Source organism: Rhamphochromis sp. 'chilingali' (assembly GCF_963969265.1).
Source record: "Rhamphochromis sp. 'chilingali' genome assembly, chromosome: 21".
NCBI lineage: Eukaryota > Metazoa > Chordata > Actinopteri > Cichliformes > Cichlidae > Rhamphochromis > Rhamphochromis sp. 'chilingali'.
Genome location: NC_137949.1, coordinates 10,378,001 through 10,449,722, shown reverse-complemented (window position 1 = coordinate 10,449,722; position 71,722 = coordinate 10,378,001). Strand labels below are relative to the sequence as shown.

General features: G+C 46.8%; 3 protein-coding genes across 4 annotated transcripts; 2 read left to right on the top strand and 1 right to left on the bottom strand.

Annotated features, from left to right (window-relative positions):
- The first annotated feature begins 12,399 nt into the window (after nt 1-12,399).
- LOC308389894 (interferon-inducible GTPase 5-like) lies at nt 12,400-15,869 on the top strand. Its single transcript, XM_080871493.1, has 3 exons — nt 12,400-13,397; nt 13,769-14,334; nt 14,435-15,869. The coding sequence occupies exons 2-3, from the start codon at nt 13,770-13,772 to the stop codon at nt 15,055-15,057; spliced, it is 1,188 nt and encodes a 395-aa protein (XP_080727619.1). The 5' UTR covers nt 12,400-13,397; nt 13,769; the 3' UTR covers nt 15,058-15,869.
- Nucleotides 15,870-22,627: 6,758 nt separating this feature from the next.
- ccr6b (chemokine (C-C motif) receptor 6b) lies at nt 22,628-23,731 on the top strand (the record flags this gene model as incomplete). Its single annotated transcript, XM_080871284.1, has 1 exon — nt 22,628-23,731. One exon carries the CDS (start codon nt 22,628-22,630, stop codon nt 23,729-23,731), a length of 1,104 nt encoding a protein of 367 aa, XP_080727410.1.
- Nucleotides 23,732-35,934: 12,203 nt separating this feature from the next.
- pxdn (peroxidasin) lies at nt 35,935-71,310 on the bottom strand. Of its 2 annotated transcripts, XM_080869929.1 has the most exons (23): nt 70,839-71,310; nt 62,466-62,537; nt 62,169-62,240; nt 59,353-59,424; nt 55,127-55,198; nt 53,883-53,954; nt 52,532-52,701; nt 50,670-50,787; nt 50,413-50,582; nt 49,098-49,370; nt 48,739-49,014; nt 47,529-47,641; nt 47,166-47,322; nt 46,453-46,561; nt 45,638-45,795; nt 43,236-44,242; nt 42,540-43,036; nt 42,321-42,455; nt 42,023-42,231; nt 40,747-40,858; nt 40,076-40,208; nt 39,717-39,830; nt 35,935-39,039 (listed from the first exon to the last, which is right to left on the bottom strand). In XM_080869929.1, the coding sequence occupies exons 1-23, from the start codon at nt 71,000-71,002 to the stop codon at nt 38,914-38,916; spliced, it is 4,401 nt and encodes a 1,466-aa protein (XP_080726055.1). In that variant the 5' UTR covers nt 71,003-71,310; the 3' UTR covers nt 35,935-38,913. The 2 variants fall into 2 exon arrangements, with proteins under 2 accessions (XP_080726055.1, XP_080726056.1); XM_080869930.1 differs by lacking the exon at nt 59,353-59,424 and having other exon boundaries at nt 70,839-71,309.
- Nucleotides 71,311-71,722: the final 412 nt, after the last annotated feature.

The following is a 71,722-nucleotide window of genomic DNA, read 5'->3' as shown; positions in this document are numbered from 1 at the left end:
GATGATGATGAAGAAGTCATACTTCTCAAATTTAACACGCTCCAGGTGTTTGTCAGCTGGATACTTCAAGGTGCCAATTCCAGGAAAATCCCATAAGATACAATTGGGATTCTTTGGATGGAAGTATAGTTTAGGATCCATTGAGGATTCTATAGCATCAGTCGGAGCAGCTTCCTTATCATTAACACTCACACCTCTGAAGGCATTAACAAAGGTGGATTTACCAAAATTAGATTCTCCAATGACGGCAATATTTAGTTTGTTGTCGTCAATCCTCAGTGGCGCCTTGACTATTCCAGCAGCTGATGGTTTGTCATCTAGTTGTAGAGCTTTAATTCCTTTTGTAACTGATTTGCAGTCAGTTTGAACAGCCATCTTTATCCTCAATAACTGCAAGTGAGATATGTAGAAATTTATTACACATTTGGAAAAATAATGATACCTATTTTTTATTTCAGTTAACATAGAAAAACTGTATGATGTTAAGGGCATTTCAGTGTATTGAAATGGCCTTAATACATTTCATAACACTAATAATTTAAAGTTCTTAACATTTTAGCTCTTTTTTTTTTTTTGCCTGTCCCATTTGGTTCTTTAGCCGTCAGAATTGTTGTCTGAAGACCAACAAGGATACCCAATGGATTTACTTTGCCAAATGGATCATCGTGGCATTGCCGTATTGGTCCATTTGATCGACCTTTGTTTTTATTATTTATTATATTTTATTTTCAGATGTTACAGACGGGACAGACATGAGTGAGGGATAGGAAAGGGAGAGAGAAAGAGGAAGGAAAAGAAAAACAGAAGGGGAGAGGGACAGTGAGAAAGGGGGGAAGAAAAAAAAATCGCCTGGATCACCTGTTGAGAGAGAGAGAGAGAATAGAAAACAAGCAAAAAAAAAAAAACCCAAAGCAACATACTAAACACAACACCATCGCATTAATCTAGCTAAGTGTAAACAGCAGTAAATACTAAATATTCAATGTTGTTGTGCAGCACGCAGGACAGACAGCGCACAATGTGCTTTGAAGTAGCAGCCAAGAAAAGTGTAATTTAAGTCTACGAGCAGTGAACATCCGTGTGCATACCTGTGTGGATCAGCGCGCTTGTATTCAAATGGTTTCCACATGTAATGGTCTGCAAGAGGATGTAGCGAGCCATAGCCCCGTCCCCCAGGGCATGAAGCAGGCATGGAGGAGATCCAGGCCCCAGACATCCAGAGGTCCCAGAGTGCGAGAGCCCAAGGAGGACCACCGGAGGGGCATCCGTGCCACCCTCATGGGAAGGGCTGGCACGGATGGAACATTTTAGCTCTTGAAATTTCCCTGCAGGTGGACTGCCATAATACCCGAGGAGCCAGCTTCCAGGTTTAGGGAAGTCATTTATGGTGTCACACTCTGACCCCCCCCCCACACACACACACACACACACACACACACACACACGGTACTCTTTGTGTGTATGACGTCATATGTTAATGCACCTATGTATATTCATGTAACCTCAATAAAAGAGCAGTGTTACGGGGGACATACTGCATCTTTGAAAATCTTTTTTTGTTAAAATTTAGAAAAACAAACACTTTCCAAACACAGTGTTGGAGCCATATGGACTTTGTGGTGATAAAGTGTTGTGTGTATGGTGTTGCTTGTCTATTCCAGGGATTACGGTTAGCTTCTTTGTCACGTGGGAGGTGTAACCCTCATGCCTTACTGGGACTTTTTGTGCCACTTTCTTGTTTTAAATGGAAGCCATTTCCACTGTGTTCAGTGGAATATAACCAAACTTGTCAAAAGATTGATTTTTTTTTTTTTTTTTTTTTTTTTTTTTTTAAATTTTAAAATTTCAGTGTGAATATGTTAATGAATGAGTGGGAAATACATTCACCTGGTTACCGGTCGGGCGGCCTGGTGAATGGGTGAATAGGAACAGTGTGGTTTTTGTTGACCGTGTTCGCTTGTGCGTGTCAGTCGTCTTGTCTTGTCTCGAGCCTTCAAGTAGTTTGTACGTGCTCGGGTTTGACTGGGATGTGGATGGATTGCTGAAATATTCGATAAATGCTCAGTGGAAAATGTTTGGAGACTGATTAAAAACAGCAAAGCAGCATTCCCTTCTTCATCCTTGGAGTGGATTCATTGATATCAAGTCACTTCATCCACATTGAAATACTGCAGTTATTTGCTTTTATGGATTTCAAGAGGTCATTGAGAAATGGAATCACTTTCAGTGTGAACAGACTCACGCTGCACTGAAACTGTAATTGTACACACAGAATCTCAGCTGTGGAAACACAAACAAACAAGCTAACATGCATTAAACGGCTGTGTATGGAAGAAAACACTGATTGCAGCGGTTATTTGTGACGTGTCCACTGGTGAAAAGTCTGCTGAGCTGTTTCTGATGCATTAAAGACGTGTAACTTATCGCGTTCATTATGAATTTGAAATGACTGATTTGTTAAAATGTGGTTTGAATCATCTGTAATAAGCTGAGTCAGGGATTTTTCTAAAGTCAGAATGACTAGAAAAGTCTCCAAAAACTCGAAGCATTTGAGGGTCTGGCTGCAAAACACAATGTCAAACTCACTGCAGAGTCTTTGGGAAATAAAATTGAAAGGTTGCAAAAGGAGCATAAAATAAATGTGAACAAAATTAGAAATCTGATTCCTTCAATGAAGGTCTTGATGCATGCTCAGTCATCCAGGTAAGTAAATCCCAAAAGGTTCACGTTCAGATGAACAGAATCAACCTTTATTTCTGCAGCATTCATCCTTTGTCTTTTTAGTTGCTGCAGTTCTTCAGAGATTTTTAATCACTGTTTTATCGTCATTTCTCATTGGAGGAGGCGGCACTCGAATCATTTCATGCAGAAGTAAATGATTGTAGATTAGACGCAGGAGGGGGAGGAGACGCAGGTGAATGTAATTAACAACAATCAAATCAACAACTCTGAAACAGGAGAATAATAAACACAGAGATAAGAGGACTCACACTACATTCAGCCAAACGATGAGTCTGATGTTCAGACGTGTGGCGTGTAAGACAGCACTGTTTGTGAATGAAGACATTTGACTCAATGAGAAATGAATTTAACTGAAATATTATTTTCATTGAACTAAAATTATATCAGTGCTCTACTTAATATTGTTCTTTTTTAAATTTTGTATCTGCAGAATTTCACTTCAGCATAGATCAAATGTTTGTTTTTCATTTCATTTTTATTAACTTAATTGTGACACATTAAGCAGAGTATGCTAAGTTTTAAAATGTTATGATATTCACAAGAATATCATAACATTTGTTCTTGTGAGTATGCTCACAAGAACTGTTCTGCTTCGTTCGCTCAAAGATTGACAACAATATACAAGCTGAGAAAAGAAAGAGACTCAAGCAAAGAGGAGACTTCCTATAGGAAGGTGAGTTTCCTATGTGACCATTTATTTCAGAGTGAGACAAATTTTGGGATGTTTTCTGGGATGCGTCCCCCTGGAGGAAAATGGCCCTCTTCCTAATGATGGCGATGCAGCTTCCCCCCCCCCCCCCCCAGTGGTTTTTACACTCAACACAAATTAAAATTATTGGTTTGGCTCCTCTTAGCTTGCTGATCCTTTCTTGATATATTTTAGGCTGATAACAGCAGATTTTCTTTTTTGTTTTTTTAATGTATTAAAGTAGCTTTGCATCAGCTTTAGGCAAACATTACTGTTTGTTAGACTCCCTCGGTGTCCTTTCTGTAAAGGGTCATTAATGATTCTGTAACCTGATTTCTTGTTACTGCTGTTCAGACTCTGGGCTGTGGGTGAAGGCTGAGCTACTACAACTAACTTTCCATAATAAACACCAACACAGCAGACCTCAGCTTTGCTACCTCTGCTCGTGCATGTACCCTAACCCTAAGCTCTGATATGGTGAACTGTATTACGCGAGTTGTGAGAAGGTGGTTGCTCTGAGAACAAGACTGACACACTGTTTAAACCATATGTCAAAACATTTTTGAAATTTAAGCAGCAGGCATCTGCTTACCCAAAAAATGTGAAAGCAGCTGAGAAACAGCAGAAGTTTGAAGACAAAGGACATCAGAACCCACTAAGATCGGGGGGTTTTTTTTCTTTAAACACAAATCAGCAGTTGTAATAAACTGCGGTTCTCCATGCGAGCAGAAATGCCATCAGCTTTGTTTCATCTCTGATGATGGTCCAGTGGTGTCACGCTGATGGTAGAGGGTCGCCGGTGAAGGATGTGAATGTCTTTGTCAGTGCAATGACAACAGCTAATGCAAGGCTCGTGTTGTATGACTTGTTAGTCTTCACCTCTCATCTCAGTGAGTGGGTGCTTCCATTAGGCTCATATCTCGGCGAGCTGACTGATGAGCTCAGTGATGGTGGGTCTGGAGAGGAGGATGATCACAGTACAGGGTTTGTCTCCGGTGGTCCAAAACCCTATGCTTTAGCACAAAAAAGGATAAGACTCAGGTTAAGTGTAAAGGTGTAACACTCAGTGCTGTTAACTCTAAAGTCGTTACCCCTGAATCATTGAAAGGCTTAGTCCGGGCATTTGTGGCCAACAGGGGATGCACATTTAGTTGCTGTGTCTGACACCATCAGGTCAGGTGGTCTATAACAAGGGAAGGTGCTGCCTGATTATACAACGCTCCCTCATGGATACTGAGCAGGATCAAGCCTTTGATGGAACGCTTCAGCACCCATTTAGTCTGGTTGTTAGTGGGCTGAGTAATTGTAGAAAGATTTTCTTTGTCAAAAGCGTCATTGAAAATGCGTCCAGCATTATTTCAACCAAAACTGATAATATTGTTTACATCTACTCCTGCTGGCAGCCTTTAAACAGCTTCTCCAGATAAGAAAAATCACCTTTGTGAATGCTGTACCAGAATCTCTGCGTGACGATGACCTTTTACCTCCCGATAAGAGCAACTTGCTCATTATCAACGATGTTACAGCTTCTAACAGCGTAGAAGTTCAAAATAGGGCAGGGCGATATGGCCAAAAATATTTATCACGATATATATTTGAAAATTTGCGATAACGATATAACTGACGATATAATTGATGCGAGACAAAATAGAACTCCACAACATTACTAGCGCAAAAAGACAACCTTCCATTTATTTTCACTTAAACAAGAAGCTGGTTTTTATGTACATTAAAGCTTTATAAAAATGTAACAGTGCAAATGCAAATTCCTTGCTGAAAGTTTAACCAAAAGGCATTTCCTGTAGAAATGGGCTGACATATCCTGAGCATAACCATGTATAATATCCACTGAAGTTAAAAAGAGGTGCTTTGCAACATTAAACTGCAGTGTGCAGTACGCATTTTTCAGACCATAAGGTGCACGGGATTATAAGGCACATTAAGCGAAACAAAGCAGTCAGATAAATCAAACTTTATTAAACTCATTCTTCCTGCTTCCTCCACTTCTGTACCATTGATTCATTAATGAATGAATTCTGCTCTATTCCCATGTTGTTGCAGTATATTAATGACTAACCTCGTATTGTGGATGGATTATCTCAGTTGTTCTCCTGAATGAAGTTTGGTCCGTTTACAGCATCCTGCCATGCGATTGTATTTGTCTCTAACTATCAGGAACCTTCACGTTAACTTTTATAAGTGGAAAAGTGTTAGTGTTCGTCCTCCAGCTTCACTGTTTATGTTATGCTAACATAGCTGTGTCGTTAGCGATCACGTAGCACATCATTATATACCAGCTAGCCCAACTTCAGTAACCCTACAAACGTCACTGCTGTTTAGTTTCCTGTCTTCATTTATGTTGGAAGTGATAGCAGAGCTGTACGTTTGAATTTTTTCAGAAATATCTCAGTCAGAATGTGCTATATCATGCTTAGGTAACTAGCGAAACTAGCGAGCTAACTTCCGCTAGCTAACTGCTAACTCCGTTAAATGTAATAACTTTTGTTTTCATGGATGCCTGGAAGTTAAACTTTATAGTTACACCTGGTAAAGCAGCAATGCTGATCGTTTTATTAAAGATGAATGAATTTAGACATTTTTTAACTCTCAGTGACGCTGCAGTGTTGTTTGCCTGAAGCATACAGGTTAGGACCCAGATTACTCCCAGATTTAAGAGCATCTTAGTCCGACAAATACAACAATAACGACGGCCGCTTGCATGTTCTGCAAAAAAATGTGCTTTGTTGTGTATCTGACGGACAAACACCAAACCAGTTCCACATCACTGAAGTTGCAGCATTTTTACAAACCAATTCTGGTTCATCTGTTTCACTCAACAATCGACCATGTGCATATGAAAACAAAGGCACTGCGCATGCGCGTTTTACTCATTCTATTGCGATATTTCATTTTCCTATCATTGCCTAACATTATACCGGTATTACCGTGAACGGTATAATATGGCCCAGCCCTAGTTCAAAACATGTTCACACAATACGTTCATCAGAGGAACTTGGGCTGCATGTGTTTAGTTCAGAACTCTTCAAATAAACCATTCCTCTGCAGATGATCTGTTAGCTGTTTGACAACTACTCTTTCAAGGATGTTTGATATAAAGGAAGGTTGGAGATTGGCCTATAATTAGCTAAGACAGCTGGGTCTAGAGATGCTTTTTGAGTAAAGGTTTAACTACAGCCAGCTTGAAGGCCTGTGGTACATAGCTGATTATTAGACATAGGTTGATCATATTTAAGATTAAAGCATTAATTAATGGCAGGACTTCATTGAGCAGTTTTGTAGGAATGGGGTCTAAAAGACACGTTGATGGTTTGGAGGAAGTAATTATTGAAGTTAACTCAGAAAGATGAAAGAGAGTAAAATATCAGCAGTTATCAAATTTGGCTTTTTTATTTCAGTAATGGTTACATTTTATTTGTAAAGAAGTTCATGAAATCATTACTAGTCAAAGCAGGGGTGGGGAACTCCAGGTACCAAGGCCCGGTGTGCTGCAGGTTTTAGATAACACGCCCTGGGTCAGCACACCTGAATCAAATGATTAGTTCATTACCAGGCCTCTGGAGAACTTTAAGACATGTTGAGGAGGTAATTTAGCCATTTAAATCAGCTGTGTTGGATCAAGGACACATCTAAAACCTTCGGGACCTGAGGCCTGGAGTTCCCCCACCTCTGTTTTAAAGGGACGGTTGGCTCAACAGAGCTCTGACTGTTTGTCAGCCTGGTTACAGAGCTGAACCTGTACCTGAACCTGGGGTTGTCCTTTCATTTTCATTTATTTATTTATTTCACACTTGGTACAACAATTCAAACAAACCAACCACACTTTCTATCAAAAAGCACTACAACCATATGGTAAAAGGAGCAGGAAGAAGAAAATATTCTTATTAAACCCTGCCCGCTATCTACAATCCAACTTATATTACAAGTGGGCACCAAAAATCAGGGAACAAACTAACATTTATCTCCGGTCCTAACCCAAACCAAACAACAAATTTACAATCAGAATATACCACTCCACATAGTAACAAGGAGAAAAATAAAATTAAAACAAATAAAACAAAAAATTATAATGGATCCTTTTTCAATGAACTCCAATTTCATTCATATTGAGTTATCGTTTTAAGCATGTAACACTTTTTAAAGCAAAGTAAACTTATACAATTCTTTAAACTATAATGAAGAGAGTTCCACAGTCGTATACCCCTAACCGTTGGACTCATTAATCTTTGTGTTGTCCTAGCTAGCTGATGCTTAAAATAAAATTTCCTTCTGCTATCTTCTCCCCCTGAACACATTAAAAATACTCTCTGTAATTTAAAGGGCAAAATATTATTTTTAGCCTTAAACATAATAAATAGTGTCCGTAGTTTCACTAAATCTCCTAATTTTATTTTATTTTATTTTATTTTATTTTTTTTTGCCTGTCCCATTTGGTTCTTTAGCCATCAGAATTGTTGTCTGAAGACCAACAAGGATACCCAATGGATTTACTTTGCCAAATGGATCTTCGTGGCATTGCCGTATTGGTCCATTTGGTCGATCTTTGTTTTTATTATTTATTATATTTTATTTTCAGATGTTACAGACGGGACAGACATCAGTGAGGGATGGGAGAGGGACAGTGAGAAAGGGGGGAGAAAAAAAATAAAAATCTCCTGGATCACCTGTTGAGAGAAGAATAGAAGACAAAAAAAACAAAAAAACAAAGCAACATACTAAACACAACACCATCGCATTAATCTAGCTAAGTGTAAACAGCAGTAAATACTAAATATTCAATGTTGTTGTGCAGCACGCAGGACAGATGTGCTTCGAAGTAGTAGCCAAGAAGGGTGTAATTTAAGTCTACGAGCAGTGAACACCCGTGTGCATACCTGTGTGGATCAGCGTGCTTGTATTCCAAAGGTTTCTCCATGTAACGATCTGCTAGGGAGTGTGGGGGGGGGGGCACAGCCCCGTCCTCCAGGGTATGAAGCAGGTATGGAGGAGATCAAAACTCCAGACATCCAGAGGCCCCCAGAACACAAGAGACCAAGGAAGACCCACAGAGGGGCAGCCGCGCCACTGTCCCAGCAAGAGCTGAGGATTCACTCAGCAGCCGCGGAGCAGAAGCCAGGGGGAGTTGCAGTGACGCGCCCGTGAGCTCCGCCGGCAGCCAGCTGTGCCTGAGTGACCGAGCCCCAGGCCTCACCTCCGAAGTGGTCCGAGCGAGCCCCAGGTTCCAGGCCCCGATAAGCGGCCGCCAAGGAGTGAGCCGGTGTGTACCTGGACGCCCACCCCCAGACACAAAGAACCACCAACGCACCGACACCTGAGGGAGTCCGCCACCGGCAGGGGAAGTGGTGGTGGGTGGAGATAGGCCTCCAAACCTTGGAGGGCCTGAGGTGTCCCCAGAGAGGTGGTGTCTGATACCCAACCTGACATATAGACACAGACATACAGGCACACACAGACACAAACATCCATTCCCACCCTCATGCTCTCATATGCACTCACTCCACACTCAACCAACGTGGAGACAGACATAAAGAGACGCTGTACACACGATCACACTCCCCAAGCGTACTCTACGAACCGGGTCTAGGTACCCTTGCCCCTGGAGGGGGGAACTGCACCCAGACCCAGGTGGTGTTACCCTTTTCCCTGCGGTGGGGAGAGGCAGACCACCCCGACTCCGTAGCAGCAGGGAGGCCCCACACTCCAGACCGCAGTCGGACGGCCAACTCCTCCTAGCCCCCCCGCTCCAGCAGGCCGCAGAGAATGGGGGTGGGAGAAGACTCCAAACCTCCCTCCACCCGCTCATTGTACTGTTGATGCATGTGTGTTCTAAGGTGCAATTAAAACCCAGGAGAGCATGGAGCTACCTGCCAAGGAGCAGCAGGTAAGCGCATAATCTCCTAATTTTAATAATTTCGATTTTATAAATAATTTATTTGTATGTTCTCTGTATTTAACATTATGAATCATTCGTATCACTTTCTTCTGTAATAAGTTTATAGATTTTATAGTTTTCTCATATGTATTCCCCCAAACTTCCACACAGTAACTAAAATATGAGAAAAACAATGAAAAATATAAAATGTGCATTGTTTTATAGTCTAATAAATCTCTAACATTTCCCAAAATATAAATGTTTTTAACCATCTTCTTTCTAATATACTCAATATGTGATTTCCACGTAAAATTTTCATCTACTATTACACCCACAAAGCAAAATTCAGTAACTCTATCAATTCTCCATCAATGGACATAATAACTTTATCCTCCTTTACACGATTGCCAAATATCATGAATTTCGTTTTTGTCAAATTCAAGGATAATTTATTTACATCAAACCATATTTTTAATCTTAACATCTCAGAAGTCATAATTTCAACCAAATCTTTCAAATTCTCTCCAGAGCAATAAAAATTTGTGTCATCTGCAAATAAAATAGAATTTAACCTTTTTGATACGTCACAGATGTCATTAATATATAAATTAAAAAGTTTAGGTCCCAAAACAGAACCTTGAAGAACGCAACATACAATCTTCAATCTTTCAGAGGTGTTACCGAGAAAATGTACATATTGCGACCTATTTTGTAAATAACTCCTTAACCATTTCAATGCCACTCATCTCACACCATAATTATACAATTTAGAAATCAAAATATGATGTTGTAACGTATCAAAAGCTTTTTTTAAATCAACAAATACCCCAACTGTATATTTATTAGAGTTCTTAGGGTTGTAGTGAGATGTTCTGGCTTTGCGGAGGGCTTTCTTATAAAGCAACAAACTATTTCTCCAGGCTAAATGATGATCCTCTAAATTTGTGACACGCCATTTCCTCTCCAGCTTACGAGTCATCTGCTTTAACTCAGTAACCAGTAGGTGGCAGACAGTCACTCTGACAAATAAGTGACTGGCCAAGTAATCCCTTACAAAAGTAACACAGGCCAGTTATGGTACCAGAACCCGTCAGTAACACAGAACTGCTGTTTTGCTGTGTTTCAGAGCAATAAACCTCAGTGTGCACCTGGATGAACCTCGTCCTCCTTCAGTGTGTAACAGTGACAGTAAAACTAAGGCACAGCAGTGAATGTTTGGAGTGGGGGCTCGATGAACAGAGGGAGAGGTTGGTTAATGGAGGTATGGAGAAGCTGCAATTGGGGACAGTGAAACAGATTGATTCCTCTTCTAGTCTTAAATACTGCCTGCAGATTGGCCTGGATCTCCCACAGGTGAGTATAACAGGTGTAGTGACGAGGGCTCCGCCCAGAGGCGGGAACACAGGGACACCATGGAAAAATCCAGATAACTCAGCCGGCCCATGACCACTTCTCATTTGAGACTTTTGTTAAAAGCAGATCCTTAAACTTAGTTACAGCACTTTCAGAAAGACACCTACTGTGATGACAGTCATGTGTAATCCATTATTCTAAATGTAAAGGCTACTGTAACTGATTTTCAGCATCTGGATGTTAAAATCATCTACAATTAATATTTTTATCAGAACTGAGCACTAAATGAGATAAAAGTATGACAATCAGAAACTCTAAGGCCCAGATGGACGATCGATAACAACAAATAAAACTGTTTTTTTTAGTTTTCTGGCTTTCAAGTGAATTAAAACTACGTCTACATTTTTGGGTGATTGATGAGTAAGAATGCTGCCACTCCTCAGCCTGTGCTTCGTGTATGTGTGTGTAACTTCCGCCCAAACTCAGGTACAACCAGTCGAACTTAAAACACAACAAAACGAACATTCTTTGGTTTTGACTCATCGCCCATCACAGCAGCAAACACAGTGATCTTATTGGCTGAGCTCTGCTGTAGGCGGTGCTCGTGGATTTTAAGTATTAGACTCTAATTGTCCAAACAGTGTCTGTGGTTCACTTCATTAACCATGATGTTTGCTGCTCTTGCAGGTGCAGCTCTGTTATCAACACACAGCCTTCCTCTCTGTTTCCAACAACACCTGGGCCCTATTTCAGGAAGCCGGTTTGGAAAACTCAGAGTGAAAAACGATACTCGGGGTTGAGTAACCCCGAACTGTCCAACTCGGAATATTCGGTTTCAGAAAGGCTGATAACAATTAGTTCAATCAACGCGGAGTTGCTTTAACCCCAAGTTAAGCACGCGCACGAGGATACATAAAGCCCTGATTAGTGGAGCACAGATTAAGCGAGTCACCATGGAGACGGAGGGAAAGAAGGCGCGGTCAATGTATTTTACATCGCTTGAGGCCGAAATTCTGATGGCAGCATATGCCGATAACATGCAAATTTTGCAGAAAAAAAGTAACACAGCCTCAGCTGCAAAAGAAAGGGAGCATGCATGGCAAAACATAGCCGACAGAGTCAATGCGTGAGTGTTAATTTAAACATTGATCTAGGGATTTCCACCCATTTAACACGTTATTTTATTTTATTTTATTTTATTTTTTATGTTATACATTTTATTTTGTGATGTGATGTGAGCGCAGGTGCAACCCAACAGGCCCCAAACATTCCTGGCAGCAAGTAAAAATGAAATATAAAAATATAGTCCAAACAGGTAAGGTGTAATTGTATCATGGGCCATAGTGCTTGGTCTGTTTGTCCGATGTAAATCAATTGCAGTTAGAGGCTACATTAATTTCCCCTCTGTAAGCACTTATTGAAATTATCTGAGCACATTACAAGTACATATTTGCTTACTCTGTATGCTCAAATGTGACCCGTTATAGCCAACAGAAAAAAGGCGGAGGCCCGAAAAACAGGTGGGGGTCCTCCACCACCACCACTCACAGAGGCTGAGCAGTTAGCTTCCACATTTGTGATAATGTTGGCAGCATCACATATGATCTTCACAGTGCAGAGAACACAAATTAGCATCCATTACTATAATGAAATAATTTGTTAGTTTGAAATGCTACAGGGAACTATGTACCTGTACATTAATGCTGTGGAAAGACTTCCTGTTCACATAGTCTCCTTCATTTACTGAAGGAGCAATGATTGGAATGTGAGTGCCATCTATACAGCCAATCACGCCTGAGAACCGTGAACATAAATGTAAAATTTAAGTAGTAGTTCAAGTATCACCACATCATGAATTAAGTTTTGTTCATCCTGATACCTGCAATTTTGTGGCATCCCTCTTTGATAAATCTTGTGGGTCTATGACCGGGGAACACCACAAACGAGTGCAGGAGACGTTTCAGTGCAACTGTAACATTCCTGACTGCCCGACAGACGGTAGCCTTGGAAACGTGCTCAGCGTCACCAATATTATACAGAAAGCTCCCGTTTGCAAAAAACCGAAGTGCAATACAAATAATATGTACAGAACTGAGAGAATGTCCGCGATGTGTCACATGAGCAATATTAGGCCTGAGGATGTTATTCAAAGAAATTATAGATTGTGCTGAAAAACGGTAACGTTCACACAGAAAATCATCAGGAAATGATAAAATGTCCAAACGCGCTCTAATCACTCTCTCCCGGCGGAGAGCTCTGCGGAGAATTTGGGCTTCAACATCTACTGGCTATTCAAGGAAGGGGCACGCCATGTCTGACACTTCCTACAGTCAGGTTTCTGACAAAGAGGCGGAGAAAGTTAGGGTTAGTTGAAGCTAACCTGCTAGGGGGCAGGTTAGCTTCACGGAGTGTGTCGTCATAGTAACTCACTCAGAATTAATCTAAACTCGCTTTGTGAAACCGAAAACCCAGAGTTTTCGTTAACTCAGGGTATACTTACTCAGAGTTTGCACTAAACCGGCTTCCTGAAATAGCGCCCTGCAGTTAAAAAAAGAGTAAAAACAAACTGGTTGGTTCAGTTTGCAGCATTTTCATTGGTCGCTCTCTGTGGATCTGCCCTCACCTGTTCTGCACCTCTATAACAACCAGGTGAGAACAAACTGAAGCACCGATCGCTGTTGTTGCTGATCCAGCTGTGTGTGTGTCAACAGTACGAAGAATCCAGTGAGTACCTGCTGTTACCTTAAACTTAGTTAAGTGACAGGTTTGCTGTCCTATCAGAACAAGAATGAGAATAAGCACAAATTACTTTTTCAAGTCAAGGAAAAGGAAAAGTTTCAGGTTTATAGAAAGATATTATTTGTAAATTAATGTTAATGTTGGATGTAAAAATACTCAACAAACCCCAGGAAGAGACTTTGGTGGCCTCAGTGTTTTCTCATATAAACACGTCTTTTACCGACATTTAACGTTTTACCTTTAATCACTTACTGCCCACATGTGCTGTGTCCGTGTGCCGTCAGTAACATTACTGATTATCAATAGTATATGTCTGCATTCCAAAATAAAAGTCTTTATGTTTTTCTTTCTGTCAGGATGAGCATGGAGGATCCAGATGATTCGTGCCCAGAACAAATTCCTGGAGTTAAAGAAGCCCTGAAGAACAACGACACGGCCGGAGCAGCAAAAAGGATTAAAGAATATTTAGAAAAGCAAACCAATGTCTCGTTAAATATCGCCATCACAGGAGAAAGTGGTGCAGGTAAATCCACCTTTATTAATGCCTTCAGGGGGATAAAGAACAGAGACGAGGGAGCTGCTCCTACTGGTGTCACAGAAACGACGTCGGAGGTCACACCGTACCCCCATCCAGATAATCCCAACGTCACTTTATGGGATCTTCCTGGAATCGGAACCAAAGACTTCCCAGCAAGGAAATACCTGAAGCTTGTTGGGTTTGACAAGTATGACTTCTTCCTCATCATCTCAGACACTCGCTTCAGAGAAAATGACGTGAAACTCGCTCAGAAGATTCAGAAGATGAAGAAAAATTTCTACTTTGTTCGCTCAAAGATTGACAACGATATCCGAGCCGAGGAAAGTGTTTCCGACTCCAGCAAAGAGAAAACTCTCACAAAAATCAGAGACGACTGCGTTCAACGTGAGTGAGGTCGAGTTTTCAAAATCATTTAAATCTCGTTTTTAATCGTTTTTTATTTGTATGAATCTGATGGTGTTGACATGTTTCCTCTGTGACACAGGACTCAAAGACTTGGGCATCGAGTCTCCACGAGTCTTCCTAATGTCGAGTTTTCAGCTCCACAAGTACGACTTCTCTCTCTTACAAGAGACCTTAGAGACAGAGCTTCCCAAAGATAAGAGAGACACTCTGCTGTATGTCATGCCCAACGTCAACCCCGACGTCATCAGCAAGAAGAAAAAGGCTTTAAAGGTACACTTATACCTCTTGGCCACTCTGTCTGCAGCTGCTGCAGCTGTTCCCGTTCCTGGGCTTTCTGTTGCTGTTGATGTTGCTGTGCTCATTGGTGCTGTCACACATTTTGTACATGCGTTTGGTCTCGATGTCCAATCTCTGAAGAGACTCGCTATCAGAACAGCTGTGTCATACACTGAGCTGCGTGATGTCATCATTTCACCAGTGGCTGCGAAGGAAATTACTAAAGAGCTCTTCCTGAAGGTGTTCGCCCAACTTGGAGGAGCAGCTGGATTAATTGGAGCAGAGGAAGTATCCAGATTCATTCCGATAGTGGGAATCCCGGTAGCCATGAGCCTCTCCTTCGTCACAACCTACCGAGTTCTGAACTTTATCCTCAACCAGCTCGCTGAAGACGCTCAGAAGGTGTTAAATAAGGCTCTGGTCTGAGCGTGAAAGGAAAAGGCAATGAAACTCAGTGAAACTGGGATTTACACATGAAACTCAGTAAACCAGTCTCCTTGCACAGCTGGTCAGCTTCACACACTCAAACTTTTCTCATCATCACATACATACAGAAACAAACATCATCATATTATTCAGATATGAACTGTGTAAAGTGTAGAAGTCTGAGTCATTGTCATGTTTTTTCCTTTGTGTAAGTGCTTCCTCAGGACATCAGGAGATACGATGACCCAGCTTCAACTAGTTGCGGCAGATGGCTGAACTTCCTGGGTCTCCTTCCTGTTAAAGGCAGTTTTTCCTTCCCTCTGTCACCAGGTCTTTCGTCATAGAGTGATGTCTGATTGTTGGGGTTTTCTCTGATTTGTAGGGACTTCACTGAACTTAATTTATCTGAGCTTTTTCTACCTTTACTCAAACATGTCTTGTTGTTTGAATAAATTGTGATGAAACTGGTTGTTTTGCTGTATTATATTTTCACATCATAGCTTCCAGAGTTAAACAGACTGTTTGATGTAATGTGAGAATCAGGGGTTGTTTTGATGTTTTTACTTGCTGTTGACTGTGGATTGTGATGAGTGTTCACTGCCCTCTGGTGGCCAAAGTGAGAAACTACAACACAAATAATAACGATATGAATTATATTACTTATCACCATCACACCTGTTTATTATTAATAAAATGTTATTGATAAATAAACATCAGTGTTAGTGTGTAGGTCAGCCACTATATCATTTATAACTTACCTCAGCACTTCAGTCATCTGATACTCTTCTACACCACCCAGAGGCTGTCTCCTCCTTCTTCAGCTTCCACCTGACTCCACCTTACAGTCTCCTGTCTGTTTCAGAGTGCACCTTCTGCATAAGACGTCGTCCACCTGTGTGCATGTACAGGGTGCAGGGTGGACGCAATATTAGATACCTTGACTCTGTGGTGTAGATTTACGTTATGCACAAAACAGAATGAGGATTAATGGTGGAGAATACTAACGCATCTAGGAAATAACAGAACAGACTGCAGCCATCAGATGTATCCTGAGTCCTTCGATGACAGCCTCATCACCTGTAACAAAGACAGGAAGGATGAACTTGAACTGGCTGTGACGTCAGTGAAATGCATCGCATAGACACGAGGTGGCGCCATTTCACTACCAAATACTGTCAGTTTGTTTTGGAGCCACAAACAGCAGCAGGAGAGGAAACAGGAGACGCACTGCAGTGAACATTCACACAGAGAAATCTAAATCTAAACACGGAGCACACGCTGATCAGTGATCAATCGTTTACTGGGTTGTGATCAGTTACAGGGATGGAAAATAATCACAGGTGATGTTGTGAATATCTGACTGACATTAATACCACAGGTCTGTCAGTAAACTCGGCCTCATCTGTTTGATTCGTATTATTATCTCCAGTTTTTTCCACCTGCTCTTCATCCCTGTGAAGCTGAATCTTTGGATTTAAAACTCAGATGTGAAATTTGGCAGAACTGCAGTTTTATCTATAATCTACAAGTTGGCCAGATGGTGACTGAGTGATGATGATGCCCCACATTGATCGTCTTCATCTTCCTCAGTTCCCTGAAGCTCTGCTCGTTGTTTACCCGTTGCCACAGTGAATCTGTCCTGTCACCTACATGCGTTTCTGTGAAACTGGAAACTCTGAGTTAAAAGTTAGAGTTTGGTGAACTTGGTGCTTTGTGGAGCAATCTCTGATTGTTGTCTCAGATATTATCCCGTAAATACAGAGAAATAAAGTTCAGCTTTGCTCTCAAACTCCCAGAAAACCTGCAGCTGACGTCTGACATCATCAGTTTCTGTTCAAAGTTAGAAAACAACAGAGATGGAGGCAAACTTCCTGCAAAAACCTCAAATGTTTTGAAGTTTATTTACTTATTAACTGTTATTTTGAATGGAATTTATTTTATTAAATAAAGTATAACATGTTATATTATGTAAAACTGTATTAAAAATACAGAAAGAAAGAAACTTGGATTCTTCTGGATGTTTGATTTGGTATCCAGTATTTATTTGTACATTTACCTGTTTTCCACTGATAATGCTGTTAATAAATAACTAATAAAAATCCCAGAAATGCTTTTTAGATTTCCTCTGTGTGGGATCATTGTTCTGTTGATTGTTTGGTCCCAGTTTGGTCCCAGTTGTAGCTGTGGAACAGACGACCTCACAGATGAGTAAATACTACTTTGATGTACACAGGATTTATGACTCACATCAGGCCTGGTGCTGCAAACATCTGCACGCTGGTCTCGTCTGTCCAAAGAAGATCGTTCTTGCTGTGTTTGATAAAGGATGAATTTCATGATTCCCTGATATGTAAAGACCTCAGAATAGAGGAAAGGTGTACTTTATTTTTACTATTACTGTAACAAACCACTGTCACTGGTGTTACTGTAACAGTGCGGTGTATGGAGCACACGGATGACACACAATGCAAATATTGTGGGTTCTCCTTCCAAATCTAGGCCGGGTTTATTTAACTAATGTATCTCATAACTCTAAAGTTGTTGTTTGTTTGTTTTAAGGCAACAGATTAGCATTTTTAAATAAAGCCAGCAAATCAAATGTTACAGTTTCCCACAAAAAAGAGAAATCCTTCGTGTCAGACGTGACCTTTGTGGGGGCGGGTAAATCGCGTAGGGAGAACGTCCCCACGCGGCTGGTGACGGCTTTGCTGATCAAACCATCAGATAAGGAAGCTCCGTGTGAGTGCGAAGATCAGAGGAGCTTTTCACAGTCATCGAGCCCGAGAGAACGTGGCTTTGACTGCGCCTGCTTTGAGGTTTTGTTCTTTGTGGTGCCATCACCGTCGTCTTACCCACACAGAGCGAGGAGCTGTTAAAGAGCCGCCGCTCTGTCAGGAGTCAGAAAAATATCGGCTCAGGGAGAACGCTCTGCAAGGTATGCATGCTCTACACTTTACTGTCTCACTGCATTGTGATTTTAGTGTGTCTGTTTTCACTGTGCTGCATCTAAAGAAACGTTTGTTTAGATGCAACACAGAATTAATTTTAAAGTTTTAAAGAAATGATCAGACTTTAAAGGATAAAATGCCTTTCACAGATATTATTTCATATTTGGAGAACTGCCAGTTCTGCAAAAACATGAAACCCTGTTTGTTCCCAGTTTGCATTTTTAGAAAGGTGTTGTCTTTTCTTTACTGCCTTTCTCATTAATAACAGCCTCACTGAGGTTAGTGAGAACTGAAAGAGGTAAAGTGAGAGCAATATCAGCCTGTCACATTTGTTCCTCACGGCAGGTTTTTAAAGAAGTTCAAGTTCTTGTTTGTGTCTTTATCGCGGCGCTGCAGGGTCCATTTACTCAGAACTTAAATGTGTTTCCTCAAAGCTGTGAAAACAGCATCCATGTCCTGCCTCCTCATTCCAGAAACAGAACGATACATATCAGGTAATCACGTAATTAAGACGATCGTGGGGTCAAATACAGATTAATCTGACTGCTACCTGCTCCACATGCTAATACGAGCCTCGAAGGTTTACCCAGAATGCACTGTGATTTATCAGAAACAGATCAAACATCAGGACACTGAGGTTGGTTTCTGCTCCTCTGTGTCACAGATATCAAACCGCTGCAGTTTATTTATACCGATGCTCACGGCCTGTCAGCGAAAACCATCTGTAGCTCTGGACTCTTGTGGCTCCAACACTTTGGTTTTTAAACAGAGCTTCAATGTGTTTCTCAGCTTTGAACATTTCATGTGAACATCTGATGGATTTGTGACATTGTTAAAAAAATGCTGGAATTTTTTTTCAATGCTTAAATCTGAACCCACTGGCTGTGGATTTCAGGGCCTGGAACTCAGAAAACATCCACAGTATGAAAGTAAAGTGTAGCAATGTTTCATTAAAACAATAATAATAATGCTTCATTAAAAAAACGAGTTAATGTACCTAAAAAAAAAGATTCTGAGGCGTTCGGGTGGGAGGAGCCATGACCTTGTTTTTTTGTGTCATCTATCATAATTATAAGAAGCACGAATGCTGTGTGAGGAAAAAGCAAACGAGGACAAGTGACTGGAACATTAAGTTGTCCTGATGCTTCCTCCTCTCGTACGGATCCATCGCGCTCTGATTTCATGTGAAATAACTGACGCCTTCTCGCTCGCCCAAACTCTTTCCATCCCTCGTTTCTATCTGCTTTGATGGTTTTTCCACAACTGCTGTGACTCAAATCTCTAAACCCCAAACTCAACTTTCAAACCTCACCAATGCACCAAAACTGTCTTATTGGCAAACCACACATTAGGAGACAGACACAGTCAGTCAGACTAATGACGGCGCTGCAGAGGCTTCATTGTTAACGCAGCTACAGAAACGTGTTACAGCAATTCTACAAACACGTGAAGTAAAAGCAGAGCTGGACCTCAGATTACAGACGAGTCACACCTGCAGCTAATTTACAGCCACTAATTAACCCTACATGCAAGTCTGTGGCCTGCAGGAGGAAACCAGAGCACCGGCACACTCAGCCCACACTTAAATATTATTATTATCATGTCCATGTAAAGCTTCATGTGTTAAACATAGCATTTTAATTTGGTGGGAAGTGTGAAAAGGTGTGAAATATGTGAGCCGGCGTCCCAGTGACTGCTGGGCCCTGACCTCAGGACCCACAGGAGTCTCCTCAGATCAATGAATTAAAATTTAACAAAGAAACAACACATAATATTAATTATTAATGCTGCTTAAAGGTTTTTACTTTGAAGGTCAGCTCTCTCTGTTTCCTGCTGTTTTCATTATAAACAGCTGAACAAGCAGAATTATTATCATGTTGGATTTTTTTAGTTAAATTTAAACAGATTTTTTTGATTTAGTTGCTTTATAAGTTTTAGTTTTCATTTCATGTAATTTCTGGGATTAATAATAATAATAATTATTATTATTATTATTATTATTATTATTATTATTATTATTATTATTATTATTGTTGTTGTTGTTGTTGTTGTTATGTGGGCTTATTTTTGTTACAGGCATGTTTAACTCAAACACTACTGTTGGTGGAGAGGAACTAAAAATGAAACTTTTCCTGCTTAATTATCTGTATTTTAGCAGCTTTGTAATCACACGTTGTTCAAAGACACAATGAACGAGCTCATGTGGGAAACAGCTTCAAAGCCTGCAGACGGATCCTTGCACAGACCCACGTTCATGAATGCATCAAAAGTGAGACATTTAAATCTCACACTTTGCATGTCCTCTGCTTTTTATATGGGTTAGGACTGTCTGTACGCGCTGCCCTCCATCTTCCTCCCTTCATCCTCCTCTGCCTCTCACACTCTCCCACCCTCGCTGCTTTATATCAGCTCAGATCAGAAAAACTGTGAACAGTTCTGAGTCGTCATGTTTAAGAAGTGACGTTTGAAGTCTTAGATGATTTAATTCTGCGAAAGGATTTCAAAGAAGGTCAAATGAGGTACTTTAATCTCATCAAGGTGACACACTGTCTGTAGGTCACGGCCCACGTGTGGCCTGGTTTGATCTCAAGTAAAAATGCTTTATTAAAAAAAAAAACTTCAAAATTTATTTTTTTTACTAAAAATAGTTTAAAGATTTCTCCTGGAAAAAGCACAAAATTTAACAGCGAGGTGATAAAATCTAGATTCAGTGAATCTGAAACTGTTACATTTTATCCACACGTTTAGTTCATCACGTTAGTTCCTCTGATTCTCAACAATAACAATAATAAATCTGATCTTGTTTTTTATGTTAGTAATGATTCAAACGAGCTCTGAAACAGTTTTACAGCCACAGATGTGACGACCTCACAGCCACAAACTGAAATGAAGCATAAAAACTCTAAAATTGACCCAACAATTTCATTGTTCTCTGACAATGACAATAAATAAATAAATACTAAACAGTTAAACTCAGCAGTAAAAGCCAGTCTGTGAAGATTCTGACTGTTTGGATTTGACATCATTATATTTGGTTTGTCTGCATCTAGACCGATTTTAACTTCTCATCCGACAGCATAGTTTTATTGACAAATAAATAAATTAACGAGTGAATGAAATGTTATCCGGACTGGAGGTTAGAGCTCGCCGGCTTCTTCAGAAATCAGAATCTGATTCAGAGAATCTTCGTTTGTGTTTGAACAATGCACAAAAGTGCAGTTCTGCAGACACAAAGCCTCTGCACTCCCTTTTTTGTGATTTTCTCACTTCAGTTTGGCTCTTAGTGTTTGTTTTTTGACCTCATTACATCTGAGATGCCCTCTGATAACAATCGGATCATTTTCTAAGCGAAGCACAAAGCACGGCGTACCTGTGCAGGCGTCGCCTCGGGCTGAAAGTGGGTCATTCATAACCAGAGGAACAGCTGACACAGAACGATGGTTTATTTTCTGAAACCACCAGAAAAGGTGTGAGGAGTCTCAACCCCCGGTGTGTGCAGGGTGCACGCTGTGCTGGATTGATTTGTATTGTTGGTGCTGAACTCTTCATATCTTCTTTCATCAGACAGCGCAGTGGTCTGTCAGAGGTCAAACCTGCTTTCTAATGATGGCACAGGGCTTTCCTTTGGTGTCATCACACAGATGATTAATTTTGGCTTTTTTTTTGGCACCACAGATTTAGCACCACAGATTTCTACATCTGGAAGTAAAACTGCAGCTTTAGATCAGGACAGAAATCACAGTAATTCAGCTGTTTGTGAGAATCACATCACAAACTACCCAACACAACTGATGTTACAAAGTTTTCCTTCAAATCAAAGGATCTGATTCAAATTAAAATTGGTTCAATGTTAAAAATTATTATTACAATATTATTCGTCACACGATCATACATTTAGAAATCAGGCGGTGTGTAAACTTTTACAACTTCAGTGTCCTGAAACTTTTGCATCTGCGTCTCAGACTCGTTCTGCTGAGTTTGCTGTTAAATGGATGAGACAGACTCATCTGGAGAAGAGATCGTTATGTGGCACAGAGCAGACAGGAACACAAAAACCACCAAAGACACTGTGCTGAAGTTTAAGGTCGGAGCTGCTGTGGCGGCTTTACGTGGATACGTGGCAGAAACAGGAAGCTATTAGAGGCACAGACCAAAACACCCACATGTGACTGCGAGACCTTCACTGACTGGTGGAAGCAGACGCCGCGGCTTCAGCTCATGTAGCACGTCAGACACTTCACGCTGGAGGGATCCTTGATGTCAACATGACTGACCCAAAGACACGAGAAAGGTCGGCTCCAGGACGGCGAACCCAGGCAGCGCAGCAGCTGGACAGCTTTCAGGAAACATTCACAATTTATGTGTTTTAATTCTTTATAAACAAGCGTTTTTTACAATGTACAACGTCTGGTTTCTGTGAGCGGTGGAGCATTAAATAACACGTCAGATCTACTGGGAACAATGGAGGCCGGAGATCCTCTCTGAAGTCTCTTTTCTCATTGCTCAACCTGAACAACATCACATGATCAAAGCTTCACTGACAGCGTGTTTCAGGTCCTTCTGCAAATGTCTCCAGTCAGTGCTTCACTCATCATGTTTCTTTTCTTCTCCAGGTCGCAAACATGACGGAGAGTCCTGCAAACGCGACATTCGGTGACTATGACAACAGTACTGAGACATATATCGATGACGACGGCTTCTGCATCATGGATCCTGACGCCAGTGAGGTCATCACCCAGACTTTGATCCACTCCATCATCTGCGGATTCGGCCTGATTGGCAACGTCCTGGTGATGGTGACTTACAGCTTCTACAAGAGAACCAAGACCATGACGGACGTCTACCTCTTCAACATGGCCGTGGCCGACCTGATCTTCGTGGCTACACTTCCGTTCGTCATATACAACGAGCAGCACGATTGGTCGATGGGCAGGGTGGCCTGTAAGGTGCTCCGGTCGTCCTACAGCATTAACCTCTACAGCGGCATGCTGCTGCTCGCCTGTATCAGCTGCGATCGGTACATCGCGATTGTTCGGGCGACGCGCTCCTTTGGGACGCGCTCCCGTGCCCTCGTCTACAGCCGCCTGATCTGCTTGGCGGTTTGGGTGTTTGCAGTGGCGTTAACTCTCCCCACGCTCATCTACACTGAACCCTCTGAAGATAACTCCCCGGGGTCTGACCGCGTCACCGTGATGTGTCAGATGTCTTTCAATCAGACTGAAACTGCGGCGCTCGTGAAGCTGCTGGTACCCAGCCTCCAGATGGCTGTTGGCTTCCTGCTGCCACTGTGCATGATGGCGTTCTGCTACTCCTGCATCATCTACACGCTGCTGAGGGCGCAGAGCAACCAGCGGCACAAGGCCGTCCGGGTGGTGTTGGCGGTCGTTGCTGTCTTCATCGTCTGCCATCTTCCGTACAACGTGACCCTGCTGATCCACATGCTGTCTCTGTTCAAGCAGAGGAGCTGCGACGCCGAGAACCTTAAACTCAAATTTCTCAACATCTGCAGGACCGTTGCTTACCTGCACTGCTGTCTCAATCCCTTCCTCTACGCCTTCGTCGGGGTCAAGTTCAGGAACCACTTCCGCCAGATCATGCTGGACCTCTGGTGCTTCAGCAAAAGGTACATCTACACCGCTCGCTCGTCACGTGGCACGTCCGAGATCTGCGTGTCAGGGCTGAAGTTGTCGGAAGGCTCCAACAACATGTCGTCATTCAGCGCTTAACACTTCAGCTATAAAGGGAAATCAGTCCGGCGCTCATCGCTCTCAAGCTTTGCTGTGAAACTGTGCTTTAATCATAGAGACTGTGAGATGTTCTCATCTACTGCATCCAGTTTATATGACACAAAACTGGACATCAAGTCCAACAGCTGTCCTCAGAAACACAGGTGACCACAGCAGCTTATTATCCATCAAACTAAAAACACAGCAGCAGAATCTCACGCTTTGACTTCACGTATTGTTCTTGTGATTTAGAAGTAACTGTGTCGTGCAGGTTGCAACTGTACTCTTTGCTAATGAAGTTTGATGCTATAAACCGCATCTCTAACTGAACTAAACATAATGTACTTTTTTTAACGGGCAGGTTTGGATGTTTGGGACATCGAGGTCGGTTTTCTGTGACATGAACATGTAAACACATAATCCTGCAATCTGAGAATGAAGCGCCCTGTTGGAATAATTTGGTATTACAGTCGAGGCGTTTATTCCTGTTCTGGTGTCACCAGCAGGAGCTTCTTTTTTGTGTATGATGATTAAATCTGCTGTTTTTAAAGATAAGAAGCTAAACTTCTTCATTTTCTGGATCTTCCCATAACTGTCACTTGAACCTCATCTTCTTTTCTTGAAGCATGCTGTACACCTGCCCTGCTGTTTTTAATATTTGGCATTTTGTAGACCTGTGTTTTGTTTTGTTTTTGCATTATCTGAATAAAACTGTATGAAAATATCAGGGTTTTAATCAATATTAATTATTAATTTAACTGGATGTGCCAAAAGTTTGCAGACTAAAATGTATTTTTAAGATATTGTGTGCGTGGTTTCTCTGTGGATAGATATCATCGTACAGTTCTGAGTATCATGTCTGAGAGGAAGTGGGTAACCCGAGCAGAGCAGTGGGCCGAGCACGGGGCTCTGGGGAACACCACAGCTAAACTGGGCTTTGGAGAAACAGGAAGATGGGAAAACTAGATGTAGATCAGATTAACAGTGAAAAGAGAAGTGTGGCAGCAGATTGTGACACCGTGTGCGGTTTCCAACAATGACTTTCTCAGATGTGCTGATAAGCAGAGGTTTCACAGGCTACAGACACGAGCACAGATAGTGTGCTCAATAATCCAGCTGTTTCATGCTCCTGCAGCCTGCTGTGGAGGACAGGGACCTCTGCGCAGGTCAGACTTTTGGAAGCACACATAAAACATTTTATTGAGCACTGATGTGTGAGTTCATGTTGTACCTCACATGTCATTGTTTGTGCCACGTAAAGGCCTCAGGACAGGAAATGACACATGAAACTGTCATTAATGGAGAAATTATGATCACTGGAGCAGGAAACTGTGTCTCTAATACACTAAATTAGTTTCAGTCAAAATCTGTGCTGGCGTTTGTAGTTCCTCTGCAAAGTTTCCATAGAGATAAAAAAACACTGAGGACAAAGCTGCCGTACTGACCAGAAAAATGTGTAAAACCTTTAAAAAGTATCACAAAGTGTTAGACTGTGTGTTTGAACAGCTGTACCTCAGACATAAAGCACTTTATCAAACGCTGGCTGACCTAAAACTGAAACTCCAAACTGTGTCAGTCACTGCTCCAGAAACCTCTATAACAACAAGATCAGTCCACGCTTGAACAATGGCAGCGCTCTGCTGGAAGCTGCTGCATCAGCATGAACTGTGAACACATTACTACAGTACAGGCAAATGTGCACTAGTAACACTGTTGAATTATTACTGTTAAAGTTTTACCCATAGCTTCTCAATCCTTACACGGTCACATAACTACATCCAGGCTTTGTTTGTTCGATCCAGACAAAGGTGACTGCGTCTGTGTGACCTGTTATGTAAATACAGTCGTGTGGGAGCCACAAAAACCCTGAATCTCAAATAAAAGCTCATAAAAATATTTCTACGACCATCAAACAGGTAAAATAACAAACAATTAAAAGAGCATCATTTCACCAACTGTATGGAAACAAAAAACAACCGAAGCTCAGATTTACTGGAGCGAACGTCACAAATCAGACGACGCTTTCATTACGCTCCGAACCGCAGACGTTTCACGTTCGATAAACTACAACATGAAGCGATTCCACAAAACTGCTACGACCCTTCTGTGAGGCCTCCACCTTGGACACCAACACAGAGCCGTTCACATCAAATCGCCATTTCCAGCCCAGTTAGAGAGTCGTAAATTGTTGTAAATTTTACAGCACGTTTTTCTCACCTTGCAACTTTTGACTTGTGGGACTGATGTAAATGTAGTGACGTTACTGTGATTCTACTGTCAGCCATGCAAATCAGCCAATAGAAGCCGAAGTTCAGCCTATTTAATCAACTCTGGGGCACAACGTCAACCATCCCATCATACTAAGAGTGTTGGTAATTCTTCAAAAAATATTCAAACAACAAACATTTTTTAGGCCTGTAAATAAAGTTCAATCATTTCTGCTGTTCAACAGAAATTTCTACTCACAGATGTGTCACAATGTGCCAAACGCCGGCCTGTGTCCTCATTAAACCCACTGTGTAATTTCTGTGTTTGCACAGATGATGCTCATATGTGGTTTCCTGGAGTTTATTGTCCACTGTGCATATTTTCAAAGAGTTTATAACCAATATAATACAAACAAATTAGGTGATAAAAAATATTCTTACTTCTTTTTGCTCCAGCCTCGGTAACTTTGACACAGTAACTTCTGCTGTAATATTTACACCTCTAAAGAAATCTCACAAGCGTTCGCTTTACTTTGATACCAAGATGTTTACACAGAGTCTGTAATTGCAGAGAAATACATGACTGGAGCACATGTAGAATTGACGGCTCCTTTTTCTTTTTCCACTGCTTTGCTTCTAACAAGCAGACACATGCACTGTAGAAAAACGCAGCTGCAGCCACTGCGGGCTGTCCGCTTACATGCATACATACATACGACCACCAGGGGGCAGGATAGGATCATTACTGCATGCCTAGCTTTGTTGGTAGTTTCATGGATGTGAGGAGCGTCTACGCAGGGAACGGCAGCGGTCTCTGCGGTCAGGACTCACAGCATCAGCTGATTTATGAGCATCCACCTCTCGTCACAGAAATGGCAGCTTGTAAAACGTTAGCGTGTTGACTGAGAGAGCCCATCAGCCCCGGGCTCATTCCAGATGACTCGTTTTATGTTTTTCAGTTATTATGGATGAGCTGAGATAGATAGATACCTCAGGGCCTCAGAGAGGTCTCTCCTGTGCGGCCTTTTCATGAGGAACGTCAAAACATCTGGTACCTGATAACGAAAGCACTGGTTTCTCTCTTACAGCTGAGTGATTCTCTCAGGAGTCGTCACTGACGCATCGTGGGGGCTCATTTGGTTATCTGTGAGCTTTAACTGGAGCTGCACTCAGAAACGGCCCTAACCAATCTGGCGCCCTAGGCAAGATTTTAGGTGGCGCCCCCCTACATCAGCAGTGTAGTGTAATGTTGTAACAAATAATATTTCTATTAAATAAGCTTTACTTTGCATTTTAATTAACGTGGGATTATTTTTTGTATTTAGAAATAATAGTACCAACTTTTTTTTTTTTTTTTCAACATTTGTGGCACTGGCGTGGCGCCCCCTGATGGACGGCGCCCTTAGCATTTGCCTATACGGCCTATGCCACGGGCCGGCCCTGGCTGCACTGGTCCTAGTTAGCAAATCTACACCTGGTTAAATGAGACAAATCACAGCTAATAACACTTTGAGTTCCTTTGCTGGTTGATTAGAAGTTAAATTTGGAGACGTGCAACATTTCTTACACGGATTACAAAAGTGAAGCCAGTGCCATAGTACCTTAAACCTGTATTTTTCTCTCATGTCCAGCAGGGGGCGACTGTGCTGTAAACAAAAATGCAATTTTTGAAGTCTTTCAATGGTGTTTTTGGACATTGGCTGTTTTTCACTCATTTCCAGATGTTGTTCACTTGTATCTGAACGTTTTCAGAGGAGTGTTTTTGAGCTATGAATCATTCCAGTGTTGTGTTGTCACAGCTTAGCTTAGAGCTGCATCTTTGGCCTCTTTGTCATCAGCAGCCTGTCACACAAACACATTTATTCACCGTTCTTTAGTTGCATTTTTTTTTAAAAATCCCAAAGATAACACAGTGAAACAGCATATTTTTTGCACCAACAGGGTGATTCCTGAAGAACTGAAAACTTGTGGAGAAAAGGCCTGAGAACAATTATCTACAGCTGACGAATCTGAAAGTACGTTCTTTAGAAAAGAGCAAAAGATCCAGCAGAAACCTGACGGAGGCCCTGAGAGATGATCTGGACCTTCAGCCGATCATCTTCTGTTCATTGAAGCCTGGGTTAGTGAACCCTAACCCCTGACCCTAGCTTCATCAGAAACTCTCTCAGTGAAGGACGGCTGTCAGCAAGTCAATCTTAATGAAGGGAAACAGGAGCAAAGGCTGATGTATGAAAATGACACAACAACTGGACTGAAGATCCGAGGAACAGGTCTGACGGAGAGATGGATCCACACCCTGATCCTTATGTTTGAGGTCTGCTGTGTGTACACCACAGCGGAGGCTGTCATGGTGTCAAATCTTTAAGAAAGTAAAAACAAAAAAAGTGTCTTATCATCTGCGTATGAATATTTTTTCACTTTTAGATCTCTGAGAGCGATTTCAACAGATTAGTAAAAGACCCCAAACTCTTTGAGCCTCCACCGTGGTGTCACACAAAGGTGTGTGAAGATGAGACAAAGACAAATATCCACCAACAAAGTACCAAAGGAAACAGAATATCACACACAAACAGGGCACGACTTCAGCGAAACAAAGAGCTGAAGAAACGGGGCGAAATATGGAGAACATGCAGAGAACTGACTGAAGACTAGACACAGGTGAGGGCCAAGAGCAGCACGGCTGGGCACAGAAACACAAAGTATGAAGAAAAACCTCAAACAAGACGTGAAAAGCCAAGTGAACAAACAGCCGCGAGCACTGAAACAGCCAAGAAATCCAAACAGAAACTCAATCGCATCAATCAGGAGTGCAGAACTCAAACCCTGAGACGAGGACCAGGGCCCTGTGCTTCGTACGTCGCTTACTACATCCAAGATCAAATGAAACATCCAAGATCAAACCATCGCGCTAACCGTGAGCGCGCTAATCCGGTTCCCCGAACACACCTGCTGTTGACGATTAGTACAGCTGGACGCAGGAATGTGACATCACTGGGTGTCGTAAAAGGGGCTACGCATCGATAGTAGAAACATTGATCGGCAACCCGCTGATTGGTCGGCGAAAATGTCGAAGGGGCGTGCTCGGTATTTTCCGGCAGCAGAGCAAGAACTCATGAGTGAGGGATTTCAGGAGTTTCAGAGTTTAATTAAAACGCAAGGGAACACTGCAAAGGCTGCGAAAGCAAGGAGAGAGGGCTGGCAGAAAGTTGCTGACAAATCAAACTCGTAGGTAATTTAATAATAATAATAATAATGGATTGGATTTATATAGCGCTTTCCAAGGCACCCAAAGCGCTTTACGATACCACTATTCATTCACTCCCACATTCACACACTGGTGGAGGCAGCTACGGTTGTAGCCACAGCTGCCCTGGGGCAGACTGACAGAAGCGAGGCTGCCATATCGCGCCATCGGCCCCTCTGGCCAACACCAGTAGGCGGTAGGGTAGATCTATCATATGACACTATATTGTCCAATATCATATGGCATTATATTATATTATAATATGTTATATTATATCCCCTTTCACATTAGAGCCACAACAGGACCCACAAGAACATGGGAACAAGTAAAAGTGGAATACAGGAGTATTCTACAGAATGGTAATATTTTATAGCAACAGAGCTTACGGCTCTGTTGCTATGACAGCAAGTCCCGGATGGGCTTCGGGGAACCGAACGATCCAGGATCACGCGAAATCGTCAACAATCTCATCCAGCTAACTCACTTAGCGCGGTACGAAGAACAGGCCCCAGGAGACATGTCCAAGTCTTTGTATGCTAACATGCTGTCATGTAGGCAACCGAGGGGCAACACCCTGAGCTGCAGACACCCCCCCCCCTCCCTCACTGAGCACCTGACATCAGCCCGTCAGCGCCGACAGGCCTCAGAGATACGGTCGCAGATGAACTCCATCGATGAAAACCAACATGCATTCGTTTTGATTCCTCGTGCATCCAAGTGTCTCTCAGTGGTTTTGCTGATTTAGAGTTTTATTTTCTCCCAGGCTCTGTGAAGAAAGCTGCAGACAGGTCATTTATCTTTCTTTTTTAAGAGATGCAGACAGATGGTTCTTTTTGGCGTCACAGTCTGTGTTTGTGTGCCTGTGAACATACATTCCTCCAGTGTGTGCTTGGCCCATTTTATGCCTGAAGGAGGGCCGATTAGGGGGTCCTGGAGGCGAGGAGAGGATTATCACGCTGGGTCAGACTGTACCCCGCTGGCGTCCACCGAGGAATGCGGGCAAATCAACCAGTCAGTCACGCACCGAGTCATCCCATCTGCCAGTCAGTCATCTGCCAGCAAGGCACTCGGCCAGTCCTCACATGCTTGGCTCTCTATCAGCAACCGTTACTCTGCCCAGCACTCACACGCCTGAAATAATCGTATCTAACCTGGAGAACACTGATGATCAAACCTCCTCTTATCTGTGTCTGCGTTTCAGCCACAGGAGACACTCTGCTTAGGCAATCACACTTTACAGACCTGGGTAAGCAGTTTGGTATTTTCATAAGGGGGGAAAGACTCCCCCTGGTGGGAGGGGGGTCATATGTAGCACTCTATTTGGCGTCGAGTTACAGCTGTAAATCTAATTTGTGTAACTTAAACGCTGGAAGCTGAAAAGAGCAAAGCTGAGAATGAAATCAGAGACTGAGGAGGAAAGAGGAACAAACAACCCAGCCTTCACTTTCACACAGACTAATGCAGCAACGCCACACAGGCTTCAACCCTTTCAGCATCTGTTTTCAACATGCAGGGCAGTGTGGTGGAGTTCATCCGGAGCCACTCGTGTCTGCAGGAGATGTGATGAAAGTGGGTCCGAGTTCAGGGACTGAGAGCAGCACCAGCCAGCGGGGCAGCAGGTAGTGCTGCCGTGTGCTTTAGCATGTGCAACAGAGACAAATCTGTCACTCTCAGCTCATCATGGCCCAATGAGCAGTTTACTGCCTGTAAGGAAATCTTTTTACACCAAATGATGAAATGTTCCTGAACCTAAAGTGAGCAAAAGTTTAAAAAAAAAAATCATATTTTTCCTTAATTTTTGTTCTCAAGTCCTCAGACAGCTCTCTGCTCTCCTTTCTGTCCTCCGTGCAGCACACTCACGCTACTACTGGCTTCAGGTGTGATTGCTTCATTGCCAGCACCTGTTTCCTGCCACAGGTGAGTTCAAACAAGCGTCATACGCTTGACATAAGACAATTCACCAACAATATTGAAAAGATGCCAATAATTTTGTCCAGCCTGAGTTCTGTGTGAAACGCTTCAAATGTGACTTTTGTTCTTTTGGGTTTTTTTGATCAAATGCAAATAAACGAAATAAAGTGTAAACCAAAACATTTGTAACTGTAACAATATTCTGGGAGAAATGGTGCTTTTTCTGGAAAGATTTCAGGGGTGCTGATTATTTCGGCTGTGACTGTACATAAATAACATTGTTTGCCATCCCATCCCCTCCAGTGCACAGGAATCATTATGTCATGTATGCACGATGCTTCCAGTGTTAAGACGACACTTTTATTTGAGGATACGATGCCTGAACACATCTGCAGTAGCTTGTTAGGATTACCTTTTCTGCTGCTGATGGCGCCTCTGTGCAAGATGCATATTTGTGGTGGTCCCATCTGTTACCAGTTATAAATAAAACTGAAGTCTTTGTGCGTGTAAAGCAGCCATACTTATCAACGTGAGCATCCTCTCAGATTCACGAGTCTAAATATGGAAGGCTGCCGTTTGACATAAGGAGGTGCTTGCTTCACTTTTTTAAAGTGCTCGAGGCGAGCGCTCAGGACAAAAACACGAATTTCACAAACATATCGAAGATCATCGAGCAGCTGGAAGGAATAAATGAGTCAAACATGCCTCGTGTTTTCTGAGTATCACTGCCACTGAATGAATTAAGTCCAGTCCAAAGCACACTGGACACAAAGAACAGGAAGTAATCATGCTGAATGAAAAGATGCTTTGTTAGCAGTTAGCTGCTGATGCTAACATCACAGTAGATGTGATACAAACAGAAACGTTGAGGACATCAGGCTGAAGCTCCACAGAGACCTCCTGAGAGGCAGTTACTGAAAATGAGGCCAATAAGCTCTCTGCCAGGTTTGATGAGCACAACTTTTCCACTGAGCATGCAAACATTTCCTTGTCACTGTCTCCCATTACGATAGCTCTGGATTGCCATCGTTAACGCTGGCAGATAAGCACGCAAGCATTTAGAGTGAAGCTTGCTTGTGAACTTTACATGCAGTCTTAGTCAAATCTGCCCAATCCTGCATTCAGCACTGCAGCACAGGTGACTAATAATCTGTGCACTGAAGTCAGAACATCTGAACATTTACAGGAACTTTAATCACCTGAGATTAAAATGGAAGGATGAGAACTTTTCTGTGGGGCTCACAGCAGATTTGCTCCCTGACTGATGGGTTCTTGGTTTTAAACCTGGAACCTGTAAAAAGCCTGTACACAGAGTCTGAGTGACTCATGTGAGTGGCTACGGGACGGGCTCCCACAGGAACCAATACACAGCAGATGCAGCCTTTAGATTCCAACATCTGCTCGTGATTATAATCTGTTCACTAAGGCAGTGAGGCAGACCTGGCTCTGAACCAGCACCTAAAGATATGTCCAGTTTGTTGTGACCACAGAGACGAGTCAGGCGGGCAGATAGGACCGGAGCACACGCCCACTCATGGCGTCTGCAGCTAGAATTCTCAGGACAAGAATCACAGCGCGAGTCTGAACCCAACCACCAGTTTCATCCAGGTTCACTCCGTGTGCAGGAAGACTACGCTGCACATCAGCGCGTCCTCGCAGTGTGAACTGTTTCCTGCAGTCCTGCTGTGTATTCTTGTACTCTTCTCTCTGTGACGGATGCTCGACCGCCTCCCGCGAGTCAAACCGTTGATCCTCCAGTTTGAGTTTCGTTTTCAGGAAGTGGGACAGGTCACAGGCCGAGAGATGTGATGAGTGATTCATGTGGGGAGTGATTGTGTTGGTTGCTTGCTTTCCTTTGTTTTTTTTACTGGTGCATTATGGGTAGCCTCAGTCTCTAACTGAGCATGCTCCAGTGACAGGCCAGCACCTCATGGTCAGGTTTCAGGTTTTTGACTTTTATAGACGTATTTTCACAGTTTTGTGATTACACTTCATACACATGGTATAGTGATGATTTACATGTATTTTTGTAAACCTGAAATAAACGTTTGATCTACTTCAAGGCAGCAGAAGCAAACTCCAACAAAGCTGTCGTATAACTAATGACATTATGACATCAATAGACTAAAAGTAATAAACCAGAATAAAGTGAACATACAGGCAGGAAATGGGCGGGTCGCTCATGTCAACAAGGGGAGAGACGAGAGCTGAGAGTGTGGAGCTTTTGAAAAGCTGTTGAAAAGATAAACACTCAGCTGCAGTCCATCAGCACAGACCTGCTTACAGTTTGCTTGTCTGGACTCTGGCAGGACGCTCACAGGAAGCTGCAAGTCCACGAGCTCTCAAAAAGATCCCCCCCGTGCCTCCAGCAGGACTAAGATTACGTCTGCATGAAATAAAGCGCCTGTAATTCTTAATAACTCGGTGAAGCACATTAAACTGCATCTCTTGTGATTTCAGCAGTTGCTTTATGCAAACACCTGCCCTGTAAACTCTCTGCCTCATGTGTCAGAGCCAAAAACGCTAGCGGGAATCCATCTCATGACACTTCCTACCCACCGGGGGTCACAAGCCATCGCCGCAGTCCTTTGAGTGCTGGGATGCAAAACCCATTTTCCCTCAGCAGGACACCACTTCTCTGGCTTTCATCCGCCCCGCTCTGGAAATGAGAATGACGTTCTATTAGCAAGGGGAAAGAATCCCCCACCTTGGCGAGCGAGAGGTGCATCGCTGAGGGCCAATTGCCTAAATGAAATTCCAGTATGTGATGAGTGGGAAGCAGGCGGCTCGCCGGGTAGCCAGGACTGTGCAGCTGCAGACTCGTGTCCTTTCCAAACCCTGAAGTTTCGCCCCAGTGCTCTGCCTCAAACTCTGACACACACTGTATGGCGATCCAGATCTCAGGGTTGCTTTAGATTTTGTAGGTCTGCATTGCTTTGCTGAGTGTGTGTGTGAGACGTGCTGGTCTAATCTAGCCCGTCCACAACACTTACATAATCAGATTTTCCACCTCTCTCTGAATCGCTCAGTCTGGACCTTTGGCTTTCATGTTAAACTCTGCAGCAGACAAGGAAACAACCAGACACAGTCCATGTGTGTATTCCTGTTTGGATCTCCAAGTGAGCCAGGTCCCTTGTTGTCAGGGCGATAATGTGTTTTCCTGCCAAAGATTGAGGCTCTTTTATCTGTGCAGCACTGGAAACCTCATTTCCCTGTCCGGTTTTCCTTCCAGAGGCTCTGTCCACTCCGGTCCGGCTGCCAGAGCCGAGTCTGTGGGGAGAAGCGTGGAAGACCAGGCGTAGAGTTCAACGAGACAACTCCCAGAGCAGAGTTCATTTACTTCAACCCACATGTGGCCAGCAGTCTGAAGCTGCTAATATTACTCACCTTGCAAACATCCCTCACAGCTGCTTTCTGCTTGTCTGCACATAGTTTAGATGCTGTTGTTGCTCTTGGCAAAAGCTGGCAGTTAGTGTGCTAACATGCTAATGTTTAAAGGCACAGCATGCTCAGTCTTGTCGCCTTCATGTTTGCAGGTGTGTTACTGATTTGCTCTCATCCACAGAGCTGCCAGAGCGACCAGCGATCACTGAAGGTCAGTGACACGGTGAACGGTAGCAACAGGTGGAGCAACTGTTAGCAACACAGAGTAGGCGGTGTCCCTGCTGAGGTGAGCGACTGCAGCAAAGGATGGGTCTGATTAACCTGACACAGTGGAGCACAGGTTAGAAGGTTATTTACTGAACCGGAGCCTGAAGGTAGCAAAGAGCAGAACAGCTCCTGTGAGGTTTTAGGATGTTTGCAGATTACTGCAGTTTCCATGTTTGCATGAAACATGCAGGCCTGCGTGACTGAGGCCTTTTAACCTGCAGACGAGTTTTCAGAGACGATCAGATGTTCGGGCCGAGACGTCCTCTTCCATCTGCTGCATGAATTGGCCGTTGACTCTGGAGCCTGGGTAGGAGATGATGTTCACATTTGGAGAGTCACACCAATAAACTGAACTCAGCTCAGCTCCACTTTCAGCCCTTTATGAGCTTATTGGTGCGACCCTCCACAACAGTCCCAGTTTTTCATGTGGCTGTTGGGGCAAAGAATTGCTGGATCCGCTCTGGAGCGTCTGCTGTAGCAGCAGATATCTCAGCCAAGACTTCCTGTTTTGTCTGCTGGTCACAGTTTCCAAAAGCAGATTGATTTCAAAGAGTGAAATGCACTTCAGCAGTTAGAAGAGGACAAATGAAAAACTGATGGTCATCGATGATTCTGAGATTAGACCAGGTGGGTACTACACTAAAGGGTTAACTACTGTTAGCCCCAAATCTACTGACAGGTTTCATTTTATATGCAGATGACAGTTTAACCTCAGCAGGAAGTTTATGTGAGGACAGATCTGCAGAGTTCCTGTTGCACGTGAGAGTCGTGGTCAAGATGAATTTCAAAAAGTTCCTAAAAGGCTAAATATTCACAGGTATGGACGGAGGTGGACTCACCGTACTGATAGTCGATGTCTGCGGACACATCGTCTCGTCCTGAGATAGGTTTCAGCCCCCCCCCCAAGGATAAGTGGGATGGATGGGTCTAAAACTGTAATGGGACCCATCCAGTCATGACTGACAGACCAACTAACAAACCAAACAGGAAGTGCAGGAACTTGAGAGTAATCAGAGTCAAATGCAAACTTGTAGGCTCTGTAGTTTGGACCTGATCAAGTATCTGCTTTAAACCAGAACACTAAATCAGACGAGTCATGTTCAGTGAAACAAAAGTCATTTTGTGATGAGCAAATAAAAAAGTCCTCTCATTAATGATGAGCTGACAAAGAACAGGCACCAACATGTGACTGTAATTCAAATGTGGCTTTTTTATTTATTATTACTGTTGAGAGGCATACATTACAGTGCAAACCATTCTTTGGCAAAGGTACAATACAACTGTCATGACAGGCACTAGGTTGTCCACAATGACCACTGGTTAGGACAGTGTAGGTAACACACGTTCAGTACTGCAGGGCAGTGCGCTCCACTGACACTGGGAACCTTTTCAAGGGGAAATAAAAAGAGGGACTCACAAATACACACATCTATCAACACACACAGACGGGTAACGCAAAGAGCTCACAGAGCTTCGGGGCGCGAGCCAAAGCTAGTAGCTGTGACCGAGACACGGGGACACGAACACACAGTAACATGGTGCTGCAGGAGAAGGAGGCACCACTGTAAACACAGTTCGTCCAGTATGAGGTGATACTGTTTACCAGTGTGACTGTTGGTGCTCTGACATCTTTACTGTCACCGATCAGCCCCTCAGCTCGCAGGATGTTACCACTGAAGAAGAAAACACAGGAAAGGAAAACTGCACACGCTCCGACACAATCGGAGGAAAACAGGAAGACGAGATCGGGAATTGTGTCGCACGGAGCGAGTCAGTGCACGGAGAGTACGAGGAGTACAGTACGTGTGAAAGGCGGTAAATCGGTCTGACAAACAGCCCCCCCGACCCTGAGCGCCCCTCCCCCAACATCACTTCCTCTCTCATATGGCTTCAATTATGAAGGAATGAGGGTCAGAGGCCCGCGCCACACATGCTCGGCTACATGGCGTCATCCTCCATATCTCAGAGCATTCCTAACCTATATAAACACCCAACGGGGGGGGGGGGGGGGGGGGGGGGCTGCTGGACAAAGGAATGCAAGCGTGTCCTTGGACCGAGAGAGCTGCAGAGCAGAGCTGCTCGCAGTCCTCCAACGGTGTCGTCGGCGCCAGCGGAGCCGCAGGCTGTGACCCCGCCCCCCCAGCACCTCTCACTTTATTCTTTTAAACTGGATCTAAACAACTTTTAGCCAAACTGTCCATAAATGCACAAACTGGCAGCAATATTTCTGCTACTTATTAGAGCATTAAGTCTGTTATGGACAGCAGCCATTTCTGTTATATTTCAGCTGTTCATTGTTTGTCACGCTGACCCTCAGTGTTACCTTTAAATGTGCAGCTTTATAACTGTAATCAAGAGAAAGAAAAGTTTCTCTGTTTTACATATCAGGGCAAAATAAAGTCTGTAAAATTAGGTAAATACGACCTGGAATAAGCGACACATTAATTCATTATTCATGCAGACGGCGTGTATGCGAGTCCAGCCTGTGATTCATGGAGGAGCACTGGAAGTTTCCTGTGTGACCGCCTCAGTCGGTCTCTCCACTGTGAGTTTTCAGCATCTTTGGAGTTCATGGTCCAGCTATTAGGTTGGTGGACAAACATCTGCCCTCTGTTCAGCTTCCAAACGACCCACGCTTGTTCTGTCTTCTTCTGCTTGTCGTGACCTTTAACCTTTCACATGCTAGCTGAGTTTGAGCCGGAACTCTTGGGTCTGACCTCACGGTGAATTTTCTAGGACGTCCACTGCTGTGAAGATCCAGACCTGCAAACTGACACAGCTCCTGCTTTTATAGAGGCGCTGGTGATGATGACGATGATGATGATTAATTAATCAATGCATCTGATTGGCAGCTCCATGCTGACGCTGACTCCTGCAGAAGCATTAAGAGTGGACTCGGTTTATCACGTTGTTTCTGCATTTTGCATTAGCGTCTGCAGGATAGATGATAACAGGTTGTGTTAACCTCATTTAGACACCTGATGAGAATCGAATTGTTTATATTTGATATTAGCGCACACGACTGTGGCTGAGTGTTTCTGGCAGGTAAGCAACGTTTCAGCTACTTAATAAACAGACGCTGGTTTGTTTGGCTTTAAGCCTTTGTGCTAAAACTTGTTCAGATCCAGTCAAATATTCGTTTCATTGAAATTACTGAGCTCATCTTCCCACGACTGCAGAAGCACCGGTCCGAACATGAGCATGTCAAAGTGAGAATACTGAACCAGGACAACATTCAAACATAAACTCATAAAATCATACTTTTGGCTTTAAAACACTGAGGAAAATACTGGAATAAAGTCCGCGGCACGTGAACACAGTGGTACAAACAGGGTTTCTTTCAAAGGCGCCGGAGCGAGAGCCGGCCGAGCGTCCGGCACACACAGCGAGGGAGTCGTCAGTGGACCGACGAGCAGAGATCAGTAGACATTTCTTTTGCATTACAAACATTTTTGTAGGGCTTCACATTTTCTTCATATGCAACAATTTATACAAAAAGGGAAAAGAAGAGAATAACATGATAAAAAGCACCGCGGGTTAAAGATGCAGTAACTCTACTCATAAGTACAACAGTCGTCTCAACTGTGATGTAGCATTAAGGACATACTGAGTGTATATAGGCTGCTTTGCATATACAACAAAATACTTTGAAGGTTTAGTGATTAAACTGTGATAAAATCGGGGGATAGCACCAGTTTTCGGCATCTCTAACCTGAGAATATTGTGTGAGACAAGAAAATGGCGACCGCCTTTCCATCTACTTCCCTGTCCTGCGATTTATCGTCGAGCGGGAGGAGCAGGACGGCAAACGGCGGCTGGTCGCGGCTCTTCGGGAGCCTCGGCGCAGGGAGGAAGGAGAGGCCGGCCCATCTCACGCCCGTTCGTCCATCCGGCGGGTCAGAAATAAATCCACGTAGTGACAGCGGCTCGTCGCCGGAGGATTTCGAAGCGAGCCTCGCGCCGCTGGGTGCAACAAACAGGAAACAAAATAAAATCCCTCCCTGGGTCAAGAAAACGAAAAACTGAGACGAGGCTGTTGGGTCTGTCGAGGTTGTTGGCGGTGGTGGAGCCGCGCAATTTCACGAGTCTCATGTCCTCTCCGTGCGTCTGATTGCGAGCGTGTGACGTTCAGACGCCAGAGGGCGTGTTTGCGGGAGTCCTGAGGGTCGTTACGGGTGGCGGGCGGGCGCCGTCAGCTGCTCGAGGCACACCGGGCAGCAGCTGCCTTTTAGCTTGACGGGCCGTTTGCACTCGGTTGCTGGGCAGGACTCCACGAAGCAGGTCACCTGGGCGTCCTGTCGGGGCGGGAAAACACAACAAGGGCGACAAGTCATGACGTCGTTACATGTGAGATGTGAGGCGAAACTGACAGAAAAGACGCCAAAAACACCAAAACGGGAAAGAAAACTTAAACTGTTCAATAAGAACTGACATCATTTAGCTCACGTGAACAACAGCCAATCACACGGCTGCAAACCAGGGCAGGTCGACATGATCGCGTTCAAACCCAGGTTTGATTTTGGGTTCTGTTTGTTTGCTTGTGACAATAACACCATGTGACCCTCAGCCGGTCACTCCGCCTCCTGCCACCAGGACCACCTGACCTGGGACTGACCTGCCCGTCATGCTCGCTGTGTCGTCGTGCGGTCTGTTTGCTCGCAGACTGTCTTCCTCGTCTGCTTCTGCCTGCCAAGCTCAATTACTGCAAACATCCCTCTGAATGCAGAGAGGTGTGGAAGAGGAGAGCGAAAGATGGCAACACAGCGGCGTGGAGGCCAGGCCTGCAGGAGGTGGGAAGGTCTGGCATCGGAGCGCCATCGCCAGCAGCAACACAGTCAGACACGAAAACTGAACATGATACCAAGAGCTGCTCAAAGAGACGAGACGCTTCCAGACTCTCAGAAACATTTAAACGGCGTCTGACAGAGGACGTGTTCACGTGTTAACTCACAGCCCTGCCCGCTACACTCACTCTGCATTCACATGTGGCGCACGGGTCCTTTTTCCACCGCTCGCCGTCCGCTCGCTCGCGGCCTTCGCTGTCAGTGCAGTCAGTGGTGCTCAAACGGGCTTCAAGTCTTTTAATCTGCAGAAACATGAGAACAACACATTTTAAAAGTCAGAACACACACCTCACCTCCCCAAACACACTGACACCTGCAGCTGACCAGAGGGCGGAGCCAGCACACCGGAGCCAGTTCTCTGAGCAGCGAGACATGGCAACGTTTTTAAGATGGTTAGAAGTTTCAGACACTTTGATCACAAACATCACAATCTGGATTTAAAGGATAAAGAACAGCTGCAAACATCTGTCTGTGGATGCAGACACACCTGCTTTCGTAAGCTGGTGATGGTCTTCTGCATGTCGGAGACAAAATCCTGGAAGTCGTTGATGGAGGGCTCAGTGCTCTTCCTGGAAGTCGCAGAGACATTTCCCAGACTGCCCGGGGTCTCCTCCACTGAGCTGCACACACACACAAACCAAATGACTGAAGATGTTCACAGTTAACAGTTTACAGGACAAAGATGCACAAATGAGTGTTTTACTTATTCTACACCTCAAATATCTGTTATCGAGGTATTGTCAGGACAGCATTCCTCGCCACATCGCAGGTCACCTGACTCACACATCTGTAAGTGTATGTCGCAGGTTTCTGAGGCCTACAAGTGTTTTTATTTTTGCTGTAAAACAAGAATTTTCTGGCCTAAAAACTGATGCCAGACTTTCCCACGCTCCAGGACCGCTGACACCGAGGGAACGCTGTAAGATTACACAGGAGGCAGCAGTGAGTCAGCCATGTTCAAACTTTACAGCACATATAAACATGTTTACAGCCTGATACACAAACTGGTTGGTCTCCATGGATACTTCCTGAAGGTTTGCATGATTAGGGGCGTGCCCTGCTAGCTGTCTGCTGGACTCGGGTAACCAGAGTCCCTGAACTGGACCTCTGGACAACGTCTGTGCTGTTGGAGCAGTTTAAGTTTACAGGTGTTGTTACCTGTTCTCCTGGGAGCTGCTGGCAGGTTTGTACTCTTTGTAGCTGTGCTCAGCTGACCGGCGTCCCCTGAAGTGGTACGACAGGGCGTTGAACTGGCCCTTAGTTCTGCAGTCTGGTGGGTTAAACACAACACACTGAAAATCAGTAGAAGAAGAAAACAGAGTCGCTGAGGCCAACAGAAGGACCGTTTATGACCTGACTGCAGTGCTTTTAGGCTGAAGTGCTGGAATGAACCACAGGAGCACACGGTACCCTCATCTCTTAGCGCGAGTTGTTTAAATCTTCTCTGACGTGCTTCGTCTTGCACTGTATCGGCTCCTTTAGACTCTCTGCTATGCAGACGACTCACCCATTTATCGAGCTGTGAGGGAGACGACCGCGACCCCCCTAACGATCCCGCTTTTGTCATCCTGGAGGATGAAAAAACTGACAAACCCTTCTCCACTGTCACAGTGACGCAGCTTCCAGGTTTACGAGCGCCGCGTCTTTATGTAAACGCTCAAATCTCAGCTGCGGTTGATTCACAGACTGCGTGTAGAAGACGAGAACAACAACACTTCCTCTCTTGTGCCGACACATAAAAGCGAACACACACGTGTCACTGTTAGCAAACGCAGCTATATTCTCTGTTTATTGTTTCTGCTCTCCTCATACAGTGAATATGTGCAGTATGTAAGAGGCTGCAGTCAGAGAGCAGACTCATCACCAGCGTCTGCTTCCTCTTTAAAGAACAAAACATGTTTCCATCCTGTGATTAAACTCCTGACTAAACCTTTACATCAAACACTGAGATCACTCCAACCGCAATAAAAGCCTCTTTTTAATAATGGAGGTTTGTTTTCATGCACCAGTATAAAATAATAAAACTGGGATCAGATTTGTGCAACAAATTCACACTACGGGCCAAAAATAAACTTTAAAAGGTTGAAGCAGAGACAGCGACCTCTGTGACCACAGAGCCACTTTGTCTCAGCGAAGATCAGAAAAACAACCAAAACCAAACAACGTCCTGAAAGCTCCTCTCGCCCTCACGGGTCTGCAGGCTGTTCTATTTGTTGTTCTGCGCTTGCTCAGGGCTGCAGCTGTTCAACACATCTGGGATACACTCGAATGCTAATATTCAACCAGTGATTTATTTAGTGGAGTTTAATTTATTCAAGCTTAAAATAAATGTTTGTGTTTTGAAAACAACAAACGTCTGCTAAGGTATCCTGGTCGTCGTGATCTGAGCTGTCGAGTAAACTGAAGAATAAAGCGAGCGTTTGCTGACTCTTACCTTCGCAGCAGTCCTGCCACATGCGCAGGTCGATCTGAGGGACGTCGTCACAGCTGATGTAGCCGTGAGGCAGCTCGGCCACCCTGAACACGTCGCGCTGTACGCGCGTGATGTTGTCGCCGTTATCGCACAGCACCCGGGCGAGGGACGTCTGCTTCAGCTGGGTCAGCTGGGCAGGCGTGAACACGCCGGGGTTCTCGTACCAGAACCTGAACACGGCAGGAAGGAGAGAAATAGGATTCATTTGTTGCGGTCACGTGACGCTCGGCGACAGTTCGGTACTGAAAGGTTGACCTACCTGTCGCCGTCACGCACGCGTTTGAACTGAGTGGTGAGGAGACACATGAGGGTGGGGCCCAGCCTGCTGCCGGGGACCAGATCTTCAGCCATGAGGGCGGGGAACAGGTCGATGTTCAGAGGCGTGCCGTACAGCCTGCAACACGAGGAAATAGAAACACGCTGAGCTCATACCATAACTCTGGCGAGTCACACTGAGCCTGTCTGAGGCCACGCCCACCTCTGCAGCTTCTCTCTGACCGACGGATTCTTAATCTCGTTCTTTAGGTCATCAAAGGTCCGAGCAGACGTCAGGTTACAGAAGGTCCTGTAGTCGTTATACGGCGGGATGCCGTGGTCCCTCCCTCGCTGTATATTCATGGCGGCCAGGTCCAGAGCCACGGCGTGGGCCATGGAGAACAACCGCTCCGTCAGCTCGGTGTTCAGAAGCTGCGTGGTGACACGCATTTTACCGGCAACGCCGAAGAGCCCGCGAAGCAGCGGGTCGATGCCACCCTCGTTCACGATGCGGAATGGCGAGAAGAAGGCCCGGTGCAGCGAGATGTGGCCCTGCGGGATCGGCTGGAAGTCCTCATCTAACCTGTACAGGATCGGGTTGATGAGGGTGTGGCCAAAGCGGAACGCGGCGGTGGCAAACGCGTTGAAGACGCCGGCGTTCACGTTGGGGTCGTAGCCCCCGTACGGCCCCATCATCTTCATGCCAACCTCACCTAAGATCTGAGAGAAGAGGAGGGTTAGTCTGCCTGCTGTGACATCATCAGAGAAGCGTTTCATTGGCTGCAACTTTTACATTAAACAGCTGAATGAAGTGAGCCCCTCCCTCTCTCTGTGTCCCGGGCTGTCACACTCATGCTAACCCTGAGCTCACCTGATGATCAGCTGAGCAGCGCGGGCGCCATCAGCTCGGAGCCGTTACCTTGGGCAGCCAGTGGCTGTAGGTGATGTGCTGCATCTGGGCGCCGACGATCTTCCGGGCCTCGTGGTAGATGGTGTCCCCGTCCCAGTGGGGGTTCAGCCTCAGCAGCTCTGTAGCGATGCGGTTGTGCTCCCTGAACCACGCGGTGTGCATGGCGGTCAAACCCAGCTGCTCGTTGGCTCGGTGGTCTCCGGCGAGGAAGCACGGAATGGGACTCTCGTTCTCGTCCCTCATGCACTCGGTTGGCGGCCCGCTGGCGAACGGCAGGAGCGGCTTGCCCGTCCGCTGTATGATGCCCTGCCGCAGGAGACCCCTCTGGCTCGCCAAGTCGCGGACTTCCTCCGATTCGTGCCGCGAGCTGCCGTAGACGTTGGAGGCGTCGATGTAGGAGGTCAGCTGGTTGATTTGCTCTCTCGGGTAAACGCTGTTCATCAGCAGAGACGTCATCCCGCTGCCGCACACCGGGCTGGACCGGACGAAGAACATGCAGCGGGCGCCGCTCCGCAGCTGCCGCTGGTCGTTGGGCGGGAACTGGATGGGGAAGCAGGGCGGGTCGTTGGTGCACACCTGAGCGCACAGCTGGCCGTCGGAGAACCGGGACTGGCTCAGAGCCACCACCGTGGAGTCCAGGTCGTGGTCCAGGAACTGACCCCACTGCATCAGCATGTGTGTGTAGCGGTCGTCGGGGGTGATGGTCTCCGATCCGATCATGGTGGTGGACACCAGCCTCGGCAGCGGCAGCTTGTAGCCGTTATGGACGCGGTCGGTGGCGCCTCGCGGAAGGTTGAAACCGTTATCGTAGACGGACTTCAGCAGCCGCTCGAAGGCGGTGAGCGAGGCGCCCCACATCGGGTGCTGCAGGTTGTTGCAGGTGCCGTCGTGGCTGCGGTACTTCTGGTGGAAACAAATGTCCGAGCAGTTGTTGATGCGGCGGTGGGCTGTGCAGCCGGACAGGTTGGCGATCATGTCCAGGAAGCGGGGGGACACCAGGTCGTTGTAGCGAAACGCTGCGGAAAGGAAACACACGCTTAGACGTCCATCACAGAGTAATCATAGCAGCCCGGCTATTACACTCGGCCCCGCCCCCTCTGTTAACGCCAACACCTCCCAAACCAAAGCCTAAGATGTCACGGTGGATATGGCCATCTTTTATATACAGTCTATCACTTCCAGCTTCAGCCCACAGCGCCTCCTGGAGACGCCGCGGGTTAGAGACCTGCTCACATTCATCAGGTAATCCACAGGATCAGGCCCTGGAGCCCCTCCCACAGAGGCCACAGGGCGCCCTCCATCAGCTTTGAAATGAGAGCACAGCACATTCAGGTGTGTTAGCAGTGCAGCGTTGCACTTATGCATGACAGCAAGTGTCAAGCGTGTGTGAGGTGAGACTTCCTGTGTGAACGTTCCCACACATCACTGCTGCGTGTTTGTTTACTGGGGAGTTAAAAGGAGAACGTGGGAGCTGGCGTTTCCCTCCACGAACGTTTGTTCAAACTCGCCGTCTGTTGTGTTCATCGCTGTTCCTGCGTTTCCCCGTGAACCTGAAACTGTCACTATTGGTCTCACTACATTTACACCACATGAGGCGTCAACTACACTCAGCCTTTGTTATCATTTCAAGGATGAAAATATCCCAAAGAGCAAAAACAGGAAGTGAAAAAATGGTGAAAAAATTAACTAAAATAAAAATCTTGCAAAGAGAAAACTGCAGATTTATGAGGGAAACACTGACACATTTCAATATGACAAAAAAATGAACAAAACTTTTTAGAAGAACTTGCAGATTCAGGAGAATTAAAGCCAGAAATTTAATTTCAAAACTAAGAAAAACTCGATTTCCCGTCACACTGATGGTGAAATGTAGATCAGCTGACCTTCGTGCTGTTAAAATTAACCCCCCAGAACAACGACTGCTTCATGAGCCAGAAACTAAAACAACCCCCCCACATGCTTTTGCACATAAACATCAAAATCCCCCCGTGCTCCCCCCACGCGCAGGTATAATTGACCCAGTGTGAACACAAACCACGTAGGTGAGGCGCTGCGGCCAACCGAGGACTAATAAAAGTGTTTACGGCTCCTCGTCAGCGGGCCGTGGTCACGTGTCCGTCCCTCGGCTGTCGCTGAGGAGAAAATGGCGCACGGATGGAGGCGTGCACAGCAACGAGAGATTCATAGACAGAATTAAATTATTGGCACCACAAGACTCCACTCAGGAAACTGTGTGGAAGCTGTTTACTGAACAGCAGCTTCATTCTGCAAAGTCTGAAACTGCATATGTGCCCAAAATATCAGCACAGCAGAGATGACCGATCAGTTTAAACCGATCAGCGAGCGCGCTCAGTGTTCACGAGGGTGTGGTTTTGCATTTTCAGCAGCGTGTCGAGTCTGAATCTGCTCACCGGTGCCGTTGGTGTCCACCATGAGACCCTGGTTGACGTGGTTCTGGATGAGCAGCAGCGTCTGCTCGAAGATCTCTCCGGCCCGCGCCTGCTCCACGGTGTAGGGGTCCCGCGGATACCGGAAGAGAGCCAGCAACTCCCCGGGGGTGCGAGGCTGACTGCAGGGCGAGGGAGGAGAGGGAACAATAAATATGACAGATCACAGAGACAGTAAGTGTGGAAGTAAGAGACAAAGACAGGTTAAACAAAAGCAGGAGGAAAGATTGCTCCGGTCTTTGGGGATTTTCCGTTAGAGCTCGAGGACTAGAACATCAGGCAGGAATTTCTCCAGTGCAGGTCGGAGAGTTTAAACACGCAGCAGCGTCTGAGTCACTGCGCAGCTGAGTCGCCGCCATCATTTCACTCTTTGTCGTTCCTGCTTCCTCCCAAACATCAGCTCGGTGGTTTTCAGCACAGCTATTCTAAACTTGCACTGAGCCTCGGGCTGTTGAAACTCAGCGAGGTGCTGCAGCCACGATCACACCGCCGCCGTCAACGCCAGCGCTGTTGGCGAGCAGGACTTCCTAACCTGGTCACATGACCCCAGGACACCTCACCGGTACACATGTTCTCATCCTGACCCATCATACGTCTCACCATTACACTCAATCCCATGATGCACTGCAGCAATAACGACAAGATGAAGATCAGGCTCAGGGAAGAGGGACACACGTGGTGGCGTAGGAAAATGGAGACACTTCAGAGCCTTCCAGGTTTTTATCCTCGAGGCCGTCGTGAGGGTCAGAGTCTCATATCGCGTGTTTGTCATATCCTACCCGTCAAAGAGACGCCTCCTCGTCGACTCGATGGCGCTGTCCACAGTACGGATGGCCTGCTCTATGGACGTGCTGACGAAGGTGTCGCCCTCCCTGCTGATGGCGGGCACTGTAGAGACACACAGGTGGAACATCAGCAAGCACGAGCAGAGCTCGGCCAGGGTTTACATCTCAAACAGAACCAGAGTTTTCAATAAAGAGGTTGGTGTCATCCCTAACACAAGCCCCGCCCACCTCCCCCACAGTGATGCACAAAGTTGCACAAAGGCCTGTTATGAGATAAAAACAATGAATCGTGCAGAGCTGCTCCAGTAGAGCCACAAAATAAAAGTACGGAGGTATATCCGAGTAAGGCCGTGAGGCAGACTGCGGTCTAAACCCAACAGGAAGTCGTGTCCATCTTTCATACATTTAAGTAACGGCCGTAAGCAGCTCCAGTTCACCGGTGTTCTTTAGTTCACTGAAATCCTGTGAGCTCTTCCCTCCTGAGTGATTTCTGGCGCTCCTTCGTCTTCGTGTGCCACTGAAAACATCCAGCAGCTGATGCAGTTTAAGGTTCGGTTGCAGAGCGCTGACCTCCAAAAGTCTCAGCAGGAAACAGCAACACACTCCGAGACCCGACAGCGCGGCTACATCGGCTGAGCAGCAGATCACACACACCGAGCAGCGCCACAGACCTTTGGTCCCGGCGGCGCTCTGATATCACTGCTTACCTGTCACAGTTAGCACCATGCTAGCCACCTGGTAGCCGATGGGGTTGCGTGCGACACACTCGTAGCGTCCAGCATCAGCCGTGCCCACGTCCTTCACTTCCAGGTAACCATCGGGGCTGATGTGGAACTTTCCACTTTCTGTCACCTGAACGCCATCCTGAGAGACAGACAGAGGTCAGAGGTCACGGTGCTGAGAGCTGGTGCCTGAACTAAGCCCTCGGTGCATGCTTGTGTAAGGACACAGACGTCTGAGTTTTACAAAGGCTCTCAGCGTCTGGTTTGAGCGTTAGGACCCTCTCGGTCTGATTGACCTGACCTCCTGACCTCTGCACCTGCACTGAGGTCGCCTCTTTACCCGCTCACCTTGTTCCAGGTGAGGACCGGCTGCGGCTGGCCCTGAGCGCTGCAGGGAATCTGCACGTCCTGCCCGGACTCCACCGTCAGGTCCCTTGGGGCATTCGTGAAAACAGGCGTCACTGAATGAGTAACACACACACACACAAGTTAATGAGCGGGCAGCAAAGGGTCCACATGTGAAGTGCATTTTGTAATCAATCACAGCCGACATCAAACATTTTACTGTCGCAGTGTTTGTGCTTCACCAGAGCTGCTGCTTCCCTCTGCTCACACACAGGAGCATCAATCAGCTTAATGTGAAGCTCAGAGCAAGACAGAACACACACACACACACACACACAGACAGTCATATTACATAAATACAAACAGATTTCTGATTGAACCCTTGCGTCACTGTCAGAGTCTTGACCCCGCCCCCTGCGGTTCCTGTGCAGAGCGAGCAGCACGAACACAAAGACTCATCGACATCTAAACACCTGAAAGTCTTTGTGCCTGAGAATGAAGAACTCTCTCTGTGCGTGTTCACCCGACCCACACTCGCCGGCGTGCTGCTAACGGCTGAATTTGAGGTTGTCTAATTTTTACAGGTCACCTCTGCAGGCATTCCCCCGGTGGTCGTTGACAGTACTGCAGGTCTTTTCCAATATTCATGTTTTATATTTATAATATATATTTTTGCAAACAGATATTCTTAATTCTTAATTCTAATAAAACATGAATGTGTTTTAAAACGTGTTTAAAAACTGTACACGGCTTGATCCTACGGGATAAACTTGGGACTTTCCCGTTGCTTTCATGATTCGCGCTCGTGTCACTTCACGCTCTCTACGTCGGCTTCTCCATGAAACAGCTGTGGGCTCACACAGTGCTCCAGTGTGCAACCATTACGCAACTAGTACTTTGCAGCGTGTTAACAGGCATTACAACATGGAAAAACATGGCGTCACCTCAGGATTACAGGCTGCCGTGTTTTCCTGTGCCACGCCAGGCCTGTCATTGCAGAACACGCACACACACAAACACACACACACGCACACACACAAACACACACACACGAACACACACACACACACCTTCCAATGAGCTGTGACTTAAACGCTGCACACCACTCCCACCCTCCCCTCCACCTACACAAACAAACAGCCTGTGATTGGCAGCCATATTTCATCTATGCACCACCTGCTCTTAGAGCCTAAAGCTCCGCCCCCCTCCTCACCTCTCTGCTGGATGCTGAGCTGCACGGCGGTGCGCGTGGTGCCCACGGGGCTGACTGCCTGGCACTCGTACTGGCCCTCATCGTGGGCTGCCACCCGAGTGATGCGCAGCGTTCCGGAGGGCAGGGTCACGTGACGGCGGTCCGAGGGTAACGGGCTGCCCCCTCGAGTCCAGGCGATCACCGGCTGAGGATAGCCGGTCGCCTCGCAGGGGAAATCCACCGTGTGGCCTTCCAGGGCTAGCTGGTCCTGCGGCGTGACGGTGAACTGAGGGATCGCTACAGGCAGAGCAGGAAATGATGTTTTAATTGGTCAACAAAGGCACACAGCACCCACACCTTTCATCGATCTTCTGATTTACCTTGTACGATGATGTGCGCCGTAGCGTGTATGGTATCAACATTATTGGAGGCGAAGCACGTGTACTGTCCTCCATCAGCCTGCTCCACGTTCTGGATGTAGAGCCCTCCGGAGGGGGTGATGGTGATGCGGGCGTCGTTGGGCAGGGGCGTCCGGTCACCCTTCGTCCAGGACACCCGAGGCTGCGGCTGGCCCGTGGCGCTGCACTCCAGGGTCACGCTCTCCCCCACCAGGACCTCCGTGTTCTGGGGCTGGATCACAAAACTGGGCCGTGCTGGAGGAGCAGACATGGGAACGGTGGTGACCTCACTTTTTCTAAAATAAAGATCTGAAGATGTGAAGCGGCAGCTCGTGCTGGGATCGATGATGCCACTCTGAAACCATCCCCGTTTGTCACGGCACGCAGCTGTGCCCTGTCCTTATTTGGCAGTGATTACAGTGGAGTCAGAGCAGTGTGTACACAGCCGGGGACCTGAGGTTTACAGCCACACAGAGACAGGAAATGCACAACATCTGCTCCCAGAGGCTGGCCGTGACCTTCAGCTCAGATTTTAGCTCATTCATGTGGTTTCAGCCTTTTCCCAAAGCTTTGCAACTTTAATACCAGTTTAGCTAGCTGTAGTTTCAGTTGTCATGGAAACATGACAGATAATCTGATGCAGGTTAAATAAGTCAGCCATGAACTCCAGACTTGCTGTTGCTGCCACATCCATACAGGAAACCTGGTTATTCTACACACGGCTTCTTCCTTTTGCTTCTTTTCACAATAAAAGCCCCTCACATATACAGAAGTGCACTGAAGTTTTTCACACTGGTTCTGGGATAAAAGTGAAACGATATCTTTGATTCTTCTGGTAACCAGATGTGAAACTCACTGATGTTTCATAAAGCGTTTAGAAACCAGCCTCAACATCAATCATGACCATAAAATGCATGAAAGAATAAACAGAAATGAAAAAAGGCAAACAGGACTGCATCCCATAATGCATTGCATCCACAGCTTTAGCTGCATAGAGTGCATAAAAAACATGGCACCTACATTTCACTGACATCAGTGTGAAGATGATACGCAAACAGGTAACCACAGTAACTTTAATTAGTCTGGAGCGTTGACAGGAAGTAACTAGTAATAAGTAATGAAACTTAATGAAATCAGACTGTATGTGTGGCTGAGAGTTTGTATGTTTGAATGTTTCTGTAACACCTGACCTGCTGACCTCGGAACTCTTGGTGCAAACACCGTCTTTAAACGTCTCAGTGGGATGTCGTGTATTTTATGGCTGTCACAGTGAACGGGCTCGGGAGCGCACACTTACACGGAGCTCCGAAGTATCGCAGCGTGACCTCGGACGTTTTGACCTCTCCGGCCACATTTTTGGCCATGCACTGGTACACTCCCTGATCCGTCTCCCTGGTGTTCTGGATCATCAGCGTCCCGTCCTCCAGCAGGTTCAGACGGCTGTCGTCGCGCATGTTTAGCGCATTGCTACGAGGAAGACGCACCGATAAAAACCAGAGCTCGTAAATGCGTGCGATGCGTTTCGATGTTAACCCACCCACCCGTTAGCCTTACTTGTTCCTGAGCCAGATAATCTGTGGTTTAGGGTTGCCTTCGGCTCTACAGGTGAAGTAGACGGTGTTTCCCGACGTCACGTCCACATCGTGAGGCTCCGACGTGATCCTGGGAACCTCTGCAGGAGAAGATCAGACAGAAAACCGATGTAATGTATAAGCAAGCACACAGCATCACACGTCTCTTCATATGTATTTCTTAGCCTACTGAATCGAGCTTCTGCTGAGTCTGTCTCGTCTTTTTGAACCTGCTCAATAATATCAGGGCTAAAATCCAGATCCAGAGGGAGGTCGGACAGGGACGATGCAAACTTCATGAGGCTTTTTGTTCAAAGATCATCGTCATTCTGACCCACAGAGCGGAGAATGACTCGTTCAGCAGCTGCACATGGAGACCAGTGGAGGAGTCCCCCAGGGTTCAATATTAGGGCCTCATTTTTTCCTGTTTTTTGGTTGGTAGGAGACTTTGTGCTGAGTTTGAAGCACAAACAGACACAAAGCTCCCAAACACAAGCGGGATGATATATGAACGTCCAGATCTGAAAAGTGAAGCCAGGTTCCTTAAAGCTGCACTTTATTTACAGACCACCAGGGGGCGACCCTCATGGTTACAGATATGCTGGTTTTGGGGATTCATTTCGTCAATTTTGGTCATTATTTAAGTCATAAAGGAGACTATTTTGGAAACCCTCCTCCACACACTTCACACCGCCCTCCTGTTTATCTCCACCAACAGGAGGCGAGTGTCCCCACCAGAAACAGCTCGTGTGAGGAGATGGCACTTCACCTCCAGCCACTGCTTTGTTTTGACAGCTCCTCCACCCACCGTGCAGGGGGGGAGGAGGGCGTGGAAAGGCTTCCACCGCGTTTTCAGGCAGACATTCCAGACAGGGCCACGCCAAGCAGGCCCGGGCACGTTTGGGGGCCATCGAATTAGCTGCTGAGGTTTAAATGTGGCGGAGACACAAGCAGCTGCCAGCCGGCTCAGCGTGCAGCCATGGCCGCAGGAAACGCAGAACTGAGACGGCGGGATTTACAGCTGCTCATAAAACCGGGTGAACATCAGGACACAGACGAGCGAGGAAAAGCAGTTCAACCTGAGCTGAAGCAGCCTCTCTGTGACAGAGCTCAACAGATTTTCTTCTTCTCTTTTGTTTTACGGCACTCAGCTGCACAGAAATGAAACTTTACAGAGTTCACTTGTTAACTGATGAAACAACTTTAAATAAAATATGAATTTTTGTGTCGACTGATGAGAAAAACAAGCAAAATACTAACATGACGGTTTCACACCAGACTAAACACTTCTCAAACTAAAGTGTCTCACAATGAGGACAAAGGCCTCCTGTGGGCCTCCATCCACACACACACACACACACACACACACACACACACACACACACACACACACACACACACAGCTATCAGCCAGCCCATCTCAGCAGCTGCTGGTGGTCTGACGCAGGGCCCACAGACACGTTGAGCTCCCTTCGCCCTCAGACTGTTTGTGGTGTGTGAAGGATGGAAGTGGGGGCTGCAGACACAAAGAGAGGATACACCTGTGTGTGTCTCAGCTTACCTGCAGGGAGGGGGGCTGGGGGGGCTGTCTGAGAGTTTGCAGAGTTTGGCTATAAAAATAAGTGGATGTGTGTAACGCATGACTTCCGACGTGCTTCCTGTTAGGCTCCAAAGTCTTGAAGCTTTCTGCTTCCTTTGTCCAGCAGAGATGAGAGGAGACGTTCAGGAAACCAGGAATGCAAGCTGCACATCCAGCTGCTGTTAAACAGCTGTAACTTCTCCACTTTATAGCCAGTGATGGGGGGAGACTGTTTCTATAACTCATTCTGTAACTGTTCTCAGTACCGCAGTTGAGCTCCTCAGCGGTGAGCGTCGCCACCGATCTGCCCTGCAGGCGGCTCGGGTAGTCACAGGTGGCAGCAGCCTGAGCGTTGCCCGACTCGGCGTACTGCTTCAGCAGGTCGGCCAGCCAAAGCAGCTCGCAGTCACAGTTCAAGGAGTTGGAATCCAGTCGCCTGCACACACAGAAACACAGAGACAAGTGGGCATGTGTGGATAGATGGAGCCCGCAGTCTGGATAAGCAGTAAACCCTCCCTCACACTGGACACGCCCCCTTCCTGACGTGAGCACAGGTTTTTCAGGGACGAGGCTCTCGAATATTTATTTGAATCTAAAACTTCACAAATGACCGAGGCTCATTTATAAGTAATAAAGGAAACCTGGTTATTGTTGTGGAGCCTCCTCCACCTGCTCATAGCTCTGTATGTTTATTTGCTCTACATCAGCATCATGATTACTGAGACCCAAACTCCTCCGCTCATGTCTGAGCCAGCTGCAGTACCTCTAGCATCCAGCAGGGGCTCCAGCAGTGAGTCAGTCTGCTTAAATTTTAATAAGGCTTAAAGTTTGCAAACTGGGGGCGTGGCCTCTTTGACTGACAGGTGGTTGGTGACACAGGTGGCAGCAGCTCGCTGTCTGCTAACAGGACCTCTGAGCAGTGTCTGTGCTGTTGGAGCATTTTAACGATGTCATGTGACCAATAACATCGCTGCTGTACTAACAGCAGCTCCAGTTTCACTGTTTGGACACAGATACATGTCTGCTTGCATCATCTGGTCACCTCTGGCTCCACAAAAGCAACATGGCGGCAGCGCTGTAAACGGCGTGCGGCACAACGTGACGTCTGGAATCAAAGAGCTGCAGGCTGTTTGGTAACTAAAGCAAACAGGAAGTCTCTGTTTAGTAATCAGAGTCCTCTGAGACACACAAACATGCTGTGATGACATCGTTATTACCCAGGAAAATATGCAGAGCGGTAGGCGGGGCTGTGCGACCATGTAAGCATGTCTGTTCCTAATGACATCATGTAGATCCTGTGGCTCAGGAGGATTCACAGAAACGTGTTTATTATGAACACTTACTCGTGAGCCGGAGAGACACGACAGAAAATAAAGAAAAGCACAAACTCTAAAGACTTCGTATTCTCTTAAATGGAGTCATTTATATGAGCGACGTCTCAGATGGACTCAGATCTGCTGCAGCTCAACGGGAGGAAAAGCTGTGGGAGGGCCGAGCGCTGCAGGCGAGCGTGAGAACAGCGCGCTGCGGTTTCATGGCATCTAACCGATAAACACGCCTGTCTGATAGTGAGCACAGAGTCTCGCATGTGTTTGTGAGCTTGTCTTTTCCACTTACAGTCGCTTCATGGCCTGAAGATGAGAGAAAGTTCCCGGCACCAGCTGGGTGATCCTGTTGTTGTGCAGAAACCTGAGAGAGGCAGAAAAACATCACAGTCGTCAAGCAGGAATCTGTCGTTTCAGTGAGGAAACACTCTGAGGGCTCACACAGTCCCAAAATCGATCTGCTCGACTAATAACAGGACATATTTGCCTTTAATAGCATCTTTTGGGATGGGAGAAGAAATATGATCGTTTTCCCAGATGATGACTCACGCAGGCATGATGACTAAAACGCAGGCATGAAAACATTTTCCTGTGTACACGAGTCTCGGGCCAAACACATTTTTAATACCACAAAATGACATTAATTTTCCATCCCGCCCTCAGGAACGCCATCCTGCTCTCCATCTCTCTCTCGATGCTTTGACCGCAGAGAAATTTCCCAACCATGACCGGAGTGTGCGCCTGGGAATTCCACCCTCAGGTGTTTTCCCCGTGCAGCAGGTGTCCTTCCTCTCCTTTACTCAGGAGACTGGGAGGAGTGGAAACCCTGCTGGCTCATAAACAGTGAAAGAGATCAGGACACCTGCTGCCGATCGCTCGTCACGCCTGAAAGTCGGCACACGTCTGTGCGCGCCGCGTTTACACTGTAAGAAGGTGCTTACAGTGTGCACAGCACAAGCAGTGCACTGCTGCAGGATAGTTAAACTGGGATGTATCCCATAATACTGATGGTCAAAACTGGTCAGGCAAAAATAATCACACTTGATTTGTCTCAAAACTGCTGAAGAAATAGTGAAAGCCAAAGTCGAGGTCCTGAAACCGTGTGTGTGTGGAGGGGGAGGGGCTTAGCACACAGCCCTGCACACCCTGCAGCACACACATGCAGGGAGCGACGGTGCTACCAACCCTGCACGACTTCCTGCAGCCGTTCCTCAGAAACCGTCCTGCAGCCTCTGACATCAGTGAAATGTCTGAGCGCTCTTCCAGTCCACATTCCTTCAGCTGAAGGATGTTCGAGCGCTTCCTGGCATGTACCGTCTGCTTCAAATTCAGATCTGGGCTCCGCGAGCCTCTCCGTTCTTTGTTTCCAAGCCATTCCTTCCATTCCCCGCCAACTACATCATGCTAGTTATTGCTTTCTGGTTTCTATCAACTGTCACAGTAAATCCAGTCGCACCGGTGGCTCTATTATTCCACGGATCTTAAAATTACCGTTCGGAAAAGCTTTTGGTGAACGCTCAGGCAGGATGAACTTACAGTCGCTCCAGCTTTGGTAGATGAGTGAAGGACTCTGGTTCCAAGGACTCGATGTTGTTGAAGTGCAGGTACCTGCAGAAGAGAGCAGAATGTAGATAAAGCAGAGTAAAACTGGATTATGTGATCTTAGTGTCCTGATGAGCTTCACCGGCTCTTATCTTAAAGCTACAGGGCCAGATTTACTTCGCGCAGGCTGCAACCATGAAGATGCTACAGAGGGAGAGCAAAGGTTTGGGTTGTAATATGAAGAAGGTCTGATGAGGTCACACAAACACAGGGCAGCGTTAACTCGTCTCTGCCTCTTTGGAAACCGCCGCCTGCTGTTAGGATCATGGAGGCAGCTCTGAGAGAATCAATGATTTTATCATCAGGGCAAACTGATGGAAACTGGTGGGGTCTCTGAGGCTGGGCAGCAGGCAGCCATCCCGCAGGATGTGCAGAAGAAGAACACTGAGCATTACTGTCAGACCCACGTGTGTTAATGACGTTAGAGCGCTACGTGCATGAGCGTGCACGCTGTCATTGTTCTCTCCGTGCTGCATGAGGCCGCAGGGATTTATTAAAGTCAGAGGAAGGAATCTGACTCACAGCCAACTGTGGCCAACAAACAGACTGAAAAATCACAGATTACAGCCAGCGCAGCACGCCGTGACGCTGCGATGGTGCAGCCTGATGGAAACCTTCACGAGGCACCTTTGTGTGGTTTAAATGCTCTAAATCAAGTGGAACAATTAATTAACTGTACCCAGACCTTTGTGTAACAAACGCCACCGACACTCGTTTGTAAATCACAAAAGTACTTTTTAAAGCTGAAGCAGTCTTTAGTAAATCTGGCTCTTTGTCTACAGCAGGGGCCTCGAGGGCCGGGGTCCTGCAGGTTTTAGTTCTCAGCCTGGGTCAGCACACCAGAGTCACATGATCAGTTCATTACCGGCCTCTATAGAGACGAGGTTAACTGAGCTGTGTTGGATCGAGGACACGTCTGAAACCTGCAGGACAACCTCGAGGCCTGCAGTTGGACACCCCCCTTGTGTTTGTCTGTGTGACTCTCTATCATTGATTCTGAGTGAAAAGCAGGGACGCTGATTGTTTACTGGAGAGCAAACAGAATGAAGCTCATATACAAGATCGGGGTAAACAAATCCAACAGCTGTGAGGTTCAGCCGGGTGAGGGTCAGAGCAGCAGAGCAGACGTCATGTACACCACACCTTTGAGTTTAGAACAGAAACACCTCCAGACGAGCGCACCGATCGTATCGTCACGCTTTCAGAACCATCCCAGTGTGGCTGCTACGGGAACCAAACAAACGCAGACGAGCTGGAAATATTTAACTCGGTGAAACGTTTCCTCGAACGTGTCGCGAAAGCCTGTCAGCTCTGCCGAAGCCTCCAACACTCAGAGAGGGAGGAGCTTACTGTCGCTGTCTGAGGCGCGACTCGTTTCACTTTTATACAAAGAACAAAACGCAGAACCAGGAGAAACTCAGACACAGGTCAGTGCTGAAAGCAGGTTATCACTGCTCATTCAAGCTTTCCTTGTACTGAAGGAAGGAAGCAGCGGGCGTCCGAGGCACCTGATGTCCCAGTGTTGGTTTGTGGATCATCACAATTCATGTTTGTCGAGGTTTCAAGTGCACAGTCACTAGGGCTGCCACAAACGATTATTTTGATAGTCGACTAGTCACCGATTATTTTTGCGATTAGTCGACTAATCAGATCATCATCCATACAGCTTATTGCACCAGCAGCATCTGCTCTTATATAACCATCATTAGCTTACAGCTTTAAGTGTTTAAGGTCTGTGCTAACTAAAAATAAAGACAAGATGATAGTTTATTAAATTTTAATGAAATTTGCAGATTGTTTCGGTGAAGTTTAATAAACTCCTTGCTATCTAAAATATAACAGGACACCGGAGTATATTCTCCAGCATCTCACACTTCTGATAATCAGCTGTCTGCTTGACGTTTATTCAGCTGTGTAAAAACTGTAACTTTAATCTCAGCCAAACCGATTTATTCAGGAACAATAACATTTTGAAGTTATCTAAGTGACTTATATATGTTTAACCTGAGTAGTGAAAGACGGCGGTGGGTTTGAAGCCAGGAGTCCGGTGTTCTCACGGCTCTAGTGAGCCTTGCCCCGGCTCGCTATCGAGCTAGTGGGTAACAGACGTCTCCGAAAACGTCGGAGTGCTTTTGAAAATATGTGGTGTCCTGATAAACTGAGCAGATATTTGAGGTTTACACAGCTACATTCTCGCCTGAAAATATGTTAAACGTTTATTTTGTGACCCAGAAAGAATAATAAGAGTAATATTAAAACTAACTAGCTGCCGCCATTGTTGGAAACTGAGCTGGGCCGCGCTATGAATTCTGGGACACAGCTTCTTCTTCTTCGGGGTTTAACGGCAGCTGACATCCTTGTACATGCAGTGCTGCCATATTCTGTTTCAGTCCGTTATTACACTCTTAAATCCTACTACTCATTCCTGCGTCTTTTGTGATCTTACAAAGCTTCAAACGAGCGTCGACTATTAAATTAGTCGTCGACGATTCTGATAGTCGACGTAATCGTGACTAGTCGACTAATCGTGGCAGCCCTAACAGTCACACTGCTGTGATGTCATAGTTGTGCAACTGCTTACGTCCACTCAGAAAAAAATTTTAAAAAATTGGGCGCTCAAGGTCCGAGTCGGGGTCAGGGTTGGAAGTTCGGTGGGTGGGGGGTGATGATGCAAAACTATGACATCACTACAGCGTGATATCCAACATTACGATGACGATCCAGGCACCCTCGCGTACACGGGGACATCAGTAACTCTCCGTCTGAGCACGCTCAGTTACAGCGATGACATAAAACGGTGGAGTTACCGATGATGTTCTGGGCGTTTTAAAATTTCATTTTTCTAGATTTGACTGAAAAACTGTCACCGACGGGCTGATGTCATCGGTGATCAGCTGATAACTCATGAATCCGCGGCTCTCTGGGCTGTGACGCGTTCAGCCCTGAGGTTTCTTCGCTCCGGTGTCGTCACAGGTCCGATTCCCTGACAAACCGCAGGCACGCTGATAAACTCGAACGGCGCGTGCTGTTGGGCTACTCTTCAGCCTTTGGCATGCGTCGCCCGATGATGCAGGACCATTAAAACTCAAAACCCACATATACGTAAACTCAAAACAGATGTTGGAGTGCACTTGGTGAATTGGCCGTTTGTTCTCTGTTGCAGCGAAGAACAGTGAGTCACAGGCTCCTCACAGATTACTGAGCCTGAGTTTCTCAGCAGACGCAGCAGAAAGAGCAGCAGAAGCCTAACAGCAGACCATCGGCACATTTACGACCTCGTGTACAGCCACACATACGTCTGTCGGACATGCAGGTTTACGGAGCTCGACGTGTTTCTGACAGGCAGGATTTGCATCACACAGATTAAACACACACGATGCAGATTTCACACAAAGAAACAGCAAATTTACAGCGAATCAGAGCAGGAGCTGTTTCTGCAGCGGGACAGAAGCGAGTCAGGCTGTGGCGTGCAGACACGCTGCTCCACAGCAGCCGTGCTGGACGTCCCAGCAGCGCAGGTGAATTCATGCTGCAAGCTTCACAGGAGGGAGGGGCACAACGTCGCCGCCATCCTGACCGCACGGCATGAAGCCAGTGTTTCCCCCACTCATGTCCAGGTTTCACAGTACATGTGGTTGTTAATGCTCAGATCAGCTGATCTGAAGAACGCACACTGAGTCGGGATCTGAGTTTGTGATCCGGCTTCAGTAAACCTAACGACGTTCACCCTTGAGGGCCAACGGAGGAACTGTGACGAGTGCACGTGAAACAGGCGGAGTCCATCCTTCGGTTTGTGTTAGAGGTGGGGGGGGGGCAGCTGTGGAGGAAACACTGGTGACTCATGCAGAAAGGGTCACGGGAGGCAAGCGCAGCTGCGAGGGGGCTGCAGTCACGGCATGCACGGTGGCAGCAGAAAGGTGGATGAAGGGTGGGCGTAGCACACTGTGGGGGAAACATGACACCTGCAAAGTCTGCAGTCATGCCACAAGAACATGCTCGCAGATAACACGTCACATGACGGAGACTTTGCCAGGCTTTATGGAGTGTTTGTTTTTCAGGAAGGGGGGAGGGGGTGGAGGCATTTACAGCTGGAGAAGAGAAGGAGGAGGAGTGGTGCTGCGAGCAGAAGGAAAAGGTGGAAGAGGAAGTAGGTCACTTACAGTTGCTCAAGAGAGACAAGCCCCTTAAATGCTTGTCTGTCAATTGATTGGATTTCATTCTTGTACAAATAGCTGGAAGGAGAGATAATCAGCATCATTAGTAACACACACACACACACACACACACACACACACACACACACACACACAGAAAGGATAAACGTTTGCTGTCTGTAGAAGTATTCAGACGTGTCTCGGGGGCGGAGCCCGTCCTGCTTCACATGGACAGGTGTGGTCAGCAGGTGAGTGTTTGGGGCAGCAAACGGTTCAAGCTTCAGGTGAGACGATCTCTGCGAGCACCGCCCGGCAACGCGAGCTTTCTTAAACTCTCTGAGATGTTTTACGACACGGTTGATCCTGATCCTAAACATCTACTACTGCAGAGGTGGGGGGTGTGGCCTGTGTGCGTGTAACGGGAACAAAGTGACAGATGAGCGTTGATGACAGCATTACAACTTTTCACCTGAAAACTTAAAAACATGAACTTTTTACAGGCAGGGGAAGTGGAGCTGTGCTGGTTCTCACAGCTCTCAGGTCTCCTGTTCCTGTGCTGCACGACCTTTGACATGTGCATGTTTTTTCTCCGTGGCACATGTGAAAGAAATGCGACAAAAAATAAGAGCTAATGACTGCCTGACCTTTCACCTCCCTCCTCAGTCCACTCGTGACGAGCTGTTCTTTGCACGTCTGCCTGACTCACGGTGTCGGTCGGGCTTCACGCCACCGCTCGGCAGTGACGTCTCCCCGAGCTGCGTTCATTGGACTTTGTTGTTGTAGTGATCGTTTTCATGGAAATGAAGCAGAACCACAGCCCGGCTGCTCCCTTTAGCTCGACAGCTGAGTTTATCACAGTAATAAAATCAGGAAGAATTTTTTCTCCCGCAGGAAAACCTTCAATCTTCACTGGAATTTACGGGAGGATTCATGGGAACGCCATCTCAGCCCATAATCTCGGTGAGGACTTCGTCAGAACTCCGATCTGCTTTCTGTCCCAATCAGAGCTGCTCACGCCCACACAGGGGGGAGGGGCCAGGGGGAGGGGCCAGAGGAGGACAGAAGGGAGGATACAGAGGGGAGGACACAGTGTGGAGGACACAGAAGAAAGGACACAGAGGGGAGGACACAGAGAGGAAGACACAGTGTGGAGGACACAGAGAGGAGGACACAGTGTGGAGGACACAGAGGGGAGGACACAGAGAGGAAGACACAGTGTGGAGGACACAGAGAGGAGGACACAGAGGGGAGGACACAGAGAGGAGGACACAGTGTGGAGGACAGAGGGGAGGACCAGTAGCCTGTCAGACTCACAGTCCTGGTTATGCTAACAGCTAATGAGCACGTGTTACATCGCTGTGTAACGACCGCTGGCAGTGCGGCGGCGGTGGGAGCGTGCGCGGTTGCCTCATGAGTTTAATAGCACAACATGATTGTGGGGAAGAATGAGGGCCCACCCTGCTGCCCCCCCTCTGTTCTCTGCACTCAGCTTTGCTCTGCTGCACGAAGCAGTAAAACGCCTCCTAAACACTAAAGTGGACAACACACTACCTCCCCCTCCAAGCACCTCGCTACCTACTGACACAGCCAACTATCGAGGTGCGCACCAACCTCTACAGTCATCATCATCATCAGCATGAGCTCCTCTATGAAAGCACAGGTTTTGGCAGTTTGCAGGTCTTGCTGTGTTAACTCACAATCCTCTCAGGAGTGGACGTCCCATAAAAATTCACCCTGAGGTCAGACCTCAGACTCTCTCTAAAACAACATGGCAGCGTAGGGTTGCACGACCTGAAGAAGAGCGGCCCAAAGCCCGCCCACAGTGATGACACAGACCGATCACTGCAGGTTACTGCTGCTGAAGGAGGAGCTACAAGCTGCTGAGTCGGGACCGGACTCCACAGGTTCTCCAAAGGTTCTCCACATATGCATAATAAAGAAAACAAAATGAAGCACTAAAGAGAGAGCTTACAGGACGGAGCTGAAGAAGGACTAAATAAAGAGGAGTGCTGGGGGGAGGTGCTGTACGGTTGTAAGGAAGTGAAGAGGTGAGAAGAGTGTGTGTGTGTGTGTGTGGGGGGGGGGCATCTTCAAAGGGTCAGTTCTTCACCTCCACTGTGCTTTAAAGTGAGCTCTGTAATCAAAGCAGCTGAGGATTTCATTACAACATGAAAGTGTGTGTCTGTGTATGTGAGCGTTTGTGAGTGTGAGCGCGTGTGTGAGTGTTTGTGTGAGCGTGTGTCTGTGTGTGTGTGTGAGCGTGTGTCTGTGTGTGTGTGTGTGTGTGTGTGTGTGTGGAGGGGGGCATGTATTTCAGGAATGTGTATGTTTGCTCTCTGGCTTACTGAGTAGAAACGGCTGTGGGGTGGGGGGGGGATCAGGGACGTTTGGTTTCTACATGTTTCAGGTCACTTGGGCTCCATCATCTCCATGACTAAAGAGCGGTCAGCGGGGCTGATCTGGGATCAGAGCAGGGGAACTAAAGATGGCGTTAAGTTTCCGATGTTTGGCGCTGACAGTCGAGTTGAGCTCTCGGCTGCGAGCTCAGCTGAGGCCGCGGGATGATCGCGCGCGTGACTCACAAAGCCAAGCCCGAGGCTTCACACGCCTGCAGGTCACCGCGTCCAGACACATAAGTACAGAGGATCAGACAAAAGGAGGCCTTTCATTCGCACAATTTCCGCAACGCAGCCTCAGCCGTCCACGGCTTCTGAAGCGCCCGGCGAGGCTTGTTCCAGCACGAGCGCCTTTCTGCTGACTGAGCGAAAAGCTTCTGAGAACAGTCTGACACAGCAAACACAGGAAGTGACGGCTGAACTCACAGATATTTGAGGTTTTCCAGGTCTTCGAACGCCCCCCTGGGGATCCTCCGGATGTGATTGTTGTTGAGAAGGCTGAGGGGAAACAAACAAACTGCTTCAGTGTCAGTGCCTGTACTGTGTTAGCTTAGCAAAGAGCCGCAGCAGGTCAGAGGTGCAAAGCGAGCTCAGGTGAGACGTTCAATTCCTCGAGCCGACCTGCACGCGTGCGAAAGCAGCAGAACGAGGCATGACTGTCAGCATGAACCTTTCAGCTCCGTCGTCACGCTGAGCTCGTGCGTCTGGCTGGAGAACACTTACAGGGTGTTGAGGTTCTTTAGTCGCCTGAAGGAACCCGGCTGCAAATCCTTGATTTTGTTGAACCTCAGGTCTCTGAAAATAGAAGAAAGCATGTTCATAATCAGGAACACGAGCCGAGCATAACATTTATTTATCCATTCAGACCAGTTTGTTCTGGGAGATTTCTATTAAAAAGACAAGACTGGACCATAAAACATCTAAACAGCACATTTTGCACATTTCTGTTGCGCCGTCTTCGTTTAGTTTTTTTGCCATTTTTGCAGGTTATGTAGTCCCGTGTTGACAGTCTGTCATATGTAGCACCACGGTCTCACTGTACACCTGCACATGGCTGAATGACAATAAAGCCACTTGACTTGAGTTCAGACAGACAGGAAACCTGCTGATGTCCACGAGTTCAAGACTCGGCTGTCAGTGCCAGCAGAGGCTTTTTAACCAAGTATGACGTGGACATTTTTACTTATTTAAGTTGTCAGATTACTTTTGAGCCCCTGAGATGAAGGAACTGTTAAACATGTGATCCTCACATTTGTAAACAAATGAATTAAAGCTGAATCTGAGCTGTTTCATTCAAATTCACTGAGACAGAACCAAGTCTGTCCAAGTGTTTATGGACCTGAGTGTAAACGTCTGTTAATTCATGTGCATAGCACGAAACTGATCCAGAAATTACATAATATCACTCATTTCATTTATTTGTGTGTCATTTATTTTTCTTTTTATGCATCTGTGTAAAATAAGTTAATAAATACAGAAACAAATAAAATGGAAATAATTATTTCCTGCTTTATTAATTATTATTATTATTAATTATTTTGTCTGCTTGGACTTTATTCATTCATTTATTTCACTGAATAATTGAATAAATAATAATGCACTGGCATGAATAAAGATCAATAATAATAACGACCTTTATCTTTGTTTTAAATGCTGCTTTTAATAATGAGTTTTGCCAAATGACGATCAGAGAAAATGCAGGAGGAAAATCAATCGATCAATAAAAAGCTAAATGAATAAGCAGCACTTCTATGAAGGCTCAAAATCAGCAAACCTATGAATGCAAAGCTGTGCTTCATTAATAAAACATGCAGGAGAGCAGGATGTAAGTACTGGATAAAAGCTGAACAGGGACCATAAAGTCCAGCGCAGAGCCGCCACGCTCTCATCCTGAGGCATGTCTGGGCGTCTTACTCATGTGGCAGGAATGCTCTTATCGAGCTTTAATCACGAGGACCGATTTAAAGCACATCAGCCCCAAAGATAACAAGCAGAAGGCTTCGTAATGAGCTCAGGCACTAATCAGCCTTAATAAGAGCGAGCGTGCCGTCGGTGCGACGAGCTGAAAACACGCCGCTCCTCCAGCTTGGTGAAATCTGAACGTTGTGTCTTTGGCTCTGAGACATCTGAGCCGTGATGTTCTTTCAGCGCCACAGAGACACGAGCGTCAGGACGGATCCACGAGGCCGAATCGTCACGGAGCTGAGAGTCGAGACAGGAAAATATCAACGCTCCTCCTCCTCTAGAAGAACTCCTCCCCCGGCAGAGCTCCCAGCATTCTTCGTATCCGCCAACCTGGCAGAGGAAGTCATCTGGGTCATTCAGACCCAAACTGACAGACATCCGGCTGCTGAGAGCCCGACAGCCCCCCCAACTCTAAAGACTCATCCTATGAAATCCAAAAACTTGAAAATCCAAAAGCTTACACCTGAAATCTGATCAGTTCCACTGAAGAAATCTACACAGGGTGCATTCTGGGTAAACTGAAGGCTCCTGTCAGCATTCCTGTTCACAAATTCCTTCGTGCCAATATTTAAAGGACCCGCTCCAGAGAGCTGGGACCGGGCCGGGTGCAGGACCTCCCGTCTTTAACTGAACTACACCTGACTGTTTGCAGCATCCTCCATCTCTGCTGTTTAATGAGGGCTGAGCGCTGCTTTACATCCTACCAGGGCAGACATGAGGAAATATACCACGTCTAATAATCCCAGAAATTATTCTTTTATAGTTAATGTGTGAATATTAGACCATCACCTCTAGTCTAATCAAACACCTGCTGCTGTTGTGCTGTGATGCATGTGAGAGTAAATGTAACGGAGACTTGAGGACAGGCATAGTCTCAAACCAAAGGTTTGCTCTGCAGCTCAAAGACAGAGCCGTGAGGGTCCACGAGGAAAGAGCAGGTACGGTACCCACAGAGCGCTCTGTCCAGACACGCCGAGGCCGTCGCGCCTACACCGCCCCCAGCTGTGAGGACGAGGAGGAGGGGGGGCTACGTGCTGGATCAGGCAGCTCTCCTTATAATGAACTTCTGTTAGGAGGTCTGAAAAGCCCATATCGTACATGCGACCCCGCCCTCAGAGCTGCCGATGGCTGTGAGGTCGTTAACTGGACCGGATTTAACGCGTCCTGCTCGGTGGCTGTGTTATTCTGGCTCAGTGCGAGTGTGTGCCGCTTTCATGGCTGGCATGACTGCGGCTCTTTGTGGAGAAGGCTAAATAAGGTCAGCAGAGCTTTGTCTGCGGGTGTGTTTAAAGCATCAGCTGTCGAGGCTCAGCTGACCAGAATGTCCTGGAAGGACGGGAGGCGGTGAAATCAGCCCCGAGGCCCCGACAAGCGCTCCAATGCAGCGGGAGGAGACAGACTGAAAGCTGGCTGTCCTACAGCTGGATCGTGTGTTTGTGTCAGAGCTCGTTCTGTCTGCAGATCTGTTAATGAAACCCTCGTGAGCGCCAAAGCCCGACGCTGCCCATCCATCATAACCACAACCACGTCTAATCCCCGCTCGGAGAGAGGAGGCAGCTTTGCAACGTGCACGTCGACGCTGCTTCTGCAAGCACGAAAGCAAAAACCTCAATTGTCTCAACACAATCAAACAGGATGTAATAACTCGCCCGAGGAGCACGGCGGTCTCTGGAGCCGCTCGATAGTTTAGAAAGAGGAGAAACCGGAGAAAAGCAGGGGAGGCGAGTGAGTCAGTCCATAAAGGGGGAAATTACAGTGCGGAGCACGCTCAGTAAACAGTGTTTGTAGACATGCACGTCCACGCAGCGCTGCAGGCCGGCCCAAAATCCACACGCAGCATTTTAATGCTATTTGTGGCAGAGCTGATTTAATGAGTCAGATAACAGCCATTACGGTCCCACGCCTCGAGGAACCGGCAGACAGCAAGGCTAACTCCCACACAACAGCAAGTCTGAGAACGGCGTCCCAGGTCACAGATAAAGGGAAATGAACAACAATGGGAGCAAAGGCAGGGAGGCGTGGAAAAAGATCGGCATTTCCCACACAGAGGCTCACTCAGACACTCAGGTACACAAACACAAGTGCAGGGAGGCAAATCCTGATCTCATCCACTGCTGAACTTCTAAGTTTGCTCCCATCAAACGACCTGAAACACTCAAACAGATCCATGTATGCTACACTGCACACAGCCTGTCCCCTCACATCACACCAACTCTGAGGGAACGACTAACGAGCAAAACAGCAGGAACGAGGCAGAAACACCGACTCGGCCAATCACTGCAGCTGATATGTTCATCCAGCCACCCGTCCTCTGACAAGTCTCTGAAAGTCGCTCCTCTGACCCTGACCATCGTCGGCTCTGCTCGGTTCATTCTGAGCGCGCTCAGTAATCAGAGGAGATGCTGGGATGACCTCCAGCAGGTCTGTGGTGACCCTGGATGGGTTGGTATGGAAACCGAGCCAGTTTCATGGACTAATCAGAATTTTTCTTTGAGATTTGTGAATCATTTCCACGATAATGCGACTCACAGTTCTCTGCCACAGTAACAGGAAGTCATTGTGTTTGCTGTGATCCGTTTGACATGTAAACAGTCAAAGACACGCAGGAAGTGAAGCACGGTGTTCCTGCGAAGAAAGGAAATCAGTTCACAGCTTCACAAAGACCACGAACACATGAGACCAGGGCCTGCAGCAGGTGGAGGTCTGGCACTGCAGCCAGGTGAAGCCGCTGAGCCACACAGGTGAGTAAATGTGAGCCTCCGACGTTCTCGCCCGTCTGGCTGCACATCAGCTGCAGGAGCAGAAGCCGAGCGGTGTGAACGGGGCCGACGTGGCCGGCGTCCAGATCACAAACACGAGGCAAAGCCAATTATCATGCAGGACTTGGTGGGCACGCAAACCCAGACAAAAGCAACCGGTCCTGTGTGAAAGTGCGGCGTCTGCCCCGCAGCTGCTGCACGCACCTGTAATCTGACCCCAGATCAGGTCACTCAAGGAACCTGCAGCTCGTCTGGCACCGACTCGCAGACCTGCTGGCTTTTTATTTTCTGTTCGCCTCTTTAAAGCTCTGACGCTGAGCTGGGAGGATTTCAGGTTTCTATGAATGTGGCGTGAGCCGGACGGCGAGCGGAGCTGGCTGCCTCCCAGCTCCTCCAGCATCTGAGGGCCACGTGTGCGCCTCACCATGCTCGACGGGCTCTTCGGCTTTGCATGCCGAGCTGCCAGCGGCTGCCGGGCCTGTACGAATCACAGAGTTAAACGAGTACATAACGGCCTCCTCGCAGAGCAGGAGCTCCAAACATGGCCGTGACATTTATCTGGAAAACATCCCGCGTAAGGCTGGATGTTGAGTTCAGCCTCTATGCATGCGTTACCTGTAGCAGGAGGCCACGCCCCCATGATTTTAAATACCTGAAAGAATCACTGCAGCCTTCAGACTCCAGTCACAAAAACAAGAATGTGACCTGTCACAACATGTGAGCTGCCATGTTTGGCATGTTGGTTTGTGTAGTTACAAAAAGATGTAATGTGATTACAGTTACAGCTCCCTGCAGAGAACTAAAGCTGGGAGTAAAACACATCCTTCAGCCTGACGAGGCGTCTGTGCACACGTGCACTGACCGACACGCTCCCCACACAATCCACAATCAGCCTGCGTGTTCCAAAACAGCCAATCACAGACGTGCACCATACGGACCCACTGATGAATCGCGTGGCTGCAGGTGGGGGCCCAGCGGAGAGCCCGGCTGTGCAAATGTTTGTTCAAATTAACCAAAAATCCAGTAAAAACAAACTCCAATAATAACAGGAAGTTCAAAACTGCTTTCTAAGTTTAAGGGCGGAGTCCTGCAGCGCGGTGAGAGGCGAGGTTAAACCCTCAGCGACTGCAGGTTTGTGCCCCGACACGAGACCCAAGGAGTTGGTTTGTATCTCGGCCGGTCGGCCTGAGCGAGCAAAGCTGTGGGGATTTCTGGCTCTGCATTCCACTGTGCTGCCGACACCGAGCCCCACAAACCCTGACTACAGCACATTCCAGCGGCCGCGCCGCTGCCCGTCACGCAGGCAGATATCGGGCCGTTTGGGGAGAGGACACTACCAGTGTCTCAGCCCCGTGACACGAATGCACGCCGAGCTGACTCACAGCGCACATCCCTGTGTGAGCCACTAATACCGAAAACAACCAGTTTATACCCCATGTTGGCAAAACAGGACCATTCGTCCCACTGCTGCAAATCCCTGAGAAGATGTGCAGAGACCGTGAGTCTCAAACAGGCGTCCACAGAGGACACAGCTGACAAATACACACAAACCTCCATGTGTGGAGGCCCGAGAGCCAAACAGGAACGCTGCGGGCACAAAACCAGGACGGTCTTTGTGTCGTGACCCAGATTCAACAAGACATTTCACACAGAGATCATCTTTCCTCTTCATAAAGGAAATCAGCACTTTGTATTTATCTCAGTTATCTTTGTCTAATATTAACATTTAAATGTGACAAGTATGCAAAAAACAGCGCTGCACGCTCTGACGTGGCTGTGACATCATGGAATCAGGCGGGCCTAAACAAACAAAGTCAGCTCTGCCTGATATTTACATGACATCATCAACTTCAGCTTCTGTGACTCTAACATCATCATCCTCCAGCTGAGCCCACACCTTCACACCAAGCAGACCAATCGGTGCTGGGAGGAGCTCGTGGAGAGCGACATCATCTCTAACAGTCACTCACATAAACACGTGAACAGCACGTGTGCTGTTTCGACTTTAATCACAAATATCTGAACAGAGCTGTAATACCAAGGTAGTAAAGGTTTAGCAGGACAGACACGGGCTGACGTGAAGCATCATCTCCCACCTCTGTGATATTATCACTTTAAATTCCTCCCACGGCACGCCGCCAGCTGGACTCGGGGGCCGTTCCTGTGGAGCCACAGACGGAGGTCAGAAAGAATCTGCAGCAGCTGCGAGCTCGTCCTGAAACCACCTCACAGCTCACGGTAGAAACTGTGAAAGAGTTTCAGATGAAGGGCTCGTCGCCTCACACGCAGCGGTGACGATGACCGGTGCTGAGCATTGAAGATGCATTTACACCTCGACCAGCAGGCGCGACTTCCTGCTGAGATCAGCGCTTGAACAGGCCTTTCATCTGTGGCCACACACATCCTCCTCCATCCTCCTCTGGGGTATGTGGGCAGCGCCGCCGCCGAGGGCTGACGGGCAGGGAACGGCTAATTCTGGCACGCCTGGCTGAGTTGCCCCCTTTGTCCTGGATGAAGCTATTTATAGTGCGGCGTATGACGTGCCCGCTTAAAGACAAAGGGGCCACATGTTTGGGACGGACAGATGTGGAGCTGTGTGTTCTCCCGCTGAGCCGAGCCGCTACGACATGCTGACCAGCGCATGCCGGAGAATTTCCGTCCTTTCATGGCAGAGGAAGAAAAACATGAACAACAAAAAGTTCCAAAGACAATCAGAGAAGGAAGGGGAGGTCACTGAGACGCACTACGCCACGGCGAGGACGCTGTGGGCGTGAGGGCCTCAGTTTGGGAGAGGTCAGCTGACCCAGGCTGGGAGTCGGTGCTGACGAGGCCCGCCACAGGGTCAGAGCTCACTGTGGAGAAACGAGCCAACACGAGGAAGGGCAGCAGCGCTGCCGCTCACAATCGTCTTCATCTTTCTTTTACTCATCCTCGCCGCTCTAACGTGTCTCTGAAACGCCACGAGGCGCCGCACGCAGACGCAGCATCGTGACAGCATCAGTGGTTCTCCTCCAAACACGCCAAAGCGAGCAGATCCAGATGTGCGAGGCGAGGCTTCCGTTTTAAAAGCAGAGGGAGAGTTTGCGCCCCCTCGCTCGCTGAAACTCTCTCAAGTCTTTGTCTCTCCGCCCTCTCCATCCTTCTTCTGTGGTTTCTTCTCCTCGGACGCTCCATCAGATGTTGTGCTCCTTGCTGAGGCTGTAAGACAGTCGTGCTTGATGCAGAGATTCTGAGACCACCTGTTTCCTGATGCCCGGTCACAATGGCCGTCAGAGCGTGGAAAAACGTCCGTGCTCCCGATGTGCAGTCTGCTTCCAGCGTGGCTCTTCTTCTCCACACTCGGGCTGAGGGACGGCTGTCCTCAACCGAACAGCGAGGAGCTGCTCGGTATGGCAAAACGTCTGATTCAGGTGCATGCAGAGACCATGATTATAAACAAATAAATAAACAATCAATAAACAATAAACAAGGAAGAACTGAACTCTCACAGAACAGCTGGGCAGGGAACAGCTGGGCAGGGAACAGCTGGGGAGGGAACGCCCCCCCCAGAGGACTTTTTAGCCCAATACTCTGACCCAAACCTTCCTACCCGGCCTGAAGGTCGGGCTCAGCGTCAGATACGAGCTCAGGCCTCAACAAAGCCCAGAATGAAAGCACAGCAGAATAATCACATCTATAACTCACATATTTACATTTTCAATAAAAAACTGAAGCAAAGATCTTTGACGTCACAGCTAGAAAACGACCACACCCACCCGGACATCAGCTGACCCCCACCCTCACTGTGTTTATCTTTCTCATATTTATTTTATATTTACAGTGAACAAAGCGTCAGAGCTGTTCTACTCAGAAAAACTATAAATCACATAACTGCAGTTTTTGGAAACGTCGCTGGGACAAATATGAAGAACACAAACGGTGCGAGACCCCTGATTGGCTCCGGTGTACAAATGCAAACACACAAGAAGCAAAAAGCAACACCAGGATCTGCTGATGTGTCCCTAAAACACCAGCTGGGACAGTTTAGGGGGACACAAGCCCCAGAATCTAACTTCAGCTTCATACCAGCTTGGTTGGACCTCTTTCAAAGACCTGCAGGCTTCCTGTGACCTCACAGATCGACTTTTAAGGTGGATCCATCGGATTCCTCCTGAGCTCAGCCTGCGGTGTCCTGAAAGATTTCCTCTTCTCCAGCTCGGAGACCCTAAAAGCGCCTCTCCTGCACTCTCTGATCCCCAGAACCTGCAGCAGCACGGCTCGGTGTGCACACGTCCCCCTCCACCCTCACTAACACTAACTCGGACCGTGTCTCGGGCCTCCCCCTCCGCAGGCTTGCGGATCGAGCCGCTCTCCGCCGGGAGAAAGTACTCACAGGATGGTGGTCTGCGGAGAGACCGCCGGCACCGTCTCCAGGTTCAGATGCATACATCTCACCGTGGTCCGGAAACACAGGCAGCGGCTCGGACAGCACAGGCCGAACCGCCGAACCGCGCAGAGCAGCAGCAGAGAGGAGAGCAGCGCAGCCCGCAGCGCCATTTCTAACCGAGCAGAGCCGAGCGACCAGCTGCCCCCTCACACACACAGACACACACTCAGAGAGGAGGAGGAGAGGCAGCACACACACACACGCAGGCTGGAAGCTCGCAGCCCGGCTGTCCTTCTCTGAGCGGAGCTCCTGAAACAATGAAGGAAACTTTCTGAAGTTTCACCGACCAATGATTCTGAGCAGGACAAAGCTGCAGTTTCTCTGCCCACCGGCAGGGGCAGCAGGGAGTCCGCCCCGTGCACTCGCATGTTAGAACTTCACAGCAGAAACAAACATGTTTACAGCCGGATACACACACAGTCCTCCCGCTTTCTTCTAAAGGAGATCATATGCAGCAGTACCATCGCTCAGCGAGCTCACGGCTCCAACATCCCTGCAACTTCTGTTGTAGCAACTTTTATATTGTAGCAACTTTTGTTGTAGCAACTTTTATATTGTAGCAACTTTTATGTTCCAGCAACTTTTATATTGTAGTAACTTTTATATTGTAGTAACTTTTATGTTCCAGCAACTTTTATATTGTAGTAACTTTTATATTGTAGTAACTTTTTAAACCAACACTGTGTGCACGAAAAGACTTCAGCATGTGGAGACAGTCATTCATAATCATAACTGTATTTGTACAACATGCACACACAGAGCTGCAGAGGAAACACGAACAACAAGGCAGCAGGTCAGGTGTTGTCTACACTTCTCTGCTGCTGATCTTC

Coding starts and splice junctions, on each gene's coding strand:
- LOC308389894 (XM_080871493.1), top strand. CDS start 13,770: ATGAGCATGGAGGATCCAGATGATTCGTGCCCAGAACAAATTCCTGGA. Junction 14,335..14,434: donor CAGAGACGACTGCGTTCAAC/GTGAGTGAGGTC, acceptor TCTGTGACACAG/GACTCAAAGACTTGGGCATC.
- pxdn (XM_080869929.1), bottom strand. CDS start 71,002: ATGGCGCTGCGGGCTGCGCTGCTCTCCTCTCTGCTGCTGCTCTGCGCG. Junction 44,243..45,637: donor GGTGGACACCAACGGCACCG/GTGAGCAGATTC, acceptor TCCTTTCCGCAG/CGTTTCGCTACAACGACCTG. Junction 40,209..40,746: donor AGCAGCTCCCAGGAGAACAG/GTAACAACACCT, acceptor GTGTGTGTGCAG/CTCAGTGGAGGAGACCCCGG.